Raw genomic sequence first — 72089 nt, 5'->3', positions numbered from 1 at the left:
GAAGTGGTGTCCGACCATCACGACTCCATGGACAATGTTCCTCCAGGCCTTCCAGTCCTCTACCATCCATTTAAGCTCATGCATACTGCTTCAGTGACTCTATCCAGCCACCTCATTCTCTGTCGTCCCCTTCTTCTTCTGCCCACAATCTTTCCCAGAATTTGGCTCTTCTCCAGTGAGTCCTTCCTTCTCATTAGGTGGCCAAAGTGTTTGGGTTTCATCTTCAGGATCTGGCCTTATAAAGAGCAGTCAGGATTGATCTCCTCTAGACTGACCGGTTTGATCATCTTGCAGTCCAAGGGACTCTCAAGTGGCTTCTCCAGCATCATAGTTCAAAGGCCTCAATTCTTGGCCACTCAGCCTTTCTTATGGCCCAACTTTCACAGCCATACATTGCAATTGGAAAAACCATAGCCTTGACTATGTTTGTTGAGTAGGTCTAAAAATTAAATTGTGATAGTGATAGTGATAAAGTTTAGGATACAGCTGTTCCAAATCAGATCTGAATCCTGTCAAGTCTCATCTCCTATTTCCCATAATAGTCATTAAAGATTTACCTGTTATGAACCATGGTGGTGCAGTGGTTAGAATGCAGCGTATTTGTATCATGGCATTCTGGGATGCAATTAGATAGGACACTGACAATTCTTAGCATGAACAGCTCTGTTTACTAGAACTGCTCACTATAAAAACTAAATGCTGCTTATTACATGAACAGTAAAGTGTTGTATTAAATAGTGTACATGTTATTTTTTTCTATACAATTTATGTATCTTAACTTTTAACATATCTTAACTTTTAAAGCATCTGTTTTGGAACATTGTCATATCTGAATGTTATGTTAGTAGATCTTTATTCAGTTCTCCTGGTATCTGCTTATACTTGTAGCTGGTTTTAAACAATTTCCAGCTGGTCTTAAGCACTTTGTTGTTGACTTAAGCTTTATGCTTTGTAATTTAACAAGTAAAAAACACAATTCTTCATAATAAAAATTATCTGTATCCTGCTTGGGGCTGTTAACATCCAGAATCCCATATTGCTGGTAGTAGATACAGAAAAAAGGTCAAGACAAGAAATATAAACAATAGCTTTAATGATTGATAGATCAGTAATGAAGGATCATTTGTCAAACAGGAAATAAAATCAGTTTTATTTCTATAACTGACGCTACCGAATGTTGACTAATTACACTATTGTGGGATACTACTATTTTATATCATCTTTTCACAAATAAAGAAATATGTTTGGTAGCAGAAAGAATAAATAAGAGAAAAGACATGACTGACAAAATTGTTTTCCTTTGCAATTGAAATTTTAGGTACATCTTTGTGCCATTTGATGTGAGAAATATATTGCACCTCTCCATCTTCATGATGTAAGACACAATGGATAACAAATCATTCCATCCATTCCTGGGGCAATAGAATGACCAGCTAGAACAGTGTTACTTTCCTTATGTATACATCATATAAGGTTTTTATAAGAAGGAAACAGTTGGGAAAAAATTACAAAATATTGGCACTTGCAGATTGAAGGAAAACAATTATGGAAAAAGAAATCTGTTTTGATTGGAGCTCTCAGAATGATGCCTAAAGGAATTCATTAATATCTGGAAATGTTGACTTTATCAGACCACCCTAATTTTACAAAGAACCACTCTGCTTGGAACTCCCTGTATTAGTGGACACTACCTAATAATTCTTAGGTCTTTGGTTAAGACTTTAATATTATGTTTCCATCAGTTTTACACTGTGAATGTAAATGTATGTTACTTGCTCATAATAATAGTTGCTGTTAATCGTGAACTATTTTTTAAAACTTTGTTGTATGCTGTCCAAAGTCACCCCTCTTTGTGAGATGGGCAGCTACCTAAATTTGAGCAGTAATAAATAAAATAAAAAAATAACTCTTATTGTCATTGCTTTTATTTTTATGAATATGAATTTGACTCTTCCCTGCCCTCTTTTTGGTGGATGAGGGGTAAGTGAGTGTCAGAGTTTGAAGAGCAGAATGTCCTTTAGTAAAGTTTTCATACCCAATAAATGGATAGTTTGCTTATCCTGCTGCAGTGCTTTGTGAGGATATATTTCTTATTAGGTGGTTTTATTTGTGGTTTTTACTGCAATCCATAGTCACTTTATCACCATATTGCAGTATATATAGGAAAGTTTATCACTTATACTGCATAGTGCAAAGACATACAGATTTTGCATTTCATTAAGCTCTTGAATCCTTCTTGGTTGATTCCTAAATTTGTGAACCTGTTAAAAATGAAGAAATGCAGACATATTCTTCTATAATAGGTGAGTTTCATGTAGCATCAGCTTACCTGGGAACTGAATTTTTATTGAAAAAAACAATTATATGAAAAATATTATTCTATTCAATTTCAACCTTTATTGTCAGTGCACAACCTGTGTACAATGAGATTGGCTGAGCCGCCCTTAGTACACACACACCCAACATAAATACATATCACAGTGAAAAAAAGAAAATCCCATACCCAATAAATCATACTAACAACACACAATCCTCTATACATATATGTCTGTAATATTACATTATAATATATTGCACCAGTATGAACAAGTTGCACTGGCCCTGAAAGTCTCTCATACTACATACTTACGATGTTACATTGCATTCAGGAGTCTGACACCCATGGTAAAAGCTGTTCTTCACCCTGTTTATACGACTGGCTATGCTTCTATATCTCCTAACCGATGGTAAGAGAATAAAGAAGTGCTGACCAGGCTGTGATTCATCCCTTATTATAAATTGACTGACTTTATTAGTTAATTTATTTGATTTGGTTTCCCCCCCAAAAAAATAATTCATTAGATCACACTTTTCTTTAAAAAATACACCACATTTTTAGCCAGCCTATCTTCATTCACAAACTAATATGCACAAAATATGCAAATGCATATTTTGGTAACCTATCTAATATGAATTAGATTACTGAGATGCATCCAAGTACCTTTAAACATAATTTCATTACAAATACACATGTATTAACCAGGCCAATGTGTGGTAAGCATGCCATTGATGCAACACAGAAAACCTTAGGACTGGGATGTGATATGACAAATTTTCAGAAATCCATACAAATAAAAAATGAGGAAGACTTAAAGAGAAGAACAGAATAGCCAGTGTGCATCCTACTAAACTGAGGCAAGATGACTCAATGATTTATTTATTTATCTATTTTGTTTACTTAAATGTATAGCCTGGCCTTTTTTCATTAGAACAGGTGGAGTACAATATGCAAAATTTAATCCATGATCATGGCATGGCAGCAGAGAGCAATAGTGACAGATAGATGTGGAAACAGAGGATGCTATTTGGAACCCTGACAATTGGCTGTGCTGTGCTGTATGATTTTAGCATATATTAAAGAGAGGAATTAAGGGACATGGTGGCACAGTGGCTAAGACGTTGAGCTTGTCAATCAGAAAGGTCAGCAGTTCGGCGATTCGAATCCCTAGCACGCGTAATGGAGTGAGCTCCTGTTACTTGTCCCAGCTTCTACCAACCTAGGAATAAAAATGCAAGTAGAAAAAATAGGAACTACCTTTGGTGAGAAGGTAAGAAAGTTCTGTGCACCTTTGATATTTAGTCATGCTGGCCATATGACCATGGAGACAACGGGGATGAGCACCGCCCTCAAGAGTCGGGAATGACTAGCGCATATGTGTGAGGGGAACCTTTACCTTTAGAGAGAATAATACATTGGAAAGCAAATGGGAATTATTTAGAAATTGAGAAGTAATAGGATTTTAAAAAATTATTATTAATTTTTGTGCCTTTAATTAAATACTGACGCCCAGAGACTGCTTGGACTAATCCCTACAGTTTTCTCAGCAAAATTTTGCTTTTTTCCAATGCTAAGACAAGTAATTGACTCAATGTAACCCAGCTGGCTTCATGCCTAAGGCAGGACTAGAACTTACAGTCTTCTAGTTTCTAGCCTAGTTGCTTTAATTACTACATCAAACTGGCTCTCAGTGGGGAATTACTGCCACATATATATAATAAATTACAACCTGGGGTTTAGGTGGTTCTTTCTTTCAGACCCCTTGTTGTATTTGGGTTTTACAATATAAGAAAAGATATAGTTTCCTCTTGAGCATGCAAATAAGTAAAATACAACCGTAGGCTTCTGATTAAAAAGTTTAATATTTTGTTTACATCTTTCAAAGCAGTGGAATTATCTTTGTGCCTAACAGTTATAGCAATAAAAAGTTATTGTTGATGATATTACTGAATGTTTAATATTTTTAGAGTTTACATAATTGGTCTATAAAACAAGAATATTCATGCATTTGAATCAGGTTTTACTCTTGGTCACTAGTCCTTGCAGTTTTCTTGGAAGATTTTTTCAGAAGTGGTTTGCTATTCTTCCTTCATAGAGCTAAGAGAGAGAGTCTTGCCTGAAGTCACTCAGATAGTTTCATACCTAAGGCAATACTAGAACTCCTGGTCTCCCAATTTCTAGTCGTATGCCTTAACCATTACATTGAACATAATGTAATCGTATTGATGTCCTTTGAAAAAGAGGATTTGTTTGCTTTTTATCTTACACTGATCCTTGATCTTCAATAAGCAATGTGGTGATGGGACTTAAGTAAGAGCAAGTAAGAATAAATGAACAATACCTTTTTAAAATGGATATTGTTCTGGCTAGGGAGAACGCCGGCAGACAAACTGAGGCGAGCCAGGTTGCCAATCGCAGCACTTCACAACACGCGCGCCTCAGCTAACCGGCAACAGCTGAGTCCTGTTTGACAGTTCTTTATATATGCCGACTGTCAAACAGGTAACCAATCAGGCACAAAGACAGCACCCCTAGTCAACGGACCAGAGGGAAAACTATAGAACGTAGCACTCCTTCACACATAGAATGCGCGTGCGTAATTTTCCAAGTAGCCTGGGCAGCACCGGACTTACCCTGATCTTCTTAGCGTGCTTTTGGCATCCGTAGTAGGCAGTTGGCTCATTGGAGCTACTGGATTAACTGGAGACTGTGCCATCTTGTTTTCCGATGATGCCTTCAACACTTCGGAACTCGGCAATGGTGGAATGTCACTGGGAAGAGCAGGTAAGGCCATGGTTGGTTTTCCTATGGTAGCATCGAACCTCTCGGGAGAAGGAGAGTGAGATCGTAAATTCCATTCGCTAGTCTCAGCTGGGGTCATATGCAGGCTTAGCTGATGCAGTTGCTGTGCTGCCATGTTTGGGGTAACTTGCCTAGCCCTTAATTGATTAATATGGCGTTTCCAAACCCTTCCATCCTCTATTTCTACTATATAAGAGCACAGCCCTGTGATTTGTTTAACGATGCCAGGCAACCATAGGGGATGGCCAGTATAATTTCTGGCATAAACTGGTGCTTCCAAAGTGAACCCCCTATGTTGTCTATGAGAGTCCAGGGGGCTTTCAGGGGCATACTCAGGGTGGAGACGGTCCAAAGTGGTTCTTATTCATCTACCCATTAACAACTCAGCCGGGCTTTTGTTGGTTGTGGTGCATGGGGTGGCATGCTGCCACAATAAGTATTTGTCAATGTCCTCCTGCCAGTTTATGGGGCCAAACCTCCCTAAAGCCTCCTTGGTTATGTGGACTGCTCATTCTGCTAGGCCATTCGCTGCAGGGTTGAAAGGGGCTACAAAAGTGTGGCGGATTCCCAAATGGGCAAGGAAAGTGGCCAGTAGGGAGGCTGTAAATTGGGGCCCACTATCAGACACAATCAAGTCAGGAAACCCATGGGTAGAAAACAACTGCCTTAATACCCAGATAATAGCCAGAGCTGTGGCCGTAGGCATTAAACTTACTTCGACCCACTTTGAAAATGCATCAACAATTACAAGAAAAGTCTGGCCTTCAAAAGGGCCAGCTAGGTCCATATGTATCCGGGACCAAGGAGCCCTTGGCTGTTCCCAGTTTTGGATCGGGACCCGGGGAAACACCGGCCAGGACTCTTGGCAAGGGGGACAACCAGAAACCCAATGTGTGATGTCCTAGTCCATGCCAGGCCACCAGGCATAGCTTCGGCCCAGGGATTTTATCCTGACTATGCCTGGATGGCCCTCGTGCAAAGTAGTTAGAACAGAATCTTGAAGGGAGGCTGGAATGACCACCCTGCTGCCCCACAGGAGGCACCCTTGTTGCGATGAAAGTTCACTTTGATGGAGTGCAAATGGGTGTAATTTGGTACTGAGTGGACCTGCTGGCCATCCTCTCATCATCCATCCCAACACCTTAGACAGCAGTTTATCCCGGGCAGTGTGCTTAGCTACATCAGCCATGGTGATTGGCAGCTGCATGTCCTCGATTAGCAAAACTGTGGAGGCTGGCGCTGAGTCTTCAACTGCAATAGGCAACAGGCATCTGCTCAAGGCATCAGCGTAGCAAATATGTTTTCCTGGCTTGTAGTGTAATGTATAATTATATGCTGCCAAGAAAACAGTCCATCTGGTGAAACAGGGAGACAGAATTTGAGGAGTTTGCCTGTCCCCAGTAATGATGCCTAATAACAGTTTGTGGTGAGTCACTAAATGGAAGTGGTGGCCGTAAAGATAGGCATGAAAACGTTTCACTCCTGCCACTATAGCCAATGCTTCGTGATCGAGTTGGCTATAATTCCTTTCTGGCAAGGAGAGAGTGCAAGAGAAAAATGCAACTGGAACTTCTAGTCCTGACAGCAGTCTGCGCCTCAGGACTGCGCCAACCCCATAAGTGGAAGCATCACACACCAACACTAAAGGGAGAGACTCATCGTATTGCAGGAGCACGCTGTTAGAAGTGAGGAGATTTTTTTACAGTTTGAAAAGCCACGGCTTCCTGCTTCCCCCATGCCCATTTTGCTGATCAATCTAGTAAATGGTAGAGGGGCTCTACCAGCAATGCCTTATGCAGCAGGAAAATGTTATAAAAATTTAAGAGTCCTAGAAAAGCTTGTAGCTCAGCTTTAGTGGTCGGCTTCAGAGCTTGTTGTATAGATTGCACTTTGTCAGGGGTAGGATGGATTCCCTTCGCGTCTACTAAAAATCCCAGAAATTCGACCTGAGGCACCGCAACCTGGCATTTGGTTGTCTTTAACTTCAAGCCGACATCTCTGAACTGGTGAAATACAGTACGGAGGTGAGACAGTAGGTTGGCTAGGGACCGTGGCGATACCAGGACATTGTTAAAATAGGGGACAATATCTGGCATACCCTGCAATAACCTGTCCATGAAATTCTGGAATAGTCCAGGAGCTGCACAGACTCCAAACTGGAGTTGGTGGCACTTGAATGCGCCCCTATGCATGATAATAATCTGTGCTTCAGCAGTTGCATCATCTATAGGCAACTGTTAATATGCTGGGTCCAATTTAGCAAAAATGGTCCCCTGGCCCAGAGAATGCAGCAAGTCATATATTCTAAGTCTTAAACCATAATATGACAACATTTAGGAAGAGCTTCATTACACATAACATAAATAAAGGGAAAGGACAATAATAAGAAATGGAGACATTTGCTCAAGAAACACCATTTTGAAATCAGTAGCCTCAACCATACCTTCAAGGTTTAACTTGCCTAAATTCAGGTATGTAGACCTCACTATCTATGTCCTGCTGGACTTCAGCTTGGATACATTGGCCAACCAATATAGACAACTTTCTTAAGATGTGGCTGGTAGCCAAAAGCATCAACACTTGTTGCTATTTTTTAATCTGGGGGATTTTAGAGTTGATTCTCTTAGATGAGAAGTGTCAAGCTCAAGGACCGTGGCCAGCAGGGCTAGCCTGGAAATATCAAAATACTGTCCTGCGGTGTGTTGGGCAGCTAAAACGGGCTGTGTGCGCCCCCCCCTTCAGCTTGTTTTAACCCCATGCCTGTTTTGGCTATCAGGGTGCTGCAGGAAGCATTACCCCCACCCCCATCCCGCAGAGGAGAATTACAATGCTAATCCGGCCCTCAGATAAATCCAATTTGACACCCCTGTCTTAGATAAATGAATACTTTTGTAAATTATATTTGTTCCTGTATTCTTGTGGTGGCTGTTTTTAATAAATATCCAGTGTGAAGAGGAACAGGCCCCTGGAATAAAACTATTTTGTCTGTTGTCATAGTACCAGTGAGAATGGGCCATGGTCTTGTGGAGTCATCTGAACTGAATTTGATGTTATGATTCTTGAAGAAGTGGACGGATTTTCCTGTCTGTTAACTCAGTCATCTGCCTGTTAATTAATTCTTTGATGGAGAAAACTGCCCAGCATGTGATCCATGCAGGAGTGACAAGGTTTTTTTAAGTGAGCCACTAACTCCTTCTCATGAAAACTTTGTTGGACCCTGTCATAGACAATTACTGTCTAGTCTCCAAACTTCTCTCCTAGGGAAAAGGGTAGAAAAGGTGTTGGGGTGTCTTACACTTTGATTTCCAGCCATCTACTGCAAGGACAGATTTCCAACAACATTAACTGAAGAGCTGAACAAGCAAATTGTAGTTTGATGTGCATTGTCAGAACCTGTTAGCCAAGGCCAGCTTCTCGCAACCACAGAAGGGCAACATGAGTGTTTGAATTGTTCACCTCCAGGAGTCATTGCAGGGATGATCAAGCTGTCTACTGATAGTTGGCTAAAGAAAATGGGCATTCTTGTCTGCTGGTGGTGTCAGTTGTCATGACTTTGCCTGACTGTACTTTCAATTATTTGCTGACCTGCAAGTACTTTAAAGTAACACTGTACTGATCATTTTCAAGGTAAATCTGCATAGTTGCCAAAGACAGTTCTAATGTATTGCTTCCAACTTCTTCACTGCAGTGTCTGTAGAATTGAAGCAAGGTGCTGTGATTGCCACAGTGCTGGTCAAGATGATATGCTGAGCATGCACGGTATGGCATGGTTAAGAACCAATTTACAAAGCTGAATTATTAAAAACATATTTATGGGACACTTGCAAATCGTGAACCACTGATGCTTTGCAACTGTAATTTAAGCAACACTGTCTAATCCAATTCTCTACAAATGAAAGCATTGGTGGTTGGATTTCTTTGGCTGTGATTTTTTTTAAAAAAGAAACCACTATAGATTTCTGATTCCTTCCAAAACATTCAGATCTGAATACAATAGATCTAAAAATGGAAAGTTTATTCCATGATAGCGAAAAAGATTTTCTATAAGATTCTGGGTTAAATGGAGGCCCAGGAGATGAATTCAGTTTAATGATGCAATCCTATAAATGTCTGTTAAATCTCTTTGAATTCAGAGTAAAATGAAAGTAAGTTTCATTGAACTTAATTGGACTTTTGAGAAGCCATGTGTAGGTTTGCACTGTTACAGTAATGTATTACTAATTAAATCTAATTAGATGAAAGTGGTGAAATGTAGTAATTAGGTGTTTTAACCAGTGGATCATTGAATGCCCTTAGTGATGTTTTCTGCAACATTTTCCTGCTGATACAATTTAATGTAACGTAAAAATTCACATTAAACAACTTTTTTGTGGAACAAACAACATATAAATTGATCAAAGCAAGTGTGCATTAGGACTAAGATTAATATAGATTTGATATATTCAATATTGTATGAAAGTAATCAGAAAAGTTGCTATCTAACCAAACTAGAAAGATTGTTTACTGCATGAAAACAAGGTGGGAATGCAAGGCCGTTACATTGCATTCTATTTTTTAAAAATATTTCAGACGCTTCAACAGATTATTTAAACAGAAATTGCACAAGCAGATGATAAACAACTATTAAAATATTACAAAGAAACAAAAATCTCTTTTGATTCTTATCTTCCCTTCTGTTCATTTCTTTTACTGCTAACTATATACCTAAATATCTGTGCTGTACTTTGAACATTAAAGTTTGGGTTTATCAATGGCATCTGTTTTAAATTATTTCATCCATTTGTTTTTGATTAATCTCTGTACTTTTTTTCTAAAAACTATACTATTAATGTCTGAATTTATTTTGCTGCCTAATGGGTCACATATAAGGGAGGCATTTCTTTGCAAATTTTGACAGAGTATACACATTTATTATAAAGGCTAAGTTTTGTCATTGTTACTATTTTCCAATTTTCATCTCTCAATCTTCTGTCAGTGGCAACTTTTCCAAAGTTGTGCCAAATTTGTTGTGCCAAAATGACATTTTTCATATATTTTTCATGGAATTATTTCTAATAAAAATGTTTCAAATCATTTTTTTTTAAAAAAATCTTGATTTATTTCCTTCCGAAGCTTTTCATACCCTAATAGACATATTGGTTTTATATAAATGTTTCAAATTCTGTCATCCATCTCAAGTCCATTTATTTCTTCAGGTCACTTTCTATTCTTACAATAATTTGTAAATTTATCAGCCCTAGTAAATTATTAGTAACTTCTCAAGATATCTTTAGTTTTTTATGAGCTTTTATGTACCATATTGGCATATATAATGAAACCTTTCTTACTGTAGTTGTCACTGAAGTAGAAGTTATTGACACCATTAACAGAAATGCTAATGGTGAGAGTGATAGATTAATCCTTGTGTTAGCTTAAAACATCTGGTACAAAACTGAATAACAAACATTTCACCACTGCAACATTGGTCAAATTTGACTTCATAAGAAGAATTAATTGAAAGACCTATATAATTTAAAGGCAGTGTAAGTGTAAAGTATTCAGGATAAAATATTTTCCGATGAAAGATGCTATGTATTGGGAACAACATCTGGTGACTGCTTAGAAAAATTGTTGCCATTTAATCTTCTTTCTAGTAATAATTTAAAATAAAATGAATTGATGAATAAAATAATTATTTAAGGAAGTGTCCACATTGCCATTGATTCTGTCTATCCATATCCATTGTGTTTCCTTTTCTACTATTTCCCTCACACTTCTTTTTTTTTAAAACAGAAATTTTTATTAGTTTTACAAAAAGTTTCAAGAAAGGGGATAATGGATAAAGTTACAAATTTTGACAGCTCCATTATGCAGGAAATGGCACTCCCCCCCAATTCTCATAACTTTCACTTATTAATACATTAGATAATTACTACTTAGCAGTATTTTGACAGCATATTTTTACCTTATGTCTTCAAGTAATTTCAATCTATTTTATATCAAACAGAAAAAAATCCCTGTATTAGCAATTGCATTATTTTTCTAGTTCACTTTTGTGATCTAAGTTTTCTCAGTGTTGCCTCTTCTCCCCTCACCAGCAAGTCTCCGGCGTCTTGTGTATCCCGCGTGGTATCATCAGTTTTGTCTAGGAGCGCTTTGTTTTTTTCCATGAAGGCCTCGGCCTCCATAGTTGTATTAATTCTAACTCTAGTGTCCTCCCAGAATATCAGCATACCTTCTGGCAGAAGCCACCGAAACCAAACCCCTTTCTGGTATAGTTTCTTCACTAAAAGCGAATATTTTTTTCTTTTATCTCTGACTTTCTTTGGGATTTGTTTCAGGATGACTATCTCTCTATCCTTGCATTTTAACACTTGCCCCCTTTGTGCACTCAGAATCTCATCTCTTGTAATCTTTCTAAGAAATTTAATGTGAACCTCCCTTGGAACGTTGTGGCCTCACACTTCTTTTGTTTGAACTATGGCCAACTATGCATTACCATTCAAACAATAATTTGTGTGGCAACCATTCTAATGAAAAACCATTTATTCTAATGAGCAAATAATTATAATAAACAATAATAAAGTAAAAAAAATAAGGCATCTACTTGCAGATAAGCCAAATTTAATATTTGGAGTAGATCTTTTTGAACCTAAAATTATTAGTTTATCCACAATTATATATGGTATGCCTCCACATTCTGGTCACAGCAATGAGGTTTTCTCATTTAAAATATAGTTGCTATTTTAATGGAATTTTTAATGTTTTTATATACATTATCTTTAGTGCTTCAAAAATTGGAAGATTGTTTATGAAATATTTTAAAGGCATATTGTTGTTCCTCGTATTTTAGTTATGGAAGCACCAAAAATATTTTAGCGTATATGTTTTATTTTGAGCTTGTGACTCAACTTACATTTTCATTAAAGTTATCAGTCTAAAATCAGAAGAACAGTAGATCACACAAGTATATGAAAATGCCTTTCCTGCAGTTTTATGCATTAATGCACTCAAAGCATATTATTACCTTATAATGCATAATACATGCTGTTTCACTATCATAATCAATCCCTTGTTAACTTAAGTGCATCCCTATCTAAAATGACTCGTATGACTCTTATTCAGACATTGTTGCTGGTTCTTTAATTTTTATACTGGTACATTGCTAGAATGATTTAGCCATGGAGGGACAACGTGCATTCCTTTAGACTTTACAGCAAAATATTCTCTTTCAATTCTGTGCCAGATCAATCTAAGCAATTAGCAAGTGGGGAATGTGGCATTGGTTTCTCTATTGTGAAACACAGCAAGAAAGTAGTACTTTGTTTGAGTTATCCAGTGTTTAGATGGTAGGATATAAAGCTCAGAATAACTGGAAACTAAGGCATGCCTTACTATCATAATCTAATCATTTGATTAATTTATTGTATATGCCAGTCATTCATATTTATAACATAGAAAACTATGCTTGCAACTATTTAAAACTAATTAATAATCCCATAGTTTTTATTGGAAATAACATGTGACAGCTAAGGCCACCTATCTTAGTGGTCCTTGGCTAGTCTCTCTTTTTGTCTCTAAAAAAGAAAAGACATGATAATAATGGAAACAAACTCTAAAATGCATATAAAATCCATCTGATGAGACTAATGGCAGCATAGAAATCAGAACAGCAGGATGAGGAAAAGGAGGGTGGCTTAATTCTCTGTGGAAAACAACTTAAAACAGACAACTGCTTTATGTGCTAAGGCGTTCCTTATATTGAGAAGATCCTGCTTTTTATTTTCAGTAAACTGCCATAGATGGGATACAGATAAACATCTCCTCCTAAAAAAAGAAATCTTATTGTGCCAGTTCTATTTTGTTTAAACTAATTTATTAAAATTACTTTTAAATCCTAATGAATATCATGAGAGAAGGGTCTAGTTAGTATTTCCCTCTCTTAGGAGGAGAATCCCAAAATTGAGTACTATTATAGATTTTTTAAAAAACTTATTTATAAAATGTATATGTTGTCATCTCACAAAAAGTGACTTTGGACAGCATACAACAATAGTTAAAACAATATTATTATTATATTATTGACACGTAAAATAGTAACTGTTAAAAATATTAAAATAAAAAGACACAAGGCATAAGAGACATCAAATATTAACTGTGGTATTCGAGTCAGTTTAGATGGCATGATTAGATTTTGAAGGACTTCCTGAATTTTACCAGTAATGGAAATAACTTCACTGGGGTGGGGAGAAGAGAATGTTCCATAAGGGTGATTCTGCATCAAAAAAGACCCATCTCTTGATACCTATCCGGCATAATTCCATGGTAGATGGAACACAAAACATAACTTTTCAAGTGGATCTAATGGAATGGGCACATATACCGGTATTTGTGTAAAGGTGGTTCCCTCAGATCGGGGGCTGTCAAACTCGCAGCCTGCAGGCAGAATGTGTCACGTGCTGGCCACGCCCATGCCCAGTTTAGCGATGGGGAAAAAGTCATGATACGTCACATGCTGCTGCCATGACATCTCGAGTTTGACACCCCTGCTTCAGATAATCGGGCCTCACTCATGAAAAGTTTTACAGATCAAAACCAGTACCCTGAATTGCACTTGGAAGCAAATTGACAACTAATTCAGCTTGTGCAGCATAAGGGTGACAGGTGCTGTTCTATAAATACACATGTGCTGCTGAATTCTGTACCAGTTGGAGCTTCTGAATGATCTTCAAGGGCAGTCCCACTTAGTGCACATTACAATACTTCAATTGGGAAGTGACTAAGGCATGAAAGATCTTTATGCCTTACCTTCCCATTCATTGTGTTCTCATTGCGGACATAACATAACTTCTGAATATGATATATGATATATCCAGCAGCAACAGAAGCTTCTGAACATCTTTCACGCGTAGTAATTTAACTTGCAGATGTTGATAATATTGCCCAACAGCTTGATAAAAAATATAAAAAAACCAAAATTCAGTAAAATAGCAATTTGTGTCGCATAAGGCTGGACAATGAAAACTGTAGCATCAGGGCAACCTCTGGTCAATCGAGGCTGATCTATGCCAGTTTTTGTGCTGTCAATCTAATAAATATTTCCTTTTAATATGTAACTAGATTTGGTAATGACAACCTTGGAGCTGGTCAGTTTAAATTCCATAACTCAGCTAAGGCTGTGTAAAATGTAACAGTATATTTTGTATGTCAGTGTATATGTGTGGGTGGGTATATTTACACTCTCTCCCACACAGAGAAGCAGTTATAATTGGATTTGAATGGAGAAGAAACAAGTGTGAAAAGGTGCCTTGTCTTTTTGACCCTTCCTGCCATTCAACTGCTCAAAATTCTTTCCCATTTGCTGCTCAGAGAAATGCATGTGAGTCATTGGCCATTATACTGAGCCAGGATCAATAGTACCCACTGGGAAGGCTTTTGCTAATACTTGGAAACTCCTGCCTTGATGCCCATTTACTTGCTTTCTTTGACCAAAAGATTAATGAGAGTGAAAAGAAATAGTCCAAGAATCCATGCAGCCTAGGACTTCTAGGAAATGAACTGCAGAATAAATGGAAGTCAAGGGTAATCATATATAGCGTGTTCATTTATAATGTCAGATAAGAAGCAACAAATATTATTTTCCATGGACAAATATTGAATGGGGATTGTCAGAGCAACCAGCTATTTCCATAAGTTTCTAGTTAACAGACAAATGGACTGAGCCAGGAAACTAAGTGAGGAATCCCAAAATAGCTGAAAGGAGAACCTAAGAAGAACATTGCAGTCTTCTAACCAAAACCAATGATATTTGAGTAAACGAAGACCAGGAATCATGTGCTTTACTTATTCCTTTTGCAGAATATCTGGTGAAAAGAGAATTCGGAAATCATCTGCGGTGATTTATGTATCACCCTTTTACTTGAGTATGATTCTACCAATTCTTCCTATTGTCAGGTAAGAACCAATGAAGCAGACAAGGCCAATGTAAAAACTGCCATCACTTAACCTTGTCTTGTAAAATTACTCACAAAAGCAACCAAACATAGGAACATGTTATTTATGTACTATAAGTATTTCTATAGCAAAACTCATGGCTTTATTATAGTAGAAGAAAGCAAATGGCAATTGGAGGGATTATGATCCACCTACTTTGTCATTTCCTGGAATTTTGTTTTCATACAAAATCATGGATAAATATGATTATTCAGAAGGGAAATGGTCTGTAATATATATTTACTGATATTTTTACTACATTTTTTTTATTTGATGGAAACAAAATTATTTCCAATTTGGGCCACTTTTTTTCTTTCATTTCAGAATTAAAAACTATTGGTAAATTTATATAAATTGGGTACAGGGTTCCAGTAATTATACTGGACCTCCGCTCCTTCCGCTCAAAACTCAAGACCCACCTTTTTCAACTAGCCGGCCTGGCTCAACCATAGTTCCATTTTAATTCCTCCTGGCAATTTTTAAACTTGTAATTTTCTAGTGGGGTATTTTAATCTTTAACCTATTTTACTATTTCTATTTCTTGTATTGATTGTTGTGTGATTTTTATACCTCCTCCGTGTAATGTTTAATTGTATAAAATGTGTTTTTTATTTATTGTACGCCGCCCCGAGTCCCTTCGTGGAGAGGGAGCGGCTAACAAATCTAATAAATCTAAATCAAAATCTAATCTTATAAACTATAGTGATTTATAGTGACTATCCTCTCACACACTGTATAATAACCTTTTGAGCAAGTTGCCCTTTATTAATTTTGCAAATTTTGACTAACATCATGAAAGAATTCAGCTCATGGGATGCTTTCAAAATCAGAAATACAGACAGCAGAAAGACTGAAAACATTAAAAAAAGAGTAGGCCGGGGTAAAGCAATTGCTGAAACACTCCAAAACAAAACAAAACAAAATATTAAAGTAGTGCTTCCCAAAATTCTTCCTTCATTACTCAAAACTGCTTATGCTTTTATCTAATATAGATTAAACATTTTAAGTCAAGTTAAATATCCCTGTTGTAATCGGGTAAGATGACTGTGTGTCATAACCCAAAAGGAGGGGGGGGTAATCGACCTTTTCTGGAACTACAATCGACCTTTTCTGGAACTACAGTTTTAAAGAATTCTGAAAATAAGTAAGATAAAGAAGGCTCTTTTTGAAAGGGGCAAGGGGGAAATTAGATGACAGATTGCTAGACAGGAAACATTTAGGACAGGGGTGTCCAAACTTGGGAACTTTAAGACTTGTGGACTTCAACTCCCAGAATTACACCCCTGATTTAGGATAATACTATGACTTTCAACTTTCTTTAAAATTGATGTAACAATGAACTCACAGTTTAGGAATGCACTTTCAATTTTTAATAAACACATATTGAAAGAAGTATGGAAAAAGCTGCCTGCTGATTCCTTACAAGAAGGATAGAAAGTCTCCATTATGGATGTCACAAAGGTGCGTTTTCAAGAGGCCACTTTGGGACTTCCTTTGATGTTCCTTCAAAATATCACTTCTCATCCAAGAAGTTTCTGAAGTGAAAAAGCTTCTTGAATGAGAAGTGAAACATCTTCAAGGAAAAACAAGGAAAATCCAGCTGCCTCTTGAAAAACACCTTTGGGGCCTAGATGACTGAGAATTTCCATGACTTGCTCCATTTTTTGGGAAAGACATTAGATTCCCATGTAAATGATGGAAAAATTGGGTTTTCTGAACGTGGTTCAATATGTAGCAGAAAAATCTATTGCCCGTTTTTCTAAAGAGAGTACTTTAGTAAAATCTATGGAATCTTTCATTCTTCTGTAGTCTCTCAAATGACATCTGCCAATTGTATTAAATTATACAGCAAAGAGCAGTCACTGAAACCAACAAATTCATTTTTACATGTAACTTGTCTTGCACTTGAACAATATCTTCAGGGGTGAATGGCTAGCACTTCAAGTAAGTTCTCCACCTGTCCCTTTCAGGAAATGATCACACACTAAAAAAAACTTCATTTGACATTCTGTTTCCTCTAATAGGTCACTTCTTGCCAGTCTTCAATTTTTATACACATTATTTACAAGGTAGTGGAAAGGCATAATCGTTTTTCTTTTTCCTGAGATCATTCATCTTTCAAAATATACAAATCTAAAGCTGAAAATTAATATTTATGACAGCATCATCCCTAAATATGCATAGAATGTGCTCCTGGGTGTAAGTTTATCCCTGTAAAGCAGCATCTGTAAAATATGAACTGTAGATAAGATCATGAAGAATGACTTTCAACTACTTGCACACTCTGCAGGTAAATAATTCTTAAAGCAGTGAGTTCATTTATTTCAACCATTAGGACATCTTCTTGATGTGTTAATCTATGCCACGTCTCTTAGATAAACAAACATACATCAAAGGTTTCATTTTGTTACAGTAGGCTTACCTTTTTTTTTTTTTTTACAAAAAAATTCCTTAGTCCCTTTGGGAAAAAATGAATGTTTCATTGCCACAAGAACAGTTAGGATTTTGCCACTGTCTTTTCTCTTTTTTATCTTTTTTGAACAAAGAGCTTTATCAATGGCTATAAATGAGTAAACAGCTTTCAACACAACACAAATAAGATAGTTCTTTCTCCTGAACACTAATGTGCTAATTTGTTATGCCCTGTCTGACATGAAAATGGCTTTAATATGAGTGGAGCATTACACATCTATGAATGCATCTGCCTAATGCTTCATCCATGAGATTATGAACACCAGTCAAACATGCTTTAAATCATTGCAGGGAAAAATCCACGGTGTATCCAGGGGATGCAGCTTTCCACAATGCCTGGAACTTCTTCATGCAAACATTTTGCATATGTGAAGGAGATCTAGGAAAGCTTAATACACACATACTTTCTCTCCCTCCCACCCCCTCTCTCACTCACACACACACACACACACACACACTTCCACATGTCAATCACAAACATTTGAAAATAGCTACCGGTATATACGTAAAACCACTAGAAGTAACCAAATGGAAACTAATGTCATCAATATGTTCATAAGATGTGCTTGTTTAAAATCAAAGGATTTTGAGGGTGCTGGACAATTGCCTGGAGAAAGTGATAGGTTGGAAATTGAATTCTGATAATACTGTGGTGCTGGAAAGAGATTAGTGAGTTGTTTTGATCTGGATGAGACTATGCCTTCTGTAAAGGAATCAATGGTTAGCTTGAGGATTCTCCATGGTTAATATCAGTTAATGAAGGAAACGCTAATATCAATAGCAAGGAAGAATCTCTGTTCAGCTAACTTGGTATTTCAACTATAAGTTTTCTGAAAAGAAAATAACTTAAATTCAGTCACCTCACAGTTGGATTATTAAACTGTCTTTGTTCTCTACTACTCCCTCAGGTCTGGGCTCTTTCAGAATATATTAATATACTAATTGTACTAATAATACTGGATTTCCTAATATGCATATTATACTCTAATATCGGGGATGTTGCAATAGATACGTTATACTACAGTTAAGTTATAAAAGGTAAGTTATAAATATTAAAACCAGAAAAAATGGTGATAATGGTATTTGTTCTACTTAACTTATCTTCAGAGTAGGCTCTTTTTCCCCCTAGGTTTTATGGAGAACAAGAGGCACCCTGAATATTGGCGGTTTGGAGGAAATATATTTTGATACACTCTGTTTCTTATGATAAAATATATACTGTCCATTGGTACATACAATCTGTCTGTTGCTTTATTCAGTAAGGAATAAAGCTGTTGTATTTTATTTCATTTTTCATTATCACAGCTTTTATATAGTATCTCAGAATGTGTATTTTCTTCTGAATTACATTTTTGGGAAGTAAACCAACTCACAGTTGGGGGAAAAACACTATATAGAGTTTCTTTCTGGAAATGTTTGCTTTATAATCAGAAATATTATTGATCTTAAACATGTTCATTTCTATTGATACTAAATTTATGGGAAAAGATACCAGAGAAGGTGACCTTTAAATTGACTTTGTTTTAAAATTGCAATAATTTTAAGGTTTTAGGCCATTACATTGTCTCAAAATAAATATGATGTATGTGTAGAATTTTGGATTTAATATGATGTATCTTCAAATTTCTGTCAATTAAAATACTCTCCTCCTCAAAAAAAGAAATACAAAACTATTGACTAATCTAATTCAGGGATAGTTATTATAAGGAATAAAAAGATAAGTTGTACATCTGCTACCATAAGAGCAGAATGCACGTGTTATAAATAACTTGCTATCATGTTGTTCGTACAAAATTGTGAAATTCAAATCTATCTTCTGAAACACTGGGAGATCTTTTTTACACATGCAGTCTGTCTATTCAGATGCCCAAGCAGGCAAAGAATTGTGGAAATCAGACATTAAGGAAGCATTTGCTATTAACTTCAATCTCTGAAAATGAGCTATTTGCAAATTGATTTGGATGACCCAGGTCTGAGTGTGCAGTTAGGAAATATTTATTTAATAGTTTAGGCACTCTACCATCCCATGCAATTTCATTTCCCATTCCATCTCGCAATGTTCCAATTGCTTGCTTCACCAATTCAATTGCTATTCAAGCGTACAGAAAACGGGTTTGGGGCTGATGGTCACATTTGGCATTTATTCCTAAAGGTGTTTTACATTTATACCCTATTATTCTCCGCTTACATCTTCCAATATCCATCCCATTGTTTTACTGGAAGAAAACTGCAATGCATTATTTCACCATTTTCACCTTGTTGCAATTTAAAACCTATGCCAGCACACATTTTGAACACAAATTCAACTTCTGTTTAAGGAATTTAACATATTGTTCACATGCTAATTCATCAGGTATAACATTTAAGTACTGGATTGTCTGTTGGTACCATTCTTAACCCACCTTCACTAAAATTAAATAGCTTCGCATGGTAGTAGTGTTTTGCTTGCCAAAGTCAAAGCAGCTGCTTGAAAGGATCCATTCTGTACTTCCACTCCTGCTCCCTAAAATCTCTTCAGAGGAAGTAGGAGACTAGAAGATCTCCAAGGTCCCTTCAACTCTGTTATTTTTTTTATTTCTTACTTTACATTATTTTTTATCGCCAGAGGCATTCAGCAACCAGCTTGCAAAAGTTTCAATAGCTCTAAGACTAGTTACTTTTTGGAATCTCACCAATCTACGTTATGAATATTCTTTCATTCTTTCTGGTTCAGACCAAAACGAGCTTGCCATGAAACTTAAGTTTCCCTTCCATTTCAACTGTTTGTGAGAAGGAGACCACTTATTTTGTGTTCTGAAGCCTGGTCGTCATGAATTTTATGAAGACTAAAGGAAGCATAAAGTTTATTGACAGTTTATTGTTGAGTAGGTTATAAGGCAGTGATGGGTGCCTACTGGTTTGGACTGGTTTGGCCGAACGGGTAGTAACTTAGCAGCCTGGGTCACTGGAACTAACAGCAACCCAGGCCTGCCATGCCCACAAACCGGTTCGCCTGGTGGCACCATAGACGCCGCCATCTTGTTTTTTACTTCTGCGCATGTGCAGAGCAATTTTAGTTGTACTGCGCATGGGTGCACAGCATGCATCAAGCGCACATGTGCAGAACACGCCCCTGAGCAAACCAGCAGTAGCGGCTACTGGAACCCACCCTGATATAAAGTAAGGAAAAAAGAACCGTTATTAATAATAAGACCTTTTTTTTGCAGACAAGAAAGAAAGTTTGTGGCTTGGGGATGATAGTGAGGCTGTATAAGAAAGCAGCACAAGAGGGAAGTCGGAAGCTCTTTGAGAAATCACCACAGATCAGATAAGTTGTGCATCAAAGATTTTTCCTTCCCCTGACACAGAAGGAGCCTTGTCTATTTACAATTCTCCACTTGTACATTAAAAGCTGCATACAATGTGCTGTGGGAGATTTGGATCCTTTGCACTTTTGAGCATGTGTTTTTTAGAAATTTTACTGCAATTAATGAACTTTTTCAGCTTTATGAAAAATAGTTTAATCAGTCACATCACTCTTCCAAAGATGGAAATATGAATAAATTGTATACCTTCACAAATAGAGTCCAAATTATTCCTTTCCACCCTTCTGTAACTATAAATCAATTCCAGGGATGGCAAATGGTAGCAGGCTGATTAAACCGTAATGTTCCGTGCAACACTGCATCAGACGTATTACCTTCAGAACGGCCCTCTCATCTTCACACAAAATCAATGTCAATCTGTGAATCAAGTGTGCTTCAAGGTGGAAAAGAAGCATTAAGAGAGACAGTTCCTCTCTTAGGAGAAAAATACGGCAGTTTCTAAAGCAAGGGAGACAGAAATCTATGATTGTTCTGTATAGCAGATAGCTGAATTTAAAATGTTTATTGACCAAGGTTCACCCATGGTTTTATATCCCAATGTCAGTTAAAAAAAAACACTCTCTCCCTCCAAAAAATAACAACAGTTATTGGATTGTGGAGTTTGTGTTCACTAAATCATTGATCAATTTCTTTAAGATGAGATTTCATGGCAGACAGTCCACTAATACTCACTATAAACTCCCAAAAGAGTGCACATAAATAAACAAACAAACAAATAAATAACTGGCCTTCCCATAGTCTGTTAATGGTAAGCCTGAATTAATATGCAGCTTAAGCCTCTACAGTGCTTAAGTTTTGATTCCAAAAGCAGGTACCAGAATGCACACATAGCTTCCACTTTATAACTCTTTAAAGGAATCCCATTTACCTGAGATTACTTGGTTGTCTTGACACTTAAACATATTTTACTTGTCTTTAAATCTTTGACCACTGTCTTTAGTCCCACAATAAGAAATGTTTCATACATTTAGAAAGAATTTTTCACTTGGTTTCAGTTAGCTTAGTATGAAATTGCAACTTCTTCAGCGTAATTAGCTATTCCCTGTTATACTTGTCTGTTTGATGAGGATATTCCTTTTAAAAGTTGATCTTTCCTCGTACCTTTTACAGATAACATTAGAGACTTGTGCAAAACCACTCTAATAATACCCATTAATTCTCCATCTCAATTTTCATGTTATACCAAGCCAAAGATGCAATCAGCAAATCATAATTCAAAACCAAGTTATATTTATGAGTTAAAAAAATATAGATGTTTTAGGAATATGAAGGACTTTGAAATTGTCCTTGTTCATTAACATTGGCAGCATATCAAACTTTTTTCTTTAACTACAATCTCTTTAATAAATCAGAGTTGCTTGTCAGAAGCCAGCTGGAAGATTACATATAGAGATCATCTGACCTGACTCCCCTCATAAATACATGCCAGTTGCCAAGCACCCGAATTTTGATCATGTGACCATGGGAATGCTGCAATAGTCATATGTGTGAAAGTCACACATAAGCCATTTTCTCAGAGCTGTTTTAACTTCAAGCAGTCACTAAATGAATGGCTGTAAGTCTAAACTATCTGTACTGGTCCAGCAAATGTTAGAAAAGATATAGAGATTATTCAGAGAAAACCAAGAACACATGGATAGAACTGATGTCTTTGTTTTTCATGCCCTGATCTTACCAATACAATCCTAAACTGCATTAATAAAGAGATAGAATCAAGATCATGTGAAGTATTAGTACCGCTTTACAAAGTCTTAGCCTGGCTACATTTGAAATATTGCATTCAGTTTTGGTTGCCATGATTTTAAAAAGATGTGGAGATTCTGGAAAGAGTGCAGAGAAGAGCAACAAATGTTATAAGGGGACTAAAGGCTAAAACATACGAAGAATGGTTGCAGGAATTGGGTATATCTAGTTTAATGAAAAGAAGGACTAAGGGTGACCTGATAGCAGTCTTCCAATATTTGAGGGGCTACCACAAAGAAAGAGGAGTCAAACTATTCTCGAAAGCACCTGAGGGTAGGACAAGAAGCAATGGATGGAAACTAATCAAGGAGAGAAGCAACCTAGAAATAAGGAAAAGTTTCCTGACAGTGATAACAATCAATCAGTAGGATGACTTGTCTGCAGAAGTTGTGAATGCTGCAACACTGGAATTTTTTAAGAAGAGATTGGATAACCATTTGTCTGAAGTGATATAGGGTTTCCTCCCTAAGCAGGGGGTTGGACTAGAAGACATTCAAGGTTCCTTCCAACTCTGTTATTCCATGTTTACAGTTGTAAAATCTAAGTAATCTATGTTGTATTCTCATGTTATATTTGAGTTAGCAGTATTTTAAAAATATACTGTATCTGCTACGTTCTATAGTTTTCCCTCTGGTACGTTGACTAGGGGGCACTGTCTTCACTCCTGATTGGTTACCTGTTTGACAGCTGACATATATAAAGAGCTGTCAAACATGGCTCAGCTGTTGCCGGTTAGCTGAGGCACGCATGTTGTGAAGTGCCGCGTTTGGCAACCTGTTAGCATTAAAAACTGTTAGCATTTTGAAGTCCTGGCTTGCCTCAGTTTGTCTGCCCGTGTTCTCCCTAGCCAGAACATTGGCGATAAGGGTGGGATATTGAGGTGGAGCCCAGGCAGAGTTGATAAGAGTCACTACCACAAAGCTGAGTCACGAGAGCTGAATTTCCTCAGAGGAATCACTCGACGAGAGGTTGAGTGAAGTCACAAAAAAACCATGAGGACTGCGGTCTGATTGTCAACTGAGCCAACAAGTTACCTCAGAATGGCTTCAATGAACATGTTAGAAGTTTTAAATGGGGCCACAGATACCTGGGACTCATATATTTCCCGATTTGAATGTTTTTTTTAGAAGCGGACTACACCGGGCTATTTGAAAACCGAAAAAAGTCATGTTTTCTAAATTTATGTGGCACGGAGATGTTTAATATTGTTGGCATGCTAGTGGCTCCCCAATCCATACACACTGTTACATATAGAATATATAGGTAGTCCTTAACTTTACAATTCATTCAATGACCATTCAAGTTACAACAACACTAAAAAAGTAACTGAAAAATAATCATTTTTCACACTTACAACTGTTGCAGCCTGCCCATGGTGACCTGGTCAAAATTTGGATGCTTAGCAACTGACTCATATTTATGACAGTTACAGTGTCTCAGGGTCATGTGATCACAGCAATGGAGAAGCCAGATTCACTCAACAACTGTGTTTCTAACTTAACCATGCTGTGATTCACTTATCAACTGTAGCAAGAAATATTGTAAAATGTGGAAAATCCACTTAATTTCATAAATTTTGGGATCAGTTGTGGTTAAGTTAAGAACTACCTGTAAACTCTCCATTACATATATGTATTATATATGTCTTTAACTTGAATACTTTAAAATATCTCAATACAGAATCTGTAAAGGATTTTTTCTTTAGAGTGTGTATCTTTAAAATATGCTTGCATTTCTTTAAAATTGAATTATATAAAAACAATTACAATTATCAAAATTGGCTCATCATTGTCTTCTATTTCAGAAACAAATGTATACAATTCAATTTGTGACAGTATTTGGTTTTAAATGAATCATCAACCAAAAACTCAAGTGACCATTTTCAATTAGTTAAGTAAATTGCTGAGAGGAATGTAAGTGGGAAGTCATGTTTTATATGTTTTAATATTCTGTGTTTTCACAAAATATATTGAAATTTCTTTAGATTCCAAACATTAACCAAGTACTTGAAAGCGTCAGTCCGGTGAGCTGTAATATCCTGTTTTTAGAAATTATTTATAAAGTAATTTTGCCATGATGATTCCAGATTGAATTAAATAGCTGAAAGTCTGTAATTGCTATTGTCTGTCCCTGGTTTATCAAATGAAACTATTTTTCAGACATATTTTATAAATGCACATTAAAAAAATGAAGATACTATCAAAAGGATGAAACATCTTTCTTTTTTCTGCTGTACCCTAAGAATGTAATGGAAATCACCAGACAAGCGTCAAAGAAGATATGTTTATTCAATCCAAAGTTATTAGCTTTTGATAGACAACCACAGCAGGGAGATTGCTTCTCCCTCCTTTTATAGGTCTTTTAGTTTAACTTAGCCATTAATAGAATGAAATGTGTTATCTTATTACAATGGTTTCTGCTCTATCAGTAGGAAAATCTTCCTCCTAGCATGAACAGCTTTCATATTCCATTAGAACAGATGTTTCTTTATCTTAAAGTTATGGCAAATTTCCTTATTATTTATGGTTAAGCAGATGTCTCTTTATCTTTAACTAAAACAATGTACATTTTATCTTTCCTGCATATGTGTTTTTTATACAGAAGATATGTGTCTTCTTCTGCTACATGATATATTCACTTTTTTAGACTGACAGGAACCAGCAACTGACAGGAACCAGCATTGCTATCTATCCTATACAATCTTATTGTAAACATGGAAGAAAAAATATTCCAAGCATACAATATATTATGCTGAGACAAGTATTACACTTTTCTGCAATGTTAAAAAGATGGCATTCTTGTTGATGTGTGTGATCAAGTCTTCAATTGTTTTTCACTTCATTTTTATAGTGCATTAAATTTTTGAAGGAGCTACTATAACGCAATACATAGAATGTTAATCTCAGTTAGCCAGACATGAAACTCACTAGATTATTTTGAGTCACTTTTTCTGTCAGTCTATTCTATTTTACAAGGACACACTTTTGTGGAAAGCCTGACAATAATGGTTGTGCAAAATTTTGAAGGGATATCTCACTTGAACCATCCTTCAAGTGAAGTATCCCCTCTGAAGATACATTTCAAAGTTAAGTGAAGTCAAGCAGAGCAAAGTAGCCATTTTGCTAAGCCTGGCCTTAGGTCTGAAGGCAATTCCAATAGTGAAAAAATGCTTACAGTGTTCCCTATCAGTAAAAGAAAAAATTCCAGAAATATCTGTGCACGCAGCTACTGAATTGCTGATCTAGGCATTTAAGTAATGGAAGTACTTTATTAATCCAAATTGCATCTCTCTTTGAGTAAAATATCCTTTTAGAACTTTAATTTCTGAACCTAGACCAATAGACCTATATAGGCCTCAGGAAGGAAAGTAGGAAATTGTGAGCTGGTTTATAGCAGATATACAGTATTTATGTCAAAAAGTATTTCTGTTTTAGATACCAAGTAGAGGAAGGGAGAAATAAAAAAAAATAGATTTGCAACTTTATGTTACAATAATCCATCTTAATAAAAGTAGGTTTGACCTGCTCTGTTTCTTGCTCTGGTCTACACTGTAGGATTTATACCCACTGAAATAAGGGCCTGTAGGACACAAAACCCTGTTTGCAGGTGATATTATATTTCTGTAAATATCATTTTTTTATTCCAAACTAAACTCTGGCATTACAAAGCAAGATAACTGCTGCAAATAGCTGTCATTTTAACACTGTCTGAACATTCAGAACCAGTTTATGAATGAAGAATATTGTTTTAATTACTGCCAGCATACCCCCCACTCTTAGAATCAGACTGTCTCCTTGCAATATTAGTTAAAATATTTATTTTCCATTGTATTCCCAGTAATTTGTTTTGGAAATGCCATCCATGAGGCTGAGGTCTTATTAGCTTTAGCAATGGTCAGGTTACTACCTTGGAAGATTTCATAATTCCATAACAAGTTTATGCATCACACCAGCAAATCCCGCTGCTACAAGTTTGCTCGTGGTCATGCTCGCTCACGACTCCTCTGTGCAGAAGCGTCCGGGTGGGTGAGTGGAACCTACCCCCGCTGCCACTACCAGTCTGGCCAATCCAGGCTGAACCAGGAATAACCCATGTCTGCATCACACTAAAAAAAAAAAGTACTTTAGTATCTATAAATATAGATGAGCTAAGGAAGGTTTCATCACTTTAATATTGTAGAACAATCCAGAAACTGAATGTGAAGATTTCTGGAGAACTAATGTATATCTGCGCAAAAGCAAATGCTCACCTTTAAGTGAGAAAGTAAAAAATCTCATTACTAGTAATGAAATTGCTTATGCTTTCTTATTTGGGTAAGGCTAACACATTTTTCACTTACAGAGTGAATCTCTGGAGCATGAATAAAAGCATGAATAAAGGCATAAAATGACACTATCATTTATTGTTTGTAAGTAGTAAGTTTATTTTATTAATAAATATGACAATGTTAAGCTGTTTAGTTGAAGTTTTTTATTATTTCGCTTGGTTGATTTTGTTAGATGCCATGCTAAGTGTTGATCCAACTTTAATGTGCAAAGTAACATAACAAGGCATCCTTCAAAGCAGACTGGAGGGGGAGAAGCAATTCATTTTGACTCATTTGAAATGATGGTTGTTAGCACTACTGCTGTTCATTGATTTGGTACAATACAAGCTAGCTTCAGCTTTTCAATTAATATGTATGAGGAATCCTACTTTCAACCAACGCGTTTCAGTTTATTCTTTAGCAGAATTCCCAAGTATATAGGTATATTCATTTTACTTAAAAATGACAGTAGAAATAAGGAATATCATTTCTTTGGAACTGGGCAGAAAAACCTTTTTAAATTCTCCATTCAACTTATAGAAAGTGAGTTGAAAATTGCACTAATTTTCTCCATAGAGAAATCCTCCAGCAATTTCTTAAGGGCATTCCTGGAGTGCACACGACTTCACTATACTCCTACTACTAAAATAGCCCAATTAGACCATTGCCCACACAGTTCTTCTGTTAGTATTCATTTGAAGTGTAGTATATTAAGGCACTGTTGAAGCATATTTGTGCAACAGGGCATTCAAACACACATCTTTATTTATCACTAAATACAGGTGAAACTCAAAAAATTAGAGTATCGTGCAAAAGTTCATTTATTTCAGTAATGCAACTTAAAAGGTGAAAGTAATATATGAGAAGAGAACAATGCAGAAGAGCTGAAGGCCGCTATTGAAGCATCCTGGTCTTCCATAACACCTCAGCAATGCCACAGGCTGATAGCTTCCATGCCACGCCGCATTGAGGCAGTAATTGCTGCAAAAGGGGTCCAAACCAAATCCTGAGTACATATGCATGCTTATACTTTTCAGAGGTCCGATATTGTTCTATGTACAATTCTTGTTTTATTGATTGCATGTTATATTCTAATTTTCTGAGATGGTGGATTTGGGGTTTTCATGAGCTGTACGCCATAATCATCACAATTATGACAAATCATGGCTTGAACTATCTTGCTTTGCATGTAATGAGTCTTATCTCATATATTACTTTCACCTTTTAAGTTGCATTACTGAAATAAATGAACTTTTGCACGATATTCTAATTTTTCGAGTTTCACCTGTAAATGCAAGGACATACTACTTCAGCCCAAAGAATCTTAATGACTTTTTTTTGCCATTGAAGAGTAAAGCAAATAAGTTTCTCTCAAACTGAACGAAAACTGGTAGGAGGCAATGAAGGTGAATTACTATGTGCAGTATCACTATTTCTTTGCTTTGCCTTATTTCCTACACACATCTGTGATGCAGTGGGAAGGCAGCCAGTTAAGTTTATCAAAGATAAAGCAGGCAAAAAGCACTGCTAAAGCATGTCAGCTTCAGGGCGTCCAAGTGTCCTTCCCAGCTGCTTTTCTTCTCAGAGGAAGAAACGACTTTGCCATAAAAATAGCTACATAATACTCAAACTGCAAAGAATATGCATTTAGAAAGAAGACAAAAGGAACAAAGAAGCCAAAAAAGCCCTTTATTATTTCATGGCTTATTATATTAGAAGGTTTAACGTTTCCTTTCAAGTAATCATTTCCACAACAATTTATTTTCTTGCCAACTCTGAATAGCAGAGAAATCAGTTTGCTGAAACCATACACATTTTAGGCCCTACTTGATTTCAAAATGTGCTGAGATGCATGATATTTAATCCTATAATGTCCTATAATGTCAATGCATATTAATGTGGAAGATTGACTAAGTCAGCCAAGTCCATTTAGTTGACTTTCAGTGAAGCTTGCTGTTTGTAGCTAACAAACCAGCAAATCACACACACACACACACACACATCTCCAGAGTTTTCATAATTTATAGTTTGCAAAACCTTTTTTTTTTTTTTTTGTTATTATCTGATAACCTCACAATTATTTACATTAAATACTTTAAATGCAGTAGCACCTTGACTTACCTTGAATATTTTTTGGGAAAAAAATATTCAGAGACAAATCTCATTTGTATTAGGATGGAAGGTCCCAGGAAATTTTGGACATATAAAATAAATCAGAAATATATATTTAAAAAAAAACAACTGAAGGAATTATTATAAAAATACTTCTACTCTGCATGATCAAAAGCATGATTGTGTTTATGTAGTCAAAGTTGAGCTGCATTCAAAGGCATGGGAATTGTAATAGGTTTTCTATTTATAAAAGATAAAATTATAATCAGGGCCGGATTTTCCTATAGGCTAACTAGGCTTCAGCCTAGGGCCTCAAGATCAAGAGGGGCCTTTTATTTTTATTTATTATCCGTGCCACATTTTTTATAAAGGTTAGTACCAATTATAACATGTTTCATTTAATATATTGATATATATCACAGTAATGATGTATTTTATTATCTCTCATGTAATTTACAAACTTAAAAATGGGAGGTGTAAGGGCCCCATAAGTGGAATAGCCTAGGGCCTCTTTTCATCTAAATCAGGCCCTGATTATAATACTGAGTGGGGGGGAAAATCTATAGATACCATAAAGCAACAAGGAAAAACCTTCCTATCTCAATAACTCATTTTCTTTTGCTGCCCATATTTTTTTTTGAAATAGGATAAACAGAAAAAGAAGTCATGGCCAGACTGTGAAAGACATAACATTTAATGAGCATTAATCTCCAGTGGAAGTCATAGAAGAGGAAATCACCCATGGACTCCTTAAATATTTGAAGTCATTCAGTGAACAGGTACGGTATGAAGAGTGATCTTGTGAAATTGATGAGAAAATTGAAATATATTTTTCTGGTACAACTCAGAGTGGCAAGTCTCTATGCTATAGATGACCATAACTGTCTTTTTATTTACCCATACATTTGTCAAAAAGACAATAATATATAACTTAGAAAATGCATATTTATGTCTGTATTAGATAAAAACAATTTGAGGCTGATATTGTTAGATACAATATTTTAAAAAAAACAGAAGAAAGACTATAGATTTTTTAAAAATCCTTAAATTGGGAAGTTATTGCAGGATTCTACATAGGATTACTCGGGTATACCTGTATCTCATGTTTTTTTCATCTGCTTCTCTCCAAAAGTGCTGTACTACAATTCCATTATAATTTGAGATTTCTTTATAACGTTGAAGGAATACTTGTTCTTACATATTTTTCAAATTGGAGGGGGGGGGGTCTACCCCAGTGTTCATCACTCACCTAAAAAGTGGTTATGTGGCAATGAGCTTCCTGACCCCTGGCATCCAAACTCTACAATTTCTTCTTCGATGAGGCTCTTTTGATTGCTATTTTATAATTATTTCACTTGAACTGACTTATATTCAGCTCTGTTGCACTAAAATATATTCTACGTGAAAAACATCCCAAGTCGGGTTTTTTTTTCCCCTTTTGTTATTCTCATCCCTATGCAAGCCCCAAACCTATGGAATCCATGGCTCACTAGGATGCCTTCAGCAATACCAAATTTTTTTAGCAAGGGGTTCTCTGCCCGGCTGCTGGCTGGGTGGGGCCATGGTGAGCATGGCCTAGTCGGCCAACTGTACCATGTGGGGGGGGGGATTTTTGCTTTCCCTGGGCTCCAGAGGCTTTTCTCGAGCCTCTGGGAGATGAAAATGGCCTTCCCAGGCTCCAGAGGCCCTCCAGAGGCCAGAAACAGGTAGTTCCTGAATTTCCGGTAGGCCCATTTTTTGCCCTCCCTGAGCCTCCGCCCACACCCTGCACTTACCTGCATTCAAAACGGGCTGTGTTGGAACTCCAGGGAGGGGTGGGCCAGGGAGGGGCAGGCGGGGCTAGCCAGGAGTGGGATTTGGGGGTTCTATGAACTGTGTAGAATCTTAGCTAGAGGTTCTTCCGAATCCCTGCAAACTGCCAGCAGCCCACCCCTGCCACGGTTCATTAGTTTCCATGGTGTATTTTCTGTTGACCTGCAAAAAAAAAAAAAATCACCAAAATTGTCTGCTAAAGGAAGAGGTGCCACAAGTAGTTTACTTTGGGGTACAGATCTTTCTTTCCCGAATGGCAGATCAACATTGCTAATATTTTCCAACTTCCAGCTTGGCACCTTGGTGTCTTGCGTAATTGCTGGTTTTCATCAGCCCGGCTTTATCTTCCAGCTTGTCTGAGAAAAACACAAACATGGATTCAAAAGAGATATTGTCAAGCAATGTGATTAGACAATAGATATCCACTAATACCAGCTTTGCCTGGGGAAATGTGAGGAGAATAACAACATCAAAATTATTTTTAAAAAAGCTGTTAAACTTGCCACTCCTTTGCAGTTGGAAATAATATGACCGCAAGGGCAGTATCTTGCAAAAGAAAGTACAGGTAGCCCTCAACTTGACACAGTTTATTTAGTGACTGTTCAAAGTTACAACAGCACTGAAAAAAGTGACTTATGACTGTTTTTCACACTTATGACCATTGCAGCATTTAATCAAAATTCAGACACTTGGTAAATGGCTCATATTTGTGAGGGTTGCTGTATCCTAGGGTCATGTGATTATATTTTGAAATCTTCTGACAAGCAAAGTCCATGGTGAAGCCAGATTCAACTGTGGCGATAAAGGTTGTAAAACTCACTTAGTTTAGTCTATAGCCTTGTTGAGCAGAGGTGGGGGGCCATGGCCTCTTATCTAAGTTATAATCAGTTTAGAGGCTGATTTTTATTTTCAATTCAGCCATATAAAGCAAGATGCAGTGAAATAATTTTAATTCACACAATCAAATTCATCCCTTCATTGTTACCTTATAATGCCATGCCAATAGAAAATTAGCATTCTGCGGAAAGGTTAAATTACGCTTTTTTCTTGCTAGTTTTCTCTGTAAAGAATTTTTCCATTCAGAAGTTGTATTTACTTGTAAGCTTCCACATCACCGTGAAGTTCAGTCTACAAAGATTGCAATTTGGAATAAGTTCTATCGAAATTATTCTTGCCTAGGTTTAAGTATCATGGTTAAGGTATAAAACCAGTTTTTAATTTTAAAATGGGACTTATGCAGCTCACCTTTGCTATTAGCCTTTTTTAAAGCATGCTCCATTATGGAATGGATTAATTTCCATTCAATGTTATACATTTATGACAAATAACTTGCAAATAATTCCCTAATTTGCAATGGCATCACTGGATATGTATAATATCCAGGGATATGTTCTCTGCGTTTGAACATTTCATTAAGCTTACCTAAAATTCTAATGTGATTCATGTAGTAGCTCATTTGAATCATGGAATAATAGCTTTGGGGACAGACTTCTTCATATTTTCACATTTTTTAAAGTTATTCTTAACATAATATTCTATTAAAACAAATACATTTGCGTTACATTTTTTTAAAAAAAAAAGCAGAGTAAAAAAGGAAGAAAAAAAATAAATGCATTGAAAAAGAGGTGGATTAGTCTCTACTTTGTAGTCCTGTACTCTCTCAGGTGGTAATTGGTTCAACCATGGAACTGAATAGAGATCATTGTTATTTTGAGCTAAAGAGTAATAATTTCAATGTTAACCTAATTATAAATTAATTACAAATTTAGCCTAATTTTGTTTTGAAAAAGGACTAGTAGCATCCACTTCTATTGTTTAGCCTCTTCTGAGACTACAAAAAAATAATTCTGAATAGCAACAGGTAAAAATATGCATGAAATGAAAATAAAATATGTTTTGCTTAGAGTAAAACAGCCCTCCCCAAAACATTTTTTTAGAACTTTTCAAGTGAGTTGTGTTCAGTAATGGGATTCCACTGGTGTAACAACTGGTTCACTGATCGTGCGCTCTGCGCATGTACAGTTCATTTCAAAACAGCTCTAAAACTTACCTTCTACTGCAGCCCCGGTGAGTAAAACAGCTGAGGCACAGCAATCCGTTCTGCAGCGCCTATCAGCTGGGTTCAAACAAAAGAAATATAGCACAGGGGCACAGGGGCGGGGCCAACTGATCACCAGAATTACTGGTTTGTGCAAACCGATCCAAACCAGCTGAATCCCACCCCTAGTTGTGTTTCAGTGGTCCAGAACTCAAAATACTCTGAGTATTGTTGTTTTATCAGAGTTAAAATAAAAATGTTTCTGATATTTTGGTCATAGAAAAAAATCATTATTTTTCACTTGCTCTAATAAAAATATACTTTATTATTGAAGTAATAAAATCAACTGGTCAGCTGTGCTAAAAGTGATAAAACCATCACACCTCTCAATTTTTCCTTCCAGGTGCTCAATGTAGTAAAGTAAGTGACTTTGAGTGGCATACTGAGATTAACATATATAAAAATTAAAGAAACAATTTTTCCCTCTCCCAATGACCTATGTAATGATAAATTTTTATCTTTCTATATACTTCTATACTTACTGTAAGTTGTGATTCATGGTGGGTTTAAATAAAAATGAAATGCAATAAATCACATAACAATTTAACCTAAGTCCAGTAGTTCATCAAAGCTGTTAGGACCTAATGATTTTCAAGTGCTTTGCAATCTAAATTGCTCACCTTACTTTAGAAAACAAGATACATGCCAAAATGTAGGGGCTGCCACTAGGTAGGCCTGTCGTCCATCTCTCACAGAAGCCCATCTCAGGATGATTGTACAACATGGACTGATTCTGACCAGGAGAGCTATGCTGCATGTACAATGGGACAAGATATGTTAGGTGTAAATGTGAAAAAAATAGCATCTTTATTTGGCTTATTACAGTGCATGTTTCAGTAACTAGTACAAAATTCTCAGTATAGCTAGCAATATGCTGAATTCATTGGGATAGTTTTGAATGAATGGGATCAGGAAGAATATATATATAAGGGTCTCAAAGACCATTTTTGTTTATAATGATTAATATGGGGGATCTTCTGTGCTTAAATATATTTTGAAAACTTGCATAACAGCACTGAACATGATTCCTCCACTGGAGTGGAATAGGATATAACTGTAAATCTTAGTCTGCAGGGCAGATTTACATCTCCTGCCTTCCATAAAATCTACTGCTAATAACACAACACTTATTGAGTGAAAATATTTCTAGGTATAGCATTTCCAGGTGTTTTACTATGCAGTTTATATTATGCTTGGCATTTGCCTGCTCACATTATGAGGTACATGGGAGGGAAAATAGAGTAAATGGCTTTTGTTCTTTAAGGACAAGCACTTATTTCTTCCTAGTAAATCCTATTAGGAAATGATCCCTTTAAATATATACACCAAATACTACATCCATTAAGGCTATGGATTTATAGAGTAGATGCATTTATTTGGAAGAAAAGATGTAAATAATGTGCAATATTTCCCAATTCAACCTTCAAATATTTTATGGCTCCTATATGGTACAAAGTAAGGACAAATTGTCAGTTTTATATTCAGTCTTACATATTAAAAATATTTATGAATAGAACAAATAACTTTGGGCACTTTTTTTTCTCTAATGGGAAAGATACTAACATAACATCTAGACCAGTGGTTCCCAACCTTTTTTTGGCCATGCCTCACTTAAGCATCTCTAAAATCCTGATGCCCCCCCCCCATGACATATAATTCTTACTTTACTCAGAAAGTGAACTCTACTCACATGGAGGAAGCCTAAAAGGTCATTAACCTGGTTTAAACAAGGTTCAAATTGCCCCCATTAAAAATCAAATTGCTCCCGCCCCTTGTGGGGCATAGGACCCATTTTGGGACCCATTGATCTAGACCAGCGATGGCGAACCTTTTTTGGCTCGTGTGCCACAAGTGGGGGGAGCGCAGGAGGGTCATGTGCGGGTGTGCCGCACCCATAATGCAATGTGCGACCTCCCCCAGTGCGCATGCATGCACAACGCACGACCCCCTCATTTTTACATGCTTTTTTCGCACTCCCCAGGCTCTAGAGGCTTTATAGGAGCCTGGGGAGGGTGAAAAGAGCCTCCCCTGCCCCCCCGGAGGCCCTCCGGAGGCTTCAGGGACCGTCCGGATGGTCCCTGAAGCCTTCGGAGCGCTCAAAAGGATCCTCCGAACAAACTGGAAGTCACTTCCGGTTTGCTGGGAGGGTCGTTTTAAGTGCTCTGAAGGTGTCAGGGAAGCCTCCGGACGGTCCCTGAAGCCTTCGGAACGCTTAAAACCACCCTCCGAGCAAACCGGAAGTCACTTCCGGTTTGTTCGGAGGGTTGTTTTAAGCATTCTGAAGGCTTCAGGGAAGCCTCCGGATGGTCCCTGAAGCCTCCGGAGGGCCTCCGGGGGGCGGGGGGGCTCTTTTTGTCCTCCCCAGGCTCCTATAAAGCCTCTGGAGCCTGGAGAGGGTGAAAATGACTTTTAAAAAGGTGAACTCAGCTGGCCAGTGTGCGCATGCGTCCTGGCCAGCTGACAGGGCAGCGCCTCGCGTGCCCTGACAAATGGCTCCGCGTGCCACTTGTGGCACGCGTGCCATAGGTTCGCCATCACTGCTCTAGGACACAAGGCAAGTCCCAAGTCAGATATCTATGTGTGGCAGGGGGACGCAGGTTGGCCGCTCCATGGTGAAATCTCTGGATCAAGGGGTGAGATGGCAGATGTTCGGATGACAGGCCGTCCAGAACAAAGGCCACCTGTCAGCGTAGCGTGTTAGGGGTCACCTGTTGGTGTAGTGTGTTAGGGGTCACCTGTCGGCGTAGTGTGTTAGGGATAAGTCCCTGCTCAAGCTCCCTCTGCAGGAAGTCCAATATCTGTGGAATGGATGCCCTAAGTGGGTCAACAGTCTGGTTGGAAAACCACAGAGCAAAGGTCCGCCACGTGGTATCATAAATGAGATGAGTAGAGCTTCTACATGATGCCTGAATGGTAGAAATGACGTCGAGGGAGATGTCATCGGCTGTTAAGTCTTGTCGCTTAATCGCCATGCCGTTAATTGTAGCCACTGGGGGTCAGAATGACAAACTGACCCTTGGTGTAGAGACAGGAGAGACCGTGGAATGTGCCATGGAGTGGAGTTTGACAGAGTCACTAGGACGGCATACCATGGCCGGTGTGGCCAATTCAGTGCTATCAGCAATAGTTCTGCCTCCTGCTCCAACATTTTCTGAATTACTCTCTGAATGAGGGGAAGGGCGGAAATGCATACAGGAGACTTTGGGCCAATGGAACTGAGGGTGTCTACTTCTTCTGCCCTGGGATCCATGAACCGTGAGAAGTACCTGGGTACCTGGTTGATGTCTGCCATCACAGGACTGCTCTGCTCTGAGAGATGATGGGTGAGATTCTGCCCACTAGCACAGCAGGTTGGACTCCTGCATCAGAGGCCAGGAACATGTTCCCCCCTGCCTGTTTATGTATGTCATTGTCGTGGTATTGTCTGTTAGGAATAACTGCAGCCACTGGGGGTCGGGATGACAAACTGACCCTTGGTGTAGAGACAGGAGAGACCATGGGGTGTGCCATGGGGTCGAGATTGACAGTGTCACTAGGTCGGCATACCAAGGCCGGCATGGCCAATTCGGTGCTAGCAACAACAGTTCTGCCTCCTGCTCCAGCGTTTTTTGAATTACCCTCTGAATGAGGGGAAGTGGAGGAAATGCGTACAGGAGACCCCTGAGCCACTGGCATCTGAGAGTGTCTACTCCTTCTGCCATGGGGTCCATGGACCTCGAGTAATACCTGGGTACCTGGTTGTTGTCTGCCATTGCGAACAGGTCTAGGACTGGGAGACAGAACCGTAGTGTCAGTCGATGGAAGAGGCTCGGATGGATGGTCCACTCCACCTGATGTATCATTGTCTGGCTCAGCCAGTCTGCTTGGACGTTGGAGACCCCTGAGCTGTGTTCTGCCCTGAGAGATGACAGGTGAGATTCCACCCACTGGCACAACAGGTTGGATTCCTGCATCAGGGACCAGGAATGAGTTCCCCCCTGTCTGTTTATGTCTGCCTTGGTCATGGTATTGTCCGTGAGGACTAATGTGTGATGGGCCTGAACTCTGTGGTGGAAGTGTCTGAGGGCAAGGCAAACCGCCTGCAATTTTAGCCAATTTATGCTGTTTTGGCTCTCTTCGAGGAACCACTGACCCTGAGCCACTAGGTACTGCATGTGTGTCCCCCATCCCGTCAGACTTGCGTCCGTCATATGTGTGAGATGGCTTGGCTCCCTGAACAAGGTCCCTTGTAAAAGCGCCGGGACTGCCACCATTTGAGAGAGTGTAATACCTGTCTGGGAAGGGGGACCCTGAGAGGAGAGCTGCTCTTGTCAGCCTTTTGATGTGGAAGCATGAACCATTGAAGGCTCCTGCTGTGAAATCTGGCCCACGGGACAATCCCAAAGCAGGATACCATCTTGCCCAAGACTTGGGAGAGAAGAAGAAGGGATGTCTTTCGTAGGTGCAGCACCTTCCTGACAATTTCCTTCAGGCTGAGAATGCGGTCGTTAGACAAAAACATCTTCCCCACCACGGTATCTATCAAGACCCTGAGGTGAAGAAAGCGAGTGCTGGGAATGAGGTGACTCTTTTTGATATTCACCCCGAACCCGTGATTCTGCAGGTGTGAATGGTGAGATCTCTTTCTGCCTGAATCAGAGACCTGGACAACAAGAAAATGTCATCCAGGTAACAGCGAATCCAAATTGGGGATGACCTGATGTGGGCGGCTAGTGCTGCCAGTACCTTTGTGAATACCCTGGGGCAGAGGATAGACCGAACGGAAGAGCTCGGTACTGGAAGTGCCTACCCCCATAGGAGAAGCGGAGATATTTTCGGTGGTCTATGAAGATGGGGATGTGAAGGTAAGCTTCGGTCAAGTCTACCGACATGAGGAAGTCACCTTTCCTGACTGCCTGGAGGATGGTGTGCAGAGAATGCATTTTGAACCACCGATAGACAATGTGGCGGTTCAATGTCTTTAGATCTAAAATTGCTCTCCATCCCCTGGAATATTCGGTACCACAAACAGGTGGGAATAAAAACCCTGTTCTTCCTTATGGGGAGGAACTGGTTGGATGGCCCAGATCTCCAACAAGTGCTGAGTGGCCTGTCTCATCTTCTGAGGACACCGAGAGACCGGGCATGGCACGAAGTGTTCCTGGGGGATGGAGAGGAATTCTAGCATGAGACCAAATTTGACAGTTTTGATATCCAATTGTCTGTTGTGGTCTCCTCCCAGCGGTGGGCAAAGAACACCAGGCAGTCTCCGATCAGAACAGAGTCCAGATATGTGAAAAATGGCGGTTGCCCCCTCCACGGTAAGATTTCTTGAAGGGGAAATGCTGTGTGTTTCTACTGGACCTGTCCTGGTGAGATCCCTGTCTGGGAGTGTAGGATTGCGTTGTGGACGGGGGAAGGAAAGTCCCCCATCCACCGGTTGAAAAGGCGACATCCTATAGAAGGGAGCGGGCCAACTGTCCTGTTTCTTGTAGATGGATAAAAGGACCTTGCGCTTGCCTTTAGATTCCATGAAATATGGGTCTAAGATATTACCAAATAATTGGGTGCAACGGAATGGGGAGGCTGCTAGGCACCACTTGGTACAGACATCCGCCTGCCAAGGCTTGAGCCAAAGCAGATGCCTGGCCATGACCCAAGAGGCCATGGCTTTAGAAGCGAATCTAGCAGCATTAAGGGAAGAATCAGCCACAAATTTAACCGCTGCCCTGATCTTGTTGAGATCTCTATATGATCTAGTGTCAGTAGGAGCGATGCGCTCCTGAAGCTATTCAATCCAAACCAAGGCCACCCTGGAGAAAAAGGAAGTGGCCGTAGAGGGCCTAACAGCCCAGGCCGCAGCCTGATAGCTTTTGACTAAGGTTTGATCTGACCTTTTCTCCTCAGGCTTGAGAACCTCCTCAGGGGCTACAGAGACCACAGTAGGTGAAGACAGGGCTGCAACCGGTGCTTCTACTGATGGAGTCTCGAAGAACTTGATGAGGTCTGGTGCAATGTTGTAGAGACATTTGTCAAGGTTGGTCTGCTGTGGGCCCGTGCCTGGAGACTCCAACTGCTTCTGGATGATGTTCAGGAATATCTTGGGAACAGGGATCACCTCTTTTTCCACTGTGGGTTTGGTGAATGGGGTACTGGGACCCTCAGATGAAGCCAGTTCTGCCGGTTTATCTTGTGAAGTAGAAGCTGAAGCAGAAGATGGTAAGTTAGCAGCTTTAATGGCCTTAAGAAGAAGGGACTTGAAACAATCAGTTTTGAATAATCCGGTAAAGGCAGGCGTATCTGGGGTGACCACCTTGTCGTTAGACAGGTCTGAGTCCCACAGGTTATCTTGCTCCCCACCAATTGAGGCCTGAGAAGTAGAGGCAGAGGGATCAGGTTGCTGAGCCGCAGCAGCAGATTTATGCTTATGGCCATGTGATGAAGCAGGTTGGGGTTGCTGTTGTAGGCCAGCAGTCATTACCTGTTTAATGGTTTCAGCGATGATGGTTGCCATATCAGCAGGAGAGGTGTACATGGTGTGGGGGAATTTTGCTCTACCATTACTCGTCATGAAAATAATAATAATGTACCTAAATATGGATGTGTGAGTTGTAAGATGTAAATGTATTTCTTAATGATATGCTAATGCCCTAGAATTTACAAGTCTGTCAAGTATTTTGGCTGTATTAGTCTTCAGGGTCTCTTCTGCTTCCACTCTTCAGGCACGCTTTAGACAAACTGTTATAGAAGACTCTTATATGCTCTCATTAGAAAATTCTTAAAACTACTTCTTTAAGAAATAGATGCTTAATTATTGCTCTTACATTTATTGAAACTTATAGCTCAGCCTAAGTCAGCAGAGCAAAAGAGGCAGAGTGTCATGACATAGACTAGTTAAGGGAATTCCAAATGATGAATATTATAGGTAAATTTACATATAATTGCATAAACCTAGATATAGCTGTCATAAATGATTGCCTTCTTTAATTTTAAAGTATTGTAATTGAAAGTACAATCATAAAATGCTATGAAATGTTATGAAAATATATTGAATGCACATGTGATAACATATTTTGGTTTTAAATATTTTATTGTTTTAATATTTTGTTCTCGTTTTTACAATGTTGTAAGCTTTCGAGTCTTTTGACCATTAGATGAATAGCATATACATTTAATAAATAAATATCACTCAGATCCAGAGCGGATGGGCCCCCCTCAGTGGGCCGGACGAGCCGTCAACAGTGAGTCTTGTGAGTCCACTCTGGGAGGAGTTTGACTCTGTTGCCCCCGAAGATTTAGACGGGTTGCGTGGACGGCTGCGACCCACCACATGTTCAATGGACCCGTGTCCCTCCTGGTTGGTACTGGCATCCTGGGAGGTGACACGAGGCTGGCTCCTGGGCCTGGTGAACGCCTCATTGAGTGAGGGTTCCTTACCGACGGCCTTGAAAGAGGCGGTGGTGAGGCCCCTACTCAAGAGGCCTTCACTTGACCCAACGGAGCTAGCTAATTATAGTCCAGTCTCCAACCTCCCCTTTTTAGCGAAGGTTGTTGAGAATGTGGTGGCGCAGCAATTTCCACGTCGCCTTGATGAATCCGTATATCTAGACCCACGCCAGTCCGGCTTCCGACCCGGGCACAGCACAGAGACAGCCTTGGTCGCGTTGGTTGATGATCTCTGGAGGGCCAGAGATAGGAGTTGTTCCTCTATCCTGGTCCTATTAGACCTCTCAGCGGCTTTTGATACCATTGACCATGGTATCCTATTGCGCCGGCTGGAGGGGATGGGAGTCGGAGGCACCGTTTTACGGTGGTTCGGCTCCTACCTCTCCGGCCGGATGCAATGTGTGTTGACTGGGGGGCAGAGGTTGACCCTGAGGCCGCTCTCTTGTGGGGTGCCGCAAGGGTCGGTCCTCTCACCCCTTTTGTTCAACGCATATGTGAAGCCGCTGGGTGAGATCATCCGTGGCTTTGGGGTTGAGTACCATCTGTACGCTGACGATACTCAGTTGTACATCTCAACCCCAGGCCACCCCAACGAGGCTGTCGATGTGATGTCCCGCTGTTTGGAAGCCGTCGGGGTCTGGATGGGGGACAACAGACTTAAACTCAACCCCTCCAAGACCGAGTGGCTGTGGCTACCGGCACCTCGGGCCAGTTAACTCCATCACTGGCCATAGGGGTCGAACAATTGCCCCCTGTGGAATGGGCGCGCAATTTGGGCATCCTCCTAGGTGCCCGGCTGTCAATGGATGACCATGTGGCAGCCGTGGCAAGGGGGGCGTTCCACCAGGTTCGCCTGGTGCGCCAATTGCGCCCCCTTCTGGACCAGGATGCCCTACGCACGGTCACTCATGCACTGGTGATGTCTCGCCTGGACTACTGTAACGCTCTCTACATGGGGCTCCCCTTGGGACGCGCCCGAAGACTACAGCTAGTTCAGAACGCAGCCGCGCGGGTAGTCATGGGGAGTACCAGGTACTCCCATGTAACACCTCTCCTGCGCGAGCTGCACTGGCTGCCTGTGGTCTTTCGGGTGCGCTTCAAGGTTCTGGTTACCATCTTTAAAGCGCTCCATGGCACAGGGCCTAGCTACTTGCGGGATCGCATCCTCCCACACACATCCCTGCGGCCAATTCGCTCTCACAGGGAGGGGCTTCTCCTGGTGCCGTCCACTAGGCAATGCCAACAGGCGACACCGAGGAGTAGGGCCTTCTCTGTGATGGGCCCAACCCTCTGGAATGACCTCCCCCCCGACATTAGAACCACTACTGACCTCCGCTCCTTCCGACAGAAATTGAAGACTCACCTGTTCCGACTGGCTGGTCTGGCATAATTATAACGTTTTCCTCCTGGCATACACACTTTTATTGGTTTTTAGAGGGATTGTCTCTTTTAAATTTAATTTTACAGGATATTGGGATTTTAATTTTGTATATCCTGATTTATTTATTCAGCTGTACAGTTTGGCATATTTTTTATCCTCCTCACATATCTATTTATTTAATAATTTTAACTTGTTGTATTTTTGCTACGGACTATACACCGCCCCGAGTCCCTTTTGGGAGAGGGGGCGGTCTATAAGCGCTAATAAATAATAAATAATATATTGCACTAAGGTTCAAAATGTCAATGTCCATTCTTTCCATATACAGTGACCATTTTCTTTACTTATTCAGAAGATACAGTCATAACTACATGTCTGCTCAGATGTTTAAAAGCATATTCACAATTACAGTGTTTGTTTTATGGACTTGCATAAAACAATGCACAATTTGTTCCAATTATCTCCTTAATACAACTACAGAACAAAAGTTTCTGATTATGTTAGAACACCAGCACATCACACAGTTTAATATTCTCCATCTCATTGAGAGTCTCCAAAATAAAGTTAATACTAATTAATGTCTGGCCATGATAGTTACAAAATTACAAAATTACAGTATATGTCAAAGTTAGCGAAAATTGGTCTTGTTATGTAATGCTAGCACATCATGAGATTCCAAATACATGACAAGTAGACTTTCTGCATATACCTTCACAAAGAATTCACAAATGTTGACATTGTTTTACTTTTTTCCTCTGCCGATTTTATATATTATATTTCTGCACACATTTCTGAGCCTACTGCAGTAAAAGTTAAGCATACGTTACCTGTATGAACATGATTCAGTAGGTAATGGACTGTATCAGTTCAACTTGACTATTGGGATTTTACCACATCCTGTAACTGTGTAGCAGGTGTTCATTAGTCTTCAGTGCACTCAAAGGCATTTCAGAGAAATGATAGCTTCACATCTAACCTATATTATATTTAAATGTGTGCAAATAAGCTCTGCCATTTGCCAAATCAATTAGCCTAAAAGGCAATAACATTCTACTCTGATGAATATACAATGGATTTTCCACTGTTGAAGCAATGCTACATGTATGAAAAACTTCATTTTCCTCCAATATGTTTGCAGCTTAAAAATGAAACAGAAGTTTGGAATAAAAAAGCAAGAATGTTGTTAATATGCATAGGAGAGTGATGATTTAAGAAAGAAAGGCTTTCTCTGAGAGTTACTAAAAGAAATGATGACATCTTACTAATATCTCTGATAATATGGCTTGTGTAGGCACATTTCAGAGAGAAAAGAATCCCATTCTGTTTGATTTCTGGAACACCAAAATAATATCAAAAGTAATTATTATTATACAGATTCCTATATATGTTTAATTTTGTAAATATTAGGAAAATGTACTGAAATTTATAATAAAGCTGTATGAAATTTTTGAACCTTTGGTTCTTTGAAATTTTGATTGAATTATCCTTTTGAAACAAATCTGTGAAACAAATCAAGCATCATCGGAAGTGATTCAATGATCTGTTAGCTATTCTGCTGTGTTACGGTTTTAGTTCTACCTCTCAGTGCCAATTCCTGTCCTACAGAATAACAATCTACTGCAAATCTTGATGGCCTCTGCCTATTAGCCTTCTACGATGCTCTGAAAATATAGCTGTATCTGCTAGGAAGTTTGGGCAAGGAAATTTACCCTTGGCATCATGGGTTTTTCTAGGGAAAGACGATGATAGATACCGTATATTATGGTAGATATGATTGGTTCATTATGTATGTGTGTATGTATGTTTGTATGTATGTATGTATGCATGTATGTATTGCTGAAGGAACTAGCACAGTGGTTATTGGTGGTGTTGGTTGCAATAGGTATGCAGAAAATTAAGTGAATTAAAGGAAAAGTTAACACTTCTGAAATTATTAATGAAAAATTATAATATGGGTGAGAAATTATGACTTTAATCAGAAAGACACATATATTTACAACACAACCCCCAGAAAGGTTTGTAAATATGATAAGTACAATATTAAGATGTTTGGGCTATTACACGCTTGTGTAAGTACATTCTTAAAAAATTCTTCCAAAATTATATATTTTATTTTTAAAGAATAATTTCAAAATAAATACTGAGTTATTGCATTGATGTTTTTGTGATGTGGCACAGACCTACAGCAACATGTATCTCATATGCTATGTCTTTGAATTATAGTTTCATACTTTGATTTGTAGCTGTGCCTTGAAGGGTTTCTACCATAATAAGTTTTGGCATTTTTCATTCAGAAAGCAAGTGGTGTTCTCCAGTTTCCTACAGAAAAAAATAAATATCAGAAATAGAGTGTATGTATATATATATATATATATATATATATATATATATATATATATATATATATATATATATATATATATATATATATATATATATATATATATATATATATATATATATATATATATATATATATATATATATATATATATATATATATTTCTGACCTTTGGTATGTGTTTTTTAAAAGTAGAATACTACATGTTTTCTTATTTTATTCAACTTTTTGCTTCTGCATAGTTAGTTAATATTAGCCGTTTCTATAACAACAAATTAATCTAATCAGCAAATCCCAAAATCACAATTTTGTTTTATTTTTTTCTGTCTTGATCAAAAAGTCTAAAAGCCATTTCCAAGGATGACATGTGTGTGTTTATGGGCATGCGTGTCAGGGGTGGGTTTCAAAAATTTTACTATTTATTCTGTAAGCATGGTCTATTTTGTGGGTGTGGTTGGCGGTCATGTGGGTAGGCGTGGCCAATTTGTAAAATGTGGTGAAACTCACTTAGCAAGCAAAATTTTGGGCTCAATTGTAGTCATAAGTTCTCTTTCTTTTTCTTTCTTTTTTTCCTTTCTTTCTTCTTTCTTTCTTTCTTTCTTTCTTTCTTTCTTTCTTTCTTTCTTTCTTTCTTTCTTGTGTCTCTCTCCCCCTCTTTCTTTCTTTCTCTTTCCTTCTTTTTCTTTCTTTTTCTCTCTCTCTCTTTATATCTTTTTCTCTCTTTTTTTTCTCTCTCCCTTCCTTCCTTCCTTCCTTCCTTACTCTTTCTTTCTCTCTTACTCTTTCTCTCTTTCTCTCTCTTCCCCCCCCCCTCTTTCTCACACATACATCCCTTCCAGTTATATTCGTAGATATATCCTATGAACTAAAACTGACGCCCCACAAATCACGGCCATCCGTGTCCTACAAACCAACTCACAGAGCCCCCAATTCAGCCTCTTCTCACTCTGGGGGTTAACCGAACATGGTTAGTAGTCCTGTTATCTCCTGGCCGCAGGTCCTGTCTTTTTAGCAGAGCAGCAGAGAGGGCTAATTTCAAACAGCTTTTTTTCCCTTTTGCCGAGGCCTGACTTCTCTGCCGTTCGGCGGGTGACCTGGTAGGCATCTGAAGTTGTTGGGCATGCCACAGAAGCATGTGCATAACACACCCAACACACACACACACTGTTTGCTGTGGCACAAGGCATGTGTGTAAGGGGGGCTGGATCAGCTGAGGCTGGCAAAGAAGCCTCAGTTTCCCCTGCTGCAGCAGCTCTTGGAGGAAGGAGGCAGGGATGCTAGCTGGTGCTCACCCCCTCACCGCTTTCTTGGCCAGCCGCCCAGCTAAGTAAGGCAGGTGGAGCCCAGGTTGCAATTGGCCGCTGGGATGGGGCTGGTAATGCTCTGTCCCGCAGGAATGGTGGTGGTGAACAATAAGAAAAGTGAGCGTTGGCAATCATCCCTGCCTCCTTCTTCCAAGATCCGTGGCGGCTCTCAGAGGAAGGAAGCAGGGATGCTGGATGGTGCTTGCCCCCTCACTGATTTCCCAGCCAGTCACCCACCTAAGCAGGGCAGGCAGGGATGGCCTTCTCCTCCCTCTCTCCCCCTGATTTCTCCCTGGCCACACTCAGAAGGAGGAAGGAAGGCAGGGATGTTGGCCGGCACTTCACCACTGTCACCCCTGCAGCCCGCTGGCTGCAGCCCTACAGGCTGGGTGGGCAAAGGAAATGGGTGGGGCAAGCAGGGTGAGGATGGGCGGGACAAGAGAGCAAGCAATCTGTGACTAGGTGACCAGGGGGAGGGAGCGGGGATGGGCCAGGGGACTGTACCAACATGGTGGCATAGCCAGGCCACCATCGCCAATGGTATGGAAAGGTATGGCAGATTTCCACTACCGGTAAGCCCCATACCAGTCTGTACCAGGAGCAATCCACCTCTGGTGTGTGTGTGAGAGAGAGGAGGGGGAGAGAGGGAATCTGAATCTGACCATAAAAAAGAAGCACCAGCTGAACTGTGATAAGTAAGCTTCTAGAAGAATTGCATGAGAATGATCCAACATAGGAAACTCCTGGAAAAGTTGGAGAAAGTATGAAGTAAGAATTCCCATGCAATCAGTAGAAAGAGGAGAACAACAGAAAAGGTCTATTAAACTCTTTCTCAAGCAAAGAAGTAAGTCTTCTGATTAGTAACTGGTGGCTTCAGCCTATTGAAGAATCTACTCTGCTGTTGTTCCCTTTGCTGGAGACAAAATCTGATGTCTGATTTGTGTATGACATTCTTTGGGGAATTCTGCTTTTTGTCTCTCTGACCTTTGAACTGGTTGACAACTTTGACCTGGCTCTGAAACCTTGAACTGACTCTGGAGGTTTCTTTTGCCATGCTCCTGTTCTTCAAATCAAACTTTGCAGGAAAGTGTTGGCTCTGTTTATATTCTGTACTTCATTTACATTCCCTGCTGTTTCACTGTAACTTCTTCAGCCTCTAGTAAACTGACAATCACCCAAGAAATTGTGTGTTAAAAATGTGAAGCATGTAGCAGGACAGCTGTCTCTTTATTGCAATAACTCATTTAGCTTCTTAATTTATTTGTTATTTATGGACTGTAGAAAATACAGATAAACACCAAACCAAAAATTACAAAACATGAAATACAGCCCGAACTAAAAACTATTCTAACCTTCCCTGGTCAGGTATCTTCTGTCTGAAAAATAAATAAAGCTGCAATCCTAATATATTTGAACCCAGATTGTGGAAGGCAACCCTTAAACATAATCAGTACGCCTAAAAGTGAATATATGTAGCTCAGAGTTTAACTGTGAAATCCTTGGTGCTTTCTGAGTTTGACTATTTGCAGAAATTTCATTACCCAGCTAAGTAACATCATCAGTGCAACTGAATGTGAGGTTTTCTCATTCTTTATATATGGTAGCTTGCCCTGACAGTATTGATGTGCCTGTAGTTCCTTGATTAGACTGTTTTCTTATCTATTTTTTGTCTGGTATTAATCCCTGCTCATCTGGGTGTAGGTTGCTAGAAAGGATGCATTTTGGAGTTTGGGTTTCTTTTTTAGTTTTTTAATTCATTTTGATGGTGTGCAAATGTAGTTTATCACTATGTGCCTATTGATGCATAATCTGTATGAATACAGTGAAATTCCTTAATCTCGCAAGATATGGACAGACTAAACCATAGTTTCAACTGGAAACTATGAGCATCCTTGACCAAGCCAAATCCAAAAATATTCAGGAATTTCTAGAAGCTTCACATTCAGATAATACATGTCTTATGTTCTGAAAAAAGATTATTTTTGTGTTAAACATCCCATTCAGGTGTTTGTGACTAGAACTGGGGTGAAACCTTCTCCTCTGCTTGTTTCTTAAGAAATAGACCTCACAATATATCTTAGATGGCTCATGAACAAAGATGACAAATATTCCCATTCTACAGTAGAGTTTCTCTGACCTGATACAATTTGGTTACATTCTGTAATGTCAGCTTGCTTTTAAAGAAATTTGGCTACTGAAGACCATGATTCAGGAAGAAAACAGTTTTTTAAAAAGATAGTCCTTTCTTGCTTTCCAATATAAACAGCTGTGTTATGGAAGGGGAGATGTAATGAATGTGCTTGTTTCTCTTTATTTATGTATGTTTTTATTCTTTTGAGTGGTAGTTTTATTGTTTTGAATCTTTATCTTCATCTTGAGCTTCATTTTGAGCATAAAAATAAGCTATGTAAGCAATTCTACATTAAAACATATTTTAGTGGACTTTTTTGTTATTATATTCACAAGGATGGACACATCAGTTCCAGCAGTCTAAATTGCATCATGTAACTTGCCTGCTTTCTTTATTCCAAGTAAGACAGTAGATTTGAGTTTTAGGAACAAAATTATGCTGTTACTTAAATCCCTAATCAACATTCTTACATGCAAAGTTTGTTTATATTACCATCTAACCCAGATTTGGTTCCCGAGATCCATTAGAGGACTGCAATCAAACATTCAGACTATCATTAAAACATCAATCCATTATAAGAACAAAACTGTACTCTTTTTTTCTATAATCTGATCATTCTTAACTGCCATATTAAAAAAGAAATAGTTGTTTGCTTTGCAATATCTCTGGAGTATCTGTCAAACTAATCCTTTTAAGGAAAGTTCCTTCATCTTCAAAGAAAAATAAGGTAAGCTTGACTTTCCGTTAAGAAAATGCAACACATATGTGCACTTATGTACAAATGAGAAATTAATTTTAATAGATGAGAAGCTGTTGAAGATATCATTTTGCTACTTATAAAATGAAAAAGAGTGCAAAGGGTACAAAAATGGATTAATTAAAGGAAGGATCTTTTCAACCTCGTTCCCAGTCTAGGACCCATAAGGTTGCTGGAACAGAAGATCCCAAAATTTCTTCCCAGTGCATCTGAGTTGGGGATGGGGTAGATAATGAAAATATAAATCTGCAAGAATATTGAAAAGTGCAAGCATGGTAAGATGTAGATTATGTTCCTGGATAATTTTTCAAATATCGATTTGCTGAGCAACTTGTTTAATATAGCCTGGGGAAAGGAATAAATGTTTGTTGAAATGAACTGTTTATGAGGGCCAGCATTTGCTTGTTTCCTTATGACAGTGGGAATAGGATACATCAAGAGGAACATAGCAATAGCTTTAGCACAATTGGAAAGGGATACTTAAATGTATGTGGTAAAAGGAATTAAGAATTAATAGGTATAATATAAATCTGGGTTGAACACAAACATGAGTAACCAAATTTAGCTTTCATGACCAGTACAGGAACTTAAAAAGCTGCATTTCTCCCTGCTTTAAAGAGGTTAATTAAAGATAAAATTAAATCTCCAACCCATCTAGTTAGCACCCTGTGTTAGAATAGTAAACTATTGCATGTGTATTCAGGAAATTCAAAAACACATCCAGTAAAAAAAATAGCCCTTCTCTGCCTAGCATTTAGTATTCAATGCCTGTTGCTTGTGATTCTAAAGGTAACAAACAGCCTTCAAAACAATAATCTTTAATAGCCTGATCCTCCAGGATTCTCCTGAGATTGTGGAGACAGCAGCCAGACTGGGTTTATTCTGTCCAATAACCAATTGGACTGAGTCTACACTTATAATGTCATCGGGCCCTTGTGGCTCCTCCCCAGTTCAGACTCAGTCCAACCAGGACTAGCAGTGAGAATTGATCTATCCTCCAAATTTTAGCCTTATAGCATTAATTGGCGATTTTTTTACAAATTTCTTTCCTTTAAATTGGTTTTTTAAATCATTTTTTTCTTCTGACAAATTGGAGGGAAATTCAAAACTGCTTTCAGGCTGCCCCTCTTCAGCTGTTCTGACTGCCTGCAGCCACGGGTTCACTCAGGAAGCCTGACTTGCAGTCGAATCAGCAGCTAACGAGCTACGGCTCCATAGCTGTTTCCCCAAGGCAGTCCTGGAACCTGGGCATTCAAAGAGACGTGCGACCAGCCCTTTTGCATGCAGTGGTTCCAGGCGAGGTCAGTGGCCATTCTGTGGAGCACCCAGCCACTTTGAGTGTCGGTGGCCATTATGCGGGTAAGAAAAGCCTCGAAAGAAAAAAAGGCAGCCATTTTGGACACTTTAAAAAAGGCGTGAACTCTGCAACAGCCATTACAAGTACCCAGCGACCCAGGATCATTCCAGGTGGACCGGATCAGGAGTGCCTGGTCATCAAATGGGTGAGACCATTGCTTGATTTATGTCAGGGGAGATGGCTGACCAAGCTGTGTCTGCTGATAAAGGATTAGAGGAGGCAGGGCCATCAGGGGTGAAGAGCAGTAGGAAGAGGCAGGCCAAAGAGGCTTTTCCCTCAGGGGTGAACCTACTATGGAAAAAGAGATGATCCCTGTTCCCAAAATCTTCCTTAATGTGATCCAGAAGCAGTGGAAGTTCCCGGGCATGGGTCCACAGCCAACCAACCTTGAACAAACGCCTCTATAACATTACACCCGAACTCACCAAATTCTTCGAGTCTCCCCCAGTGGACGCACCGGTTGCAGCACTTTCATCCCCTACCGTGTCCCTGGAGCCCCTGAGGAGGTCCTCAAGCCTGAGGAGAAACGGTCAGACCAAACCTTAGTCAAAAACTATCAGGCAGGCACCTGGGCCGCTAGGGCCTCCACTGCCACTTCCTTTTTCTCTAGAGCGGCCCTAGTCTGAATTGAACAGCTTCAGGAGCGCATTTCTCCTACACTAGATCACATAGGGACGTCAACAAGATTAGGGCAGCTGTTGAATTTGCGGCTGATTCTTCTCTCAATGTTGCCAGGTTCACTTCCAAAGCCATGGCCTCTTCGGTCATGGCCAGGCGTCTGCTTTGGCTCAAGCCATGACAGGTGGATGTCCATACCAAGTGGCACCTGGCAGCCTCCCCCTTCAGTGGCACACAATTATTTGGTACCCCCTAGGATCTGTACCTCACGGAATCTAAAGACAAGCACAAGGTCCTTTCATCCATATATAAAAAACAGGACAGTCGTCCCGATCCTTACTACAGGAGGTCACCCTTTCGGCTGGGGGATGGGGGAATGTCATTTTCCCATCTGCAACATCAGTCCTACACTCCCAGACAGGGATCTCACCAGGATTCTTTCATTCAAGGAGGGAACCCAAAGACCATCTTTCCATCCCTTTTATCAAAGAAAATGCCATTGGACAGGGCAAAAATAACTCCTCCTTTGCCCTGGAAATCAGCTACATGGAATTAAACACTATAATCCAACTTCTCTTTGTGTGTGTGTGTGTTTGTTTGTGTGTTTGAGAGGGGGAGGGGGGAGAGGGGAGAGGGAGGAAGGAGGGGAAGGTAAAAGAAAAAGAAAAAGAAGGAAGAAAACTTAGAATCTCTCCTCCTCTCCCCTGACACCCCACTGACTAAAGCGCTTTCTTTCGCCCGCGGAAGAGCTCAGGAGGGCAAAAGAAAGTGCTTTAGTTAGCGGGGTGTGGGGGAGAAGAGAGAATGCTCAGGCATTCTCCCCTCCTCTCCCCCACACCCCGCTGACTAAAGCGCTTCCTTTCGCCCGCCTGAGCTCCTCTTCCTCTTATATATATCAAACTCCCTCGTGGATATTATTATTTTATATATTATTATTTCATGATGAGAGGGGAGGCTCTGCCTCCCCTGCCTCCAATGACCACACGTCCCTGGTTCAGATGTATCGGACAAAAGGCAGATACCATCATTTGAAGAAGATGGAAGCAATAATGTTGCTCAGGGAGTTGAGAGTGGCTACAGGAAGCAAGGAGGGATGTGGCTAAAGCATCAGTTAGGTGCAGCTAACTGATATCCTTCTTATATATTGAAACAGATGTATGTACTGTATATAAGGAACCATATTTACTCCCAGGTTTCTCCAAAATATCTTGAAGTTATACAAATCTTAATTCCTACCAAAACCCAGACTACTTAGAAGAAGAAGAAATCCATCTTAAATTCAGCTGATCAAGCAAAGGATAAAATGTCAACATTCAGTCAGTACCCCTGGAAGAGAAAAAGAAGTAGCAGCCTTTCATTCAAAATCTAGATATAAAAGATAGAAATAAATTGATAGATTCTCTCTCATTTTCTTTGGGGGCTTAGATCTTAGGGTGATTACTTTTAAGCTGCAAATTTTGGGATTCCATCCAACTGCCCTCAAATTCAGCAAACTTTGAGAAATATTATAGCACTTCATATATGTCAAGTTATATAATCCTGAAATATCTTCATTTAAGTTATTAATAGTAAAATATAATTAAATGCTGAGATTAAAACCAAATGGAACTTCTCAGTTCATGCTTAATAATTCAATCTTATAACATGGTATGAATATGTATGTAACATTTGTGTATGTATGTATGTGTGTGTGTGTGTGTGTGTGTGTGTAAGATTTTAAATTTTATCATGTGTGTTTTTTTCTCTACCCCTCCCTGTCCCTTCTCCTCTCTCTTTCCTTTTCTCTTTATCTTTCAAGCATCAGTAATAAAAAGGAATAAAATTCCACCTCATAATTATCTCAGAGTGGAATCTTTTTTAAAAACAATGTATTTCAGTTCATCACACATGAAACAAAATGATAATTAAAAGCTGCACTATGTTACAGACACATGGTAATTTTGAAAATGATTAATCTTGCAGTTCTGATAGAACTCATTTGGATTTTTTTAGACCATTGCAGATATTCTATAAATCATACCACTGGATTAGCTAATCAGGTAACCAAATTATCTGAAGACAAAGCACACTGCATGCCAGAACGACTATACACAAGGACAGTTTCTCCCCGATCCCCGTGCCATCACTCTGACAAACAATTAATTCTCACAACACTGTCAAACTATCTAGCTATATTACTATTAATCTTCTCATCTTTCTTATTAACTACATCCTGATGGGTTTTTTATTTTTATGTTTGTTTGTCCTTGTTTAAAAACAAATAAAAATGTTTCTTTTTAAAAGAATCCTATTCTATAAAGAATTCTATAATACAAACTTGTTTGCATGTACTTTGATGTTATGTAAACAATTCTATTTTCAGACTCTCAGTAATGTCCATTCCCACAACTGTTCCCAATATTATTTTCTGTTTTATTTAAGTTATATTATTTATTCATTTTGAAAAATTTCTTTTGAAATTTATCCACTTGAATCTGAGGGACTATAATCCCAAAGAAAATTATAGTATCATGCTGTTGTGGCCCAACAGCATCTGGCTGAGTTGTTGGTGGAATCTGACAGCAATGAACACTATGGGACTGCCCTGGAGGCTGAGGAAGACTCTGAGGAGTGTTTGGAGTCAGAGCAGGGACTAGAGAGGCCTGTTGGCCACCAGGCGGCGTCTGAGTTAGGGAGCAGTGAGGATGAACAGAGGGAGGCTGTCCTTGATGTGTGTATGTGTAGGGCTGCGAGGAGGATGGAGCAGTTTTGGAAAAAGGGTCACAGAAGGAAATAGGAACAGGTGGCTACTGATTGGCCCCTCCCGGAGAACTTTATAGGTGGGGCGATGGGAGGGGAATTTTGCAGGAAACAACAATTTACTGATCCAGCTGTAGAGAAAGATAGGGAGACTTTCGTGAGTTCAAGTCTTGTTTCATAGAGATAGCTTCCTGGGTTCCCAGCCAAAGGGTTCCTTATCCCCCTCCTTAGTTGTGGCAGACAGCCAAGTCTGCGTCCGTATATATTGTAGAGGCTTGGGACAGAACACATGCCCTTATATAACATATTGTACATGTACTCCTATGCTATGTATAAACCAGGGCCACAAAGGTCCTAACTGGAAGCCCCCCCCCCATTCAATTCTGGAGCCAACCGGAACTCTGTTTCTCCCACCATAGAGTCTCCCCTTAGTGCGCTGTTGGATCTGGGCAACGAGAGAACAGACTGCGGACACGAAGTGACTTAACAGCTCTTTATTAGTAGTAGTAGTGATCCAGCTTGCTCTGTGGTCGGAGGGTTCCCCTTTTATAGGGATCGGGTACGCCCCTCGACCAATCAGAACGATACCTGTTTCCCGCTGTAGCAGCGGTCCAGAGAGGAGACTTGCCCCGATATATGCTAATATCTAACACCCCTCCCCTCCTAGACGGAACGTTGCGGTTAGTAACATAGTTTTTTAGGTATGTTGGGGTTTGCCTTACTCGGGAGGAGCGTCGCAGTTCGGGTTGGTTAGAAGTGGTTGCAGGATCGGATGCTTTTCCTGTTTCACGTTCGGGAGGTTTCGTGCCTTCGTTGCTAGGGCGTTCCGGAGTCTGCTCGGTTGTGTTGTCTGGGGTTTGCTCTGCTTCGTGCTCGATCTCTTGTTCCGACCTGGGTTCGCAGGTGTCGTAGTTCTCTATGATGGGGCTCTCGCGTGGCTGACTTTCCGTTGGCAGGAAACTCTCGTCTTCGTTTCGAAGGTCTGAGTGTGCTAGGCGACCCCAAAGTTGATCGATGTGCCTTTTCCAGTTCCGCCCATCTTCCAGCTCCAGCAGATACGATCGTGGACCCGTGATGCCAATGACCTTTGCCGGCATCCACAATGTTCCCCCTGCATAGTTGTGGGTGTATACTGAATCCCCTATGCTAAAAGACCGAATTTTGCTTGTGGAGTCTGGGGGAGCTGTGGCAGAGTAATTTGGGTGAAGACGGTCCAGGTGAGACCGTAGACGGCGGCCCATGAGTAGTTCAGCGGGGCTCCTACCCGTCGTTGCACTTGGGGTGATATGCTGAATTAAGAGGTAATGGTCAATGCGTGTTTGCCAATCACCTGGACCCATCCTAGCGAGGGCCTCTTTTGCGAATCGCACCATTCTCTCCGCCTGTCCATTTGATGCCGGATGGAATGGTGCGACGAGGGCGTGCCGAATCCCCTGTCCTGCTAGATATGTCTCAAATTGCATGGCCGTGAACTGGGGCCCATTATCGGAGACCAGGAGGTCGGGCAGGCCATGAGTGGCGAAAAGTCGCCGTAGAACCTTAATGACTGCCTCTGCCGTGGTTGAAGTCATTAGGACTACTTCTAGCCATTTCGAGTATGCATCCACAACTATAAGGAAAGTCTGACGTTGGAATGGCCCTGCGAAGTCGAAGTGTATTCGCGACCAGGGTGCTTTAGGTTTCTCCCATTCTGTGGCGGGCGCTTCCGGGGGTGCTGGTCTCGATTCCTGGCATGGGTCGCAAGTGGCCACCCACTCCTCTATTTCTTTGTCCATGTTTGGCCACCAAACGTAACTTCTTGCTAACGCCTTCATCCTAACAATCCCCGGATGACCCACATGTAAAGCATCTAATACATTCCTACGTAAAGCATACGGAATAACAACTCGATCCCCCCACAATAAGCAACCTTGTAACACTGAGAGTTTGTCCCGTTTTGACCAAAACACTTTGAATTCCGGGCCCACGTTTCCCTTCGGCCACCCCCTCCAAACCCAAGTTTGAACTTGCTTTATTAAATTGTCTTTAGAGGAGAACCTTGCAACGTCATATGAAGAAACCGATCCAAAGTCCAAACAGTCAATGAGCAATACCGGTACTTCTGGAGTGGGGTCTGGCAGAATGTCGGGTAATGGGCAACGGCTGAGTGCGTCTGCGTGTCCGAGAGTGGAGCCCGGTCGATGAATTAACTTGTAGGAGTACGCAGCCAGGAAAACAGTCCACCTGGTCATGCATGGAGAAAGGGAGACCGGAGTGGGGCGGTTTCCCGCCAAAAGTCCCAACAGCGGTTTGTGATCTGTAATCAGTTCAAAATTACGGCTGTAGAGGTATTCGTGGAAACGTTTTACTCCAGCTACAGCAGCTAGCGCTTCCCTGTCCAATTGGCTGTAATTCCTCTCGGCCGATGAAAGAGTCCTGGAGTAGAAGGCGATGGGTGCTTCTTTTCCGTCGGGCATCCTGTGGCTGAGGACTGCTCCAACTCCGAAGGGTGATGCGTCGCAGGTCAATACCAGCGGTAGGGTCTGGCTGTATTGGACAAGCAGTGAGTCAGTGGTGAGCAGGCGCTTTACTCCGGCGAAAACTGCAGCTTCGGATCGTCCCCATTTCCATGGTGCGTTCCTCTGGAGTAGACGGTGTAGTGGCTCAGCAACGGTCGCCTTCTGCCTCAGAAAAACGCTGTAGAAGTTAAGTAGTCCGAGGAAGGCCTGCAACTCGGTCTGATTTCGTGGTGTGGGGGCGTCCTGGATCGCCTTAATTTTCTTTGAAGTGGGGTGTATTCCCTGACCATCGATTCTATAACCCAGGAATTCTACGCTAGGCACGTTAATTTGGCATTTTTCCTTTTTGAGGCGGAGACCGTTTTCTCTGATTCTGGCCAAAACAGTTCTGACTCTTTTATTTAATTGCTCCTCGTTTGCAGCGGACACCAAGATGTCATCAAAATAGGGGACGACTCCCGGTATCCCTTGCAAAAGTCGTTCCATGACGCTCTGGAACAATCCTGGGGCAATACTCACACCGAATTGTAGCCGGTTGCATTTGAATGCTCCTCTATGCGTCACTATAGTTTGGGCCTCCGCTGTGGCGCTATCAACTGGCAGTTGCTGGTAAGCTTGTGCCATGTCTAATTTAGCAAATACCTTTCCTGGCCCCAACGAGTGCAATAAGTGCTGTGCTACAGGCACAGGATATGCGCTCTGTTGTAGCGCGACATTAATTGTGCATTTATAGTCCGCGCAGATGCGGACTGATCCGTCTGGTTTGACTGGGGTCACGATGGGTGTTTCCCAGCGCGCGTGATCCACCGGCTCAAGGATTCCTTGCTCCACTAACTTATCTATTTCCTTATCTATTTTTGGGCGGAGTGCAAAGGGCACTCGTCTCGGTTTAAGTCGGATTGGTGCCACTTTGGGGTCTAAATTGAATGATATTGGTTTACCCACATACTTACCAAGACCGGGGCTGAACACATCCTCGAACTCCTTAAAAATCTGCTCAGCGCTGCTGTTTTCCACGGCGTTGATTCCGGTGACTTCTAGCCCCTAGGATTCGAACCAATCCAGTCCTAGGAGGTTTTGTAATGGTGCGCTGGCGATGGTCACGGGCAGCTGGGCTACGATGTCCTTGAAACGGATCTGGAACGTGCCTTGGCCTACGATGGGGACTCGGTTCCCCTGGTAGTCTCGTAGCAGGATGTCTGGAACGCGTAGTTGGCTCTTTTTGAGGCTAGGGATAGCCTGTTTCATGGATGCCCATGAAATGATCGTCAGGGATGATCCTGTGTCAACTTCCAGCTCGCAAGGTGAGCCCTCCAAGAGGACTGTGACTTTCAGCTTTTTAGGCCACTTGGTGCGGACCTGGCTTATTGATGTGAGATACGTTCGCAATTCCTCTCTCTGGGTCAACTCTATCTCATCATCTGTATCCTGAAAATACTCTCGTTGAGCGTCTTGATAGAACGCTCTCTCAGCTCTTTGTGTGTAGTCTCTCTGGGGATACGCTCGCTCAGCTCCTTGTGAGTAATCTCTCTGGGGATACGTCCGCTCAGCTCTTTGAGAATTTTCTCTCTGGGTAAACACTTGTGGATTTCTCTCTGGGCGCCCTTTTTGATTTCGCCAAGCCCCTGGGTTGGGCTTCTGTTGGCGGTACATGGGTGGCTGCCGTGAGGCAGGGACTTCGCTCCGGCACACTCGTGCGATGTGCCCAAGTTTGTTGCAGTGCGAACAAACAACGTTCCTGAACCTACAGGTAGACCGGGGGTGATTCCCTCTGCAGCTTGCGCAGGGCGGCAAACGGGATCCGGGTCTCCCCCCAGGTCTCACGTGACTGCTCCGCATCAGGTGACTTTCCTCGAGCTCGGGATCCCCGAAATCTGGAATGGTGTCCTCGTAGTGGACTCTGGTGTGTCTCGGCGCTGGCTGGCCTGTGTTGAATCCGCGTTGAATGGTCTCCGCTGATCTGTCTGCTGCTTCTGAAGCTCTTGCCTCGTCGAGTACAATCTGTAGGCTTAAATTGGTTTTGGCTAACAGCCGTTTTTGTAGGGAAATGTCTCTCAGCCCGCTAACGAGTCGATCCATAATCTGCTCATCCAGGTCTCGGAATCCACAATGTGTGGCTGCTTTTCGTAGGGCTGCAACGTACTGGTTGATAGATTCTCCCGCCTTCTGGTTCCTCGTGTTGAATGCTTGGCGGCAAACATGGCGGGAAGGTTTTGGCGCTTAATGAGTCTGTAGAGCCTGTTGCAACACTGCCCATGATACTGCCTGTATCGGAGTAGGCGCGGTGAGGTCTCTGGCCGTGTTGAAGACTTCTTTTCCGCAGTAGCCGAGGAAGATGTTTTTCTTCCGGGCGTCGGTGATCCCCGTGTATTCGTTCGCTTCGAGAAAGCACTCGAAACGAATCATGAAGGCTTCCCACTCGTCGTTCTCTGGGTCGAATGGAGCGGGGGGAGTGTGCATCACCATCTTCTCTCGCTTGAATTTGCCGCGCTGTGGTGACCTGAGATGGCTGCCGGAATTTCTGCCGAATTCCTAGGCTGGATCAATTCCGGAGATTCTGGAGGTAGCGTTCTTTGTCCTATCTGTCTCTCGATCCCACCTTCGTCGCCAATGTTGGATCTGGGCAACGAGAGAACAGACTGCGGACACGAAGTGACTTAACAGCTCTTTATTAGTAGTATTAGTGATCCAGCTTGCTCTGTGGTCGGAGGGTTCCCCTTTTATAGGGATCGGGTACGCCCCTCGACCAATCAGAACGATACCTGTTTCCCGCTGTAGCAGCGGACCAGAGAGGAGACTTGCCCCGATATATGCTAATATCTAACATGCGCCATCCCTTTTCCTCTACCTGTCCAAAAGCCCTATCAATTGTGAAGCTGACTGGCGAAAGGGAGCCGCAGCAGACGGATGAAAGAGCCACATGCGGCTCCAGAGCCGCAGGTTGCTGACCCCTGGTATAGATATACACATATGAAAAGCCATGGAGACTTTTAGATATTATTTTACCTAAAAAGTATTCTCACTCTTTGCAGAAATAACCTGTACTCTTATTTATTCAAATAAGTTACCATATTTTTCGGAGTATACAATGGACCTTTTTCCCCCAAAAAGGAAGGTGAAAATTTTGGTGCATCATATACACTGAATACAGCATTTTGGCCTCCTCAAACCCCACCCCCTTCACAAAAATGGACATGCAGAGGCTTTGGGAGGCCTGCAAAGTGATCCTAGGGGCTGGGGAGGGCAGAAATGAGCCAAAAAACTGGCCATTTTTGCTCATTTCCCCATCTCCCAGGAGCACTCTACAAGTCTCCTAAAGGCTATGCCTGCCCTTTATTGACAAAAAATGGAATTTTTTTGCTTGTTTTTGCTCATTTCGGCCCCTTCTCCCAGCTCCTAGAAACACTCTACAAACCTCCTAAAGGCTAGGCATGCCATTTTTTGGCAAAAAAATGGGCCGTTTTTTGCTCATTTTTGCTCCTCCACCTAGCCCCCAGGAGCACTTTGCAGGCCTCTCACACTCTCTGCATGCCCTGTTTTTCACAAAAATGAGATGTGCAAAGGGTTTGGGAGGTCTGCGGAATGCAAAAACTTTTTTTTTAATTCACCTCTTCAAAATCTTGGTGCGTCTTATACTCGGTGTGTCTTATATTCTGAAAAATATAAGCACTGTTTCATAAAATAAGACTGTGGGCTTCTCTAAAAAGAACAGTATGGAAACAGTATCATTAAATAAATAAATTTATTTATTTAATGATACTGTTTCCATACTGTTCTTTTAGAGAAGCCCACAGTCTTATTTTATGAAACAGTGCTATTTTAAATTAAAATGTCACAATCATAACAAGACTAAAGACAAGGATCACAAACAGTAAAAAATGTTATTTAAAAAAAATCTTCCAAAAAAATACACCAATTCCATGTTGACCCTTGTATGTAAATTAGCAGTCTCAAACACATGACCCATTGGCTGCGGGTGGCCTGAGTTCTTTTGAGGCTGCAAAAAACTCAAAAATGCATGGTGCTAAGCAAATAATCAAGGCTCATTGCAGTGATTTATTAGACAATATTTATTGGAACAGGCATCCTTCAAAAGAATAGTAGAGACACACCTCTGCAGCAAAAGATGCACTCATATTTATACATTTCTGAAAGCAGGGAAAATGATGCATGCATACATATTTATAAGTAATAATGTAATAGATCACCGGTACTTTCTGCCCACATGTTATCTACAGAGAAGAATGATCCTAGTTAAAAGAAACATTTGCATCCTGAGATTCAGGAGTTGCTAAGGAAATGTTCTGATAAAATTTATCATGGCCGTTGTGAACACAAGGCCATATTGCTTAGGTCTCCATTTATCTATTAAATAGTCCCATTCATCTGAAAACAGATATCGCCCACACATGAAGCAGCAAGGCAGGATGGCAGTAAAAGAGTTGTCATGCATACTGTATGGGCAAATGCAGCTTGCATCAGCTCAAAAACCTGAGAGACTGACAGAGACTGAATATTTGGTGGAGGACTTGGGTGGGGATGGTGTATGTAAACATTTCTAACTACCCAGCATTCAGTCATGCCAAGTATTCAGGCTTAGTGTCACAGTTCTGACTGTATAAAATATATGGCTCTAATAAAGAACCATGTAGCCTGATACATGTAAGATTCTGCAATATTTACTTTTCTAATTATAGTATAGGTTCAAGAGAAAATTCAGATAATTTTGTTTATGGACTATTCAGCAAGGAGTACTGATGGCCTGATGAGAAAAATATATCATGGAGCACAATCTACTCTATACAGATGATGTGTACAGGTGTCCTTAATTCCTTACTATCCAGAGAAAAGCCAACTATTAACCTAATGTGGGATAGGGCAGAGGGAAAGAAAGAAAGAGAGAGAAAAAGAGAATTGTCACCAATATCTGTAAACTATTCCTTAATTGTTAAAATTAAGAAATAGAATTAGAAATAAAATAGCACATACATAAATTGAGCTTATGCCATAATTGCTAAATATTAAAATTGTTTTTGTTAGAATTGTTTTTGGCTGATCTGAGTAGAGGGGCAAATGCTTGCAGTTTAAACTATTCAACAACTATGTTTAGGATGACGGAATAATCTGCAATGGAATGGAATTGAATGCAACTAGTCAACATTAAGCATTGAAATGGCTTGTGCTTCTTATTTTTCATATTTGTATTCATAATTTCAAATGGCAGGAGGTTTTTTTTAAAGAACCTCCTTTGTACTATATCATTCATCAAATCATAGAATCCCTGAATTTGACCAGATCAAAACTTTAAATGATATTTTTTTTAAAAAAAAATCCAACAGATTAAACTGCCATGGCATAGAAACTATTGATAGATTTATATATCTACGAAGCCTCTTTGTTTAAATGTAGATTTTGAAATGCAATTCTGCTTTGTCAGAGTGTAAATTAGGCAAATGAGATTAAGTTTCAACAAGTTGCAGATTCACATAGAAGGGGCATTCTGGTCTTGGTCCTCATGAGTCTTCTTATTTCATTCCCATATGAGACTACAGAAAAGCATGACAAACCATCTGAAAATAAAGCCTTAAGGTTTTTCCCCAATACATCAGTATAGAAATTGCCAGAACAGGCCTTCTGCACAAATCCAAAAATCAATGTTTAGTATTAATGTAGTGCCAGCATCACTGCTCCTTGTATTAATCTGCTAGAAAGGGCTGTCAGAAGACCACATCTAGGGAAAGCAAGAGAAGCCCTCAAGCCATAAAACTGTGTTCTACTACAGTTATGTTTTTGTCATCTGTCTGTTTCCCAGCTGACTACATTGTAGAAGCTTGACTGACAACACAATTATTAAAGAGACTGACTTGATACAGGAACACATAGATTTTGATTGCCTTCCAATCACAGTTTGCCATTTCTCACATAAACAGAAATGTAACCATACAAGGCTAATTAATGTTTGTTTAAATAACTATCTTGGGATTTTTAAAATAAATTACAATCATGTTTAACAAGAAATTATTAATTAATTACAAGCCCTTCCTTAAACTTTTATATTCTCACCAATCCAAATTCCAAAATTTGTCCTCCAAGATGGCATTATCATGTGTACAAGGTGGCATTATCATGTTCTACTACCCAACATCAAAGGAAACCTATTTATTTTGTGGGAACAAGACACAATGGGTGCTACTAGCTATGATATATAATCAGAATAGGAGCAAAGGCTCAAGGCCAACTCAGAGATGTACATTACCACCTCCATTCTCCAAGACCATCATATTTTTGGAATATAAAACTGCTAAACTATAACATTAATTGTCAGCTATATAACCAACCTCCAACAGACTCTATCCTACTGCTTTGTAATCATATTAGGTATTGTGTCAATCATTCTTTAAGAATCCGTTCCAGCACAGTTTGTCATAAAATAGCTCTCCTGGTTTATGTGCAAAGCACTAAGCATTTTGCATTATCTCATGGCCGTATTCTTCTCTTATGTTTCATCGCAACTCAGTGTTAACAGCAACGGAATATAAAATCCATAAAATAACAGAACCATAAAAACATGATAAAATACATATATCAGTAAAATTCATACAACTGATAAAGCCAACAATATGTTAATCTCATTATAGCATAATTACCATATGTGTTAGACCTCAATTAATGAGAACAAGGATCTGACAGAATAAAATGATTTGGGCAAGATGGATTTTCAGGCTGTGCTTTTTGCTATAAAGATGATATCTGGTAAAACAAGGTTACAAATTCATTCAGCTACTAGGAGCTTGTTGGCTATCTATGACATCCTTGATCACAGCAATATATCATAAATATAAGCTGGTTGGAAGGATCAACATGAAGATACCTATTGACATCTATGCCATTTGATTGACCACTATAAGTAAAGGTAAAGGCTCCACTCGCACATATGTGCTAGTTGTTCCTGACTGTAGGGGGCAGTGCTCATCTCCATTTCAAAGCTGAAGACCCAGCGCTGTTCAAAGACGTCTCCATGGTCAGTGGCCAGCATGACTAAATGCCGAAGGCACATGGAACTCGGAACCTTCCCACCAAAGATGGTTCCTATTTTTCTACTTGCATTTTTACATACTTTCGAACTGCTAGGTTGGCAGAAACTGGGACAAGTAATGGAAGCTCACTCCGTTATGCAGTGCAAGAGATTTGAACTTCCAAACTGCCAACCTTTCTGATCAACAAGCTCAGCGTCTTAGCCACTGAGCCACCGTGGCCACTGTACAATAAGATAAAACTTGTTGGACTAGATGGGCCTTCACCATGTCCAGCAGGACAGTTCTTTTGTTCAGCATGTCTTTTAGAAAGCCAAATGATTAATACTAATATCAAACTTCCTTTCAAAGTGCATTATACTGCTCAAAGACAAGATGTCATAATTATAAGCAACAGATCCTTTGCTCAGAAGGAAATTGCTAAACTGTCAATGGTAAATGAATATTTACTCCCATTCTTGCAATCTGATAGGGGTAAAATGGAATAAGACTGTAGCAAGACAGAAAATTTTGAGTGAAAATACCAAACAAAAAAAAGTTTTGCAATAACAACAAATTTATTATCACACTAACTAACATGGTCTACCAGCCAAGGTTTGTAAAAGGGAAATGCCAATATCCAGAGTGCTGAAGATAATTAATGACATGTTCAAGTGGATTTTGTTGGACTTCATATGATAATAAGTGATATTCTGTTATATTCAGTTCTAGGTCTATCTGAAGATATATCTTCTAATCTTCCAATCATTTTTCCCTTCTCTTTCTTCACATTAGATGTATCAAAAAAATGATGCTGCATCTGGATTTCACACATCTTATTCAATAGATTGAAATGTACCAAAGAGGATTATCATAGCAGGATTAATTTAAAAAAAATGATAGGGCTAAGGTCCTGGGACAGGCTTGTTTCTACAAGTTTTCTCTTCATTTTTCTCTTCTATTTTTTTAAAAAAAGATTTCCAAATAATTTTATATTTAAAAAATATAAATGGATACCAAACTAAATTTTGATGCAAGCTGTAATTTGTTATTATTTTTGCTTCGGTTGGTTGCATCACCAATGCAAAATTTTGTCTAATTAAGCAGAACATTTTAATTTTGTGTAGTGCTAAAAACTAGAAACCTTTATTAGCTGGTAGAAAGTTGTGAATGCCAGTTTATTTATGGCACTGACTTTGTCCCTGCTGATAGTTATTGTGAAGACTGAAAGGTTAACAAGAGATGGCTGGAACCAAGCCATTTGCCAGGTGTTATTCTCTGTGATGGATGGAGTGAAGCCAGCTGAAAATTATCTCTGTAATACAACTCTTCATTTCAGCACAATGACATTATATGTGACAATAAAGTTCTCCCACCCACCCAATTTCCCCTATTGTAACTACAATTATTTAGAATAACTGCAGCAACAGCAACCTACAAATTACTACACCTTCCTGACATCTAGCAGCAGTATTCTTTCTAATGGTCCCTTTTCTATCGACAAAATTTAGAGAAACACTCCCCCCACCATTTCCGTTGGTTGCTTTGGACAGAAAAACAGAAGACCTTATATTTCCAATGGAGATTTAAATGGACATATCTGAGTGCATGTGCAAATAAGTGCACATAAAGTAAGAAAGGCTGTTCTGGAGCCTAACATGGGTCTCCAGGGTGGGCTTTATTTAGAATTGGAATGTGTTGATTCAGCATCCTAGATCCTTCTGCTATAATGGCTTCTGCACACTGATGAAAGCTACAAAAGGATAAATGTTTGGGGATAAACAGCAAAAGATTATTGCTTCTAATTTTTCTTCTTCTGAGCACCCAGCATTTCTCAGATTTGGATATAAAGTTGTCCTTGTGAATGTATGAATTTAAAAGGCTGGTAGCTGGCTGTGACTTTTTTTTAAGAATAAGGAAAAGTATCAGGTAAGTGGTGAAGCACCCAGGGACCTTTGTCACTTATTATGTTCACTTACAGAATAATTGAGGATTATCCTGGATTAAAATTCATTCAAGAAACATTCACTCACTTCACATATCTTCCTATTTTAAACCTGTTTCTTTTTGTCTTATTCTTCCAAAACTATTTCAAAGTAATTTAGTCTTTGTCTAATAACTGCTGACTTTGTACAAGTTCTGACAGTTTTTTTCTGTTTTTCTACAGGTAGTCTTCAACCTATGACCACAACTGAGCCCAAAATTTCCATTGCTAAGCAAGGCAGCTGTTAACTGAGTTTTGCCCCATTTTACAATCTTTTTGTTACAGTTAAGGGAATTGCTGCAGTTGTTAAGTGAATCCTATGGCCATTAAGCGAATCTGGCTTTCCTCATTGGCTTTGCTTTTCAGAAGCTGTCTGGGAAAATTACAAATGATAATCACTTGACTCAGATAGTGCAATTGTCATAAAAACCAGCCAGTTGCCAAGTGCCCAAATTTTGATCATTTGATTGTGGGGATATTGCATCAGTTATAAGTGTAAAAACTGGTCATTCACTTTTTCATTGCCTTGTAAATTTGAAAGGTCATTGAACAAAATTCAAGGATTACCCGTATGTGTTCGTTTTATAAATATTTAGATACATCAGCCATGTCTCCATTGATTACTGATCTTACATTCTGAAATTACAGTGATGTAAAAATAACTAACAGCATGATATTTAGCCAATGACAGTTTATAAAATGCATAGAAATTCCCACCTGCAATTCTACTTGCATAACTTAGCAGTGTCCCATTATACTGTGCTTTTGTGAATTGAGAACACTGGATAGAAATTACAATTTAGGAACAATTTATTAATCAATTGCTGCAATGTGTACTTTTTCCAATACAGAATTAACTTTGCCAAATTAAATGAAATTTTAACTCCTTCTTACATTGTAGCAACAATATTAAAGAGCCATAATCAGATATTAATAAAATGTATATGTCATAATACAGACATTGCACTCCATTGAGGTGAAAAATAAAACATATAATCTAATATGAAGTTGGCTTATTGATATAGAACAGAGGTGTCAAACTCAAGACCCACCAGCAAGAACTGTCCCGCGGGATGCCTAGATCTGACCCATGGGAAAAAAGTGAAGAACCGGCCCACAATGCCTCTGACAACAAAAAGGGAACTTGGGAGGGTTGCACGTGGCAAAAACGGAGCTCGGGAGGGCTGCACATAACCCTCCTAAGCTCCATTTTTGCTGGCAGAGTGCTTGGGCCACTACAGGTGCCCCCAAACATGAGTAATGTCCAGCTGGCTACACCTACCCTGCCCACGCCCACCAAGCTTCCTGAGGTCAAACATAACCCTGATGCATATCTCAATGAAATCAAGTTTGACATGCCTGATATTGAATATAGCAAAACTGTCCAGTTTGAGGTAGGGTTTAAGTCATCAGACTAGACTGGAAACTGAGAGACTGTGAGTTCCAGTCCCACCTCAAGTGCATAGTCAGTTCAGTGATTTTGGTCTATTCACTGTCTCTCAGGAAACAATGGCAAACTATTTGCAAAAATCTAGCCAAAGAAACTGTAAAGACTTGTCACTCACCAGGAGTCATGACCTGAAGTCACAAATAAAAATATAAACATAAACATCCAAAAGTATTTGAACACCAAAGTCCAAGAATCCTTGTTCAGGATTCATCTCAGCCAGACACTGAGAGTAAAGTACTACAAATACAATTAAGGCTCCAAACGATTAGGTGAATGTAATAAATCAGTACAAAACAGAAACTAAGTTTCTAGAGGTTACATGTTTTATTCATTTGTAAGCTTCCTTGGCAAGCTTTACCCTCAAAGATGTCATACTACTGATATTAATACCAATACTAATATGTTAAAGTCCAATACTGAGTAATACAAATTTAATTAGAAGTAACATTGACTTTAATAAGCAATAATGAAGAAAGTTGATTAACATTACAGTCAAATCTTTCTGAAAACCCCAAATTACCACCAAAATGAGTGATGGGTGAAGTATAAAAAAAGATTTTTTTTATCCTACTATGCATTCGCTTTATTCCTGTAAAACAGATCCTCCTTCCCTTCCCAGCCTAACCTTGTGCCAAATCATCAACTCAATTTAGGCATTTACAACTTTATCAATCTTTTCTGTGAACCACCAATTTCCAGACATGGAAGGAGCTATGAAGGCCATTCATTCCAACTCCTTGCTAAATACAAAAATTCCAATTACATAGAGTATTGTGTTTCCAGAATATAAGGCCTGGTCTCATTTTCTTTTGGGCTCCAAAATAAGCACTAGGACAGTGTTGGTGAACCTCTTCGGCCTCAAGTGCTAAAACAGGAGTGTGTGCGAGGCACGCATATGCATCAGCCGCCTGGTCTTCTTGTTTCTGGAATGCATGTTTGCGCAAAGACCAGCTGAGCGGTGCGCATGTGTGTGCCAGAAACTGGAAGAGCAGCCACCCAGTGCATATGTGCGCACTGGCTGGCTGATCTTCTGGTTTCTGGCATGCACATGCACACTGCCCAGCTGGTGTTCACGCACATATGCATTCCAGAAACCGGAAGAGCAGCTGGCCAATGCGTATGCACATGCCAGAAACTGGAAGAGCAGGTGCCCGGTGCGTGCATGCACATTGGGCGGCTGCTCTTCCGATTTCCAGTGCTCCCACATGCATGAAGACCACCTGGCCGGTGCGCTGGAACCTGGGAAAGCAACAGGCAATGGCTCGTGTGCCCGGAGAAATGGCTTTGTGTGCCACTTTCAGCCCGTGTGCCATAGCTCCACCATCATGGCACTAGGGCATATTTTCAGGGCATTTCTTATTTCTTTTGAATATCGTCATCACAAGGCATGGGGGTTGGAGCTATATATAATTATAAAATTAAAATTAATTCTAAAATTTGTTTCTCTTGTCTTAAGCCTATTTTTATAACCTATAATGCTATTTTGAATTTCATTTCCAATGCCCAGGCTATAAGTTTCCAGGATATTCAATGCACAGTATGTCATCTGTCTGTCTGTCTGTCTGTCTGTCTGTCTGTCTGTCTGTCTGTCTGTCTGTCTCTCTCCATCTCTCTTATCTATCTATCTATCTATCATCTATCTATCATCTATCTATCTATCTATCTATCTATCTATCTATCTATCTATCTATCTATCTATCTATCTATCTATCTATCTATCATCTATCATCTATCTCAACCACAGTGGATATTTAAATAATGTGTTAAGGTACTATTTGTTGAATTATAGCAGTTTAGTGGGTAATTCTTGCTAGAAGGGACACTCCAAAGGCACTCCAACTGTTTAATTTCCCATTGAGCTGAACATACTATGGAGAATTTGGCTGCTGTAATTACAGTTTGAATAAACTGCTGCAATTTGAGAATATTTATTTATTCAATTTTATGCCACATATCTCCTTATAAAATGACTCTGGGTGGCTGAAGTATAGATACAAATGCACTTGGATAGAAAGGAGCCCCAAGAAACAAAGTCCAAATGCCATTTTAAAATTCTTTATTGTTGGAAAATCTCAATTTAAATATGTGTTATATGACAGATTTAGGGCATTCAGCAATCATTCTCTCACTGAGTGTCCTCTAGACTGATACATACATTAAAAAATGCGTTCATTCAAAGGACATTTTTACTTTGCATTCTTTGTAAAGCAAGATCTCTTTTCCCTTCCCTTCCCTTCCCTTCCTGTATCAGTACCACCAGCAAACTCTCCCTATAGTAAAATGTTTTCATAACTGTCTAATTGCTGCACTTGCTTTCTAGTTGCCTTCACTTAAGAAAGTGCCATGTTTGAGCACTCAACAGTCCATGAACTTGGGCTTTTCTTTTCTTTTTTGCACTGCGTGACTAGATACTCAAGGGCATGAAAGCAGCTTTCTTCAATGCAAAACAAATGCACTCATCTTGAAAGAGACATGGATGTTGTCATTGGCCTCTGAAATCAGCTTGTCAAATACAAGGAGGGGGAGAGCGAAAGAGAGTGCCTGTGTCATAGAAGATGTGACTGCTGTGTGTTTACTAACAATGCCAGATGCAGCTGGAAGATCTTGATTGTTTCATATTCACTCCACTGATCGGAATGCTTTGCATCAAACACTGAGAACAGACTGCTGGATGTTATTTCAGTTTACACTTCACTTGCTTACACTTAGAAATGGAAAGTGCTGTGAAAATCCATTGCCAGACCCATTAGAAATCATTTTGCTCCATGGGAAAGCACGAAGTCCAAGTGAACTTTTAAGAGTAATCATAAGACCTCTGGCTTAAAGTAATTAAAATAGCTATCTTATGCAGAAGTGCCAGGAGAAATTTCTTGAGAAGTAGTGTACATCCAAGCTGAAAACAAGTTTCTACCTAATTTGTGGACCGAGGAGCAAAGTAGAAGATTTCTCTCAGTTATGCTATAATGGTTCTTGATCTTTAATCTTTGTATACTTCCAGAACCACTGCTGTGAGGCAGGGTTTTATAAATCATATATAAGAGATTGTTAAATTATACCATAAAGATTATGGCATACCCTCTCTGTAATGTTCCCAATTATCAGAAAGCATTTTACAAGAAGCTGAATATGTCCAATAGACATACCAAGTACTTGTATCTATTTTCCCTAGGTAAAACCATCCATCCTGGAGCTTCAGTTATACAAAGTCAAAGGTGCAGAGCACATTTTAAACTAGTGCCCAGTGTATAGCAGTACAAGTACTAGCACACTGCTGGGATTTCAAAGTGATACTTCCAAAAGACCACTGATCATTTAAAAAATGTCCCACAGTCTTCACTCTTAGGTAATATGAAGAGGTAGTTGTGATGCTGAAGCAAGCTTTCCTGAAGATAATACCTGATGATGAAACAAACTTTCTGTGGTACAAATGGGCCATTTTGTTGCCCACACAACATCGTGTTGTGTTGGCAACCAAAGAGAAGTGGATGAGTCTCTGTCCTTTTCTGCTACTTCCATCAGAACTTAGAAATTACAGATATGACAGCAGAAGATCCTCTTGTTCCTTCTGAGGAGCAAAGTGAGTCTATTTGGTGCCAGGAAAATAGGCATACATACCGTTGTCTCCTTTTCTTCTGGCTTTTCCTGCAACTATAGTTGAAATGAGAGATGGGGTTTTGGCAATGGATATGTTCTTCCTGCCAAAAGGTAAGTAAACAATGGTTAGTGATTCAGTCTCAGATAGCTAATAGTAACAAGTCAGAGCCCTGCTATCACATAGCCCTAGCCCTTCTTTGTAGTTCTCTCTTTGTTGTAGTTCAATCAGTCTGAAATATGACAATTATGATCAATCCCCATGCTTTGCCTTACAGTTGGAATTATATGTTCTGTCAGGGGAAAAAACACCCTGTTAGAGATCGATGAACCGTGGCTGATTCCCTTCTGCATATCTTTTGAGATATTTAGAAAAGAAATACTCTTTAAGAAAATATTCTAATTAATAAACAAACTTTAATAATAAAATAATAAAAGTAAATGAAAACAGAAAATAACTAATTGGTTACATTTTGATAATGAAAGCTTCGTCAGCCAAAAGTTGGCTGCCGAACAAAGAAGAGAGGAATTTTGAATGTGTAACGCGTGCGCAATAAATCACTTTCAGATAAGAACCTTTTTTTTGTTTTATGACCTGCGCAATAAAGCTTTCTTAGTTTAACTCTTGAGTGTCAGTTTAGGCAGTTCAGGCCTAGCAAACTTTTTAACATCGTGACACCCCTTCTTTTGCTAGTCTGGGCTGACGTCATCAAATCATCAATTAAGGCACATCTTCTTTCGCAGATACTCGTGTTGATTTGCGGCGAGTGGTTTGTTAAGCATGTCTGCAATCTGATCATGTGTAGAAACATATTGCAATTTAACAAAACCTTGCTTAACTAATTGCTTTGTGTTTTGATAACGAATGTCAATGTGTCTGGACCTAGAACCTGTGAAATGTGACTCAGAAATATAGACAACAGATACATTATCTTCCATCACGGTGATTGGTCGAATCGGACGTGTCCAGATATCTGTGATCAAAGCATCAAACCACGTTAGAGAATTACAAGCATCTGAAACACAAGCATATTCAGCTTCAGTAGATGAACATGAAACAAAACTCTGTTTTCTCACTTGCCAGTAAACAGGACAACCATTTAGGAACATCATGTAACCAGAAGTGCTTTTGCGTGACTTCTTGTCGCTTGCCCAGTCGGCGTCGGCAAAACAAATCAACTTTGGTTGATCAGTGTGTGTTGGTTCTAGCAATAACTTCATGTGTTTAGTGTGTTTTAGGTATTTCAACAACTTCTTAATGCATGACCAATGAAATTGTGTTGCCTTACCTACGTGTCGTGATAAAAGATTAACACTAAGTGCGATGTCAGGTCTGGTCCAACTACTAATGTATAATAGTGAACCAATGACTGAACGATAAAGTGTTTGATCCTCGAACTCAGGACTTGGTTCATGTGTTAAATTGTGAAAATCTGTTTGCATGGGTGTCTTTGTTGTGCTAGCATCTTTCATGTTGCAATGATGTAGAATGTGGTCAATTTTCTCCTCTTGTGAAAGACTAAACCCCTTCTGTGTCTTTTCAATTTGAACACCTAAATAAGTGCTAATGTGTCCTAAAGATTTTAGTGTGAAGTATCTCTGCAAACTTTTGGCAAAAATCTCACTCATTTTCTTATTTGGACCAATATAAACAATATCATCAACATAAACAAGAATTATCTCATATGCATTGTTAGATCTTTTTGTGAACACGCATTCATCAGTTTCGGACTTAATAAAGCCCATTGAATTTAGTTTGTCAGTAAGACATAAATACCACATTAAACCTGACTGTTTCAGACCATAAAGACTTTTGTTCAGGAACCAGGTATCCCCTTCTTGCTTTCGGAATCCTGGAGGGCTTCTCACGTAGATCTCTTCATCTAGGTCTGCATGTAGATAAGCTGTGTCCACATCAAATTGGAAAACTTCTAAACCAAGAATAGTTGCAGTGGTTAAAGCAATTTTTACACTTTCAGTTCTGACTGTTGGTGAGTAAGTGTTTGTGTAGTCCTCAGGATAACGTTGAGCGAAACCCTGAGCTACAAGTCTGGCTTTGTATAAAGACTCACCATTTGGTTTCTTCTTGATTCTGTAGACCCATCGGGTGCCAATGACTTTCTTATTTGCTGGAGGTTTTGCAGGTGTGAATACATTAAGTTTCTTCAAACTGTCCATTTCATCCTGCATTGCATCATACCATTTGTCTTGTTCTGAATCAGGAAGCTGTTTGATTTGTGTGAATGTCTCTGGAGGAAGAGTAATGTTGCAAATCAAAGGTAATGGTGACTTTGTCAGTTGCCATGAATAACGTTGTGGAGGGATTCCTTTTGTGGCCCTCTTGGAGCGTCTAGGAACAACAGACCAGTCTTCTTCTTCTTCATCATCATCATCCTCGTCCTCACGTTCGTCGCTAGCATCAGCATCCGCGGCTTGAGAAGACGGAACATCAGGTTGTGAAGAACTGGTAGAAGGAATATCTGCCTGCGAATTGTCATCAG

General features: G+C 39.6%; 1 long non-coding RNA gene across 1 annotated transcript; it reads right to left on the bottom strand.

The window, feature by feature from the left end:
- Positions 1-30847: 30847 nt before the first annotated feature.
- LOC309391237 lies at positions 30848-69876 on the bottom strand. The gene is made up of 3 exons (XR_014175247.1): positions 69613-69876; positions 33625-33750; positions 30848-31257 (listed from the first exon to the last, which is right to left on the bottom strand). It is a non-coding gene; the product is annotated as an uncharacterized lncRNA (long non-coding RNA).
- Positions 69877-72089: the final 2213 nt, after the last annotated feature.

This window comes from Natrix helvetica (genome assembly GCF_964273705.1).
Source record: "Natrix helvetica genome assembly, chromosome: 4".
In the NCBI taxonomy this organism is placed as follows: Eukaryota; Metazoa; Chordata; class Lepidosauria; order Squamata; family Natricidae; genus Natrix; species Natrix helvetica.
Note: the sequence above shows the minus strand (reverse complement) of the source record. Positions and strands in the feature narration are given on the sequence as shown.